Source organism: Oncorhynchus masou, chromosome 31 (genome assembly GCF_036934945.1).
Source record: "Oncorhynchus masou masou isolate Uvic2021 chromosome 31, UVic_Omas_1.1, whole genome shotgun sequence".
In the NCBI taxonomy this organism is placed as follows: domain Eukaryota; kingdom Metazoa; phylum Chordata; class Actinopteri; order Salmoniformes; family Salmonidae; genus Oncorhynchus; species Oncorhynchus masou.
Window position 1 is genome coordinate 91,097,296 of NC_088242.1, and position 72,089 is coordinate 91,169,384.

The 72,089-nt window shown below is 44.7% G+C and overlaps 1 protein-coding gene and 1 pseudogene across 1 annotated transcript; one reads left to right on the forward strand and one right to left on the reverse strand.

Annotated features, from left to right (window-relative positions):
* Positions 1-26,976: 26,976 nt before the first annotated feature.
* LOC135524745 (transcription factor HES-1-like) lies at positions 26,977-28,968 on the reverse strand. Its single transcript, XM_064952533.1, has 4 exons — positions 28,582-28,968; positions 28,340-28,435; positions 28,112-28,199; positions 26,977-27,809 (listed from the first exon to the last, which is right to left on the reverse strand). Exons 1-4 carry the CDS (start codon positions 28,687-28,689, stop codon positions 27,298-27,300), a joined length of 804 nt encoding a protein of 267 aa, XP_064808605.1. The 5' UTR covers positions 28,690-28,968; the 3' UTR covers positions 26,977-27,297.
* A 2,195-nt stretch (positions 28,969-31,163) lies between these two features.
* Positions 31,164-43,891, forward strand: LOC135525057 (piggyBac transposable element-derived protein 4-like; annotated as a pseudogene).
* The last annotated feature ends 28,198 nt before the right edge of the window (positions 43,892-72,089 follow it).

The following is a 72,089-nucleotide window of genomic DNA, read 5'->3' on the forward strand; positions in this document are numbered from 1 at the left end:
CGCGTGCTACAGGTGGGTGCTGCTATGGTGACCAGTGAGCTGAGAGAAGGTGGGGCTTTACCTAGCAAAGATTTATAGGTGACTTAGAGCCAGTGGGTTTGGCGTGAATATGAAGGCCAGTCAACGAGAGCATACAAGTCGCAGTGGTGGGTAGTATATGGGGCTTAGGTGACAAAACAGATGGCCTTGTGATAGACTGCATCCAATTTGCTGAGTGGAGTGTTGGAGGCTATTTTGTAGATGACATCGCCGAAGTCAAGGATTGGTAGGATAGTCAGTTTTACAAGGGTATACAGTGCCTTGCGAAAGTATTCAGCCCCCTTGAACTTTGCGACCTTTTACCACATTTCAGGCTTCAAACATAAAGATATAAAACTGTATTTTTTTTTGAAGAATCAACAAGTGGGACACAATCATGAAGCGGAACGACATTTATTGGAAATTTCAAACTTTTTTAACAAATCAAAAACTGACAAATTGGGCGTGCAAAATTATTCAGCCCCTTTACTTTCAGTGCAGCAAACTCTCTCCAGAAGTTCAGTGAGGATCTCTGAATGATCCAATGTTGACCTAAATGACTAATGATGATAAATTCAATCCACCTGTGTGTAATCAAGTCTCCGTATAAATGCACCTGCACTGTGATAGTCTCAGAGGTCCGTTAAAAGCGCAGAGAGCATCATGAAGAACAAGGAACACACCAGGCAGGTCCGAGACACTGTTGTGAAGAAGTTTAAAGCCGGATTTGGATACAAAAGATTTCCCAAGCTTTAAACATCCCAAGGAGCACTGTGCAAGCGATAATATTGAAATGGAAGAAGTATCAGACCACTGCAAATCTACCAAGACCTGGCCGTCACTCTAAACTTTCAGCTCATACAAGGAGAAGACTGATCAGAGATGCAGCCAAGAGGCCCATGATCACTCTGGATGAACTGCAGAGATCTACAGCTGAGGTGGGAGACTCTGTCCATAGGACAACAATCAGTCGTATAGTGCACAAATCTGGCCTTTATGGAAGAGTGGCAAGAAGAAAGCCATTTCTTAAAGATATCCATAAAAAGTGTTGTTTAAAGTTTGCCACAGGCCACCTGGGAGACACACCAAACATGTGGAAGAAGGTCAGATGAAATCAAAATTGAACTTTTTGGCAACAATGCAAAACGTTATGTTTGGCGTAAAAGCAACACAGCTCATCACCCTGACCACAACATCCCCACTGTCAAACATGGTGGTGGCAGCATCATGGTTTGGGCCTGCTTTTCTTCAGCAGGGACAGGGAAGATGGTTAAAATTGATGGGAAGATGGATGGAGCGAAATACAGGACCATTCTGGAAGAAAACCTGATGGAGACTGCAAAAGACCTGAGACTGGGACGGAGATTTGTCTTCCAACAAGACAATGATCCAAAACATAAAACAAAATCTACAATGGAATGGTTCAAAAATAAACATATCCAGGTGTTAGAATGGCCAAGTCAAAGTCCAGACCTGAATCCAATCGAGAATCTGTGGAAAGAACTGAAAACTGCTGTTCACAAATGCTCTCCATCCAACCTCACTGAGCTTGAGCTGTTTTGCAAGTAGGAATGGGAAAAAATTTCAGTCTCTCGATGTGCAAAACTGATAGAGACATACCCCAAGCGACTTACAGCTGTAATCGCAGCAAAAGGTGGCGTTACAAAGTATTAACTTAAGGGGGCTGAATAATTTTGCACGCCCAATTTTTCAGTTTTTGATTTGTTAAAAAAGTTTGAAATATCTAATAAATGTCGTTCCACTTCATGATTGTGTCCCACTTGTTGTTGATTCTTCACAAAAAAATACAGTTTTATATCTTTATGTTTGAAGCCTGAAATGTGGCAAAAGGTCGCAAAGTTCAAGGGGGCCGAATACTTTCGCAAGGCACTGTATTTGGCAGCATGAGTGAAGGATGCTTTGTTGCAAAATAGGAAGCCGATTCTAGATTTGATTTTGGCTTGGAAATGTTTAACGTGAGCCTGGAAGGAGAGTTGACAGTCTAACCAGACACCTAGGTATTTGTGGTTGTGCACATATTCTAAGTCAGAACCATCCAGAGTAGTGATGCTGGACGGGCGTGCAGGTGCGTGCAGCGATCGGTTGAAGAGCATGCATTTAGTTTTACTTGCATTTAAGAGCAGTTGGAGGCCACGGAAGGAGTGCTGTATGGCATTGAAGCTCGTCTGGAGGTTTGTTAACACAGTGTCCAAAGAAGGGCCAGAAGTATACAGAATGGTGTTGTCTGCATAGAGGTGGATCAGAGAATCACCAGCAGCAAGAGCGACATCATTGATGTATACAGAGAAAAGAGTTGGCCAGAGAATTGAATCCTGTGGCACCCCCACAGAGACTGCCAGAGGTCCGGACAGCAGGCCCTCCGATTTGACACACTGAACTCTGTCTGGGAAGTAGTTGGTGAACCAGGCGATCATTTGAGAAACCAAGGCTGTTGATTCTGCCGATAAGAATGCGGTGATTGACAGAGTCGAAAGCCTTGGCCAGATCGATGAAGACGGCTGCACAGTATTTTCTTTTATCAATAGCGGTTATGATATCGTTTTGGACCTTGAGCGTGGCTGAGGCGCACTCAAGACCAGCTCAGAAATCAGATTGCATAGCAGGGAAGGTACGGTGGGATTCAAAATGGTTGGTGATCTGTGTGTTAACATGGGTTTTGAAGACTTTAGAGAGGCAGGGTAGGATAGATATAGGTCTGTAACAGTTTGGGTCCCTTTGAAGAGGTGGGTGACCGTGGCAGCTTTTCCAATCTTTAGGGATCTCAGAGAGAGAGGATGAGCAGGCTAATAATAGGGGTTGCAACAATTGCGGTGGATCATTTAAGAAAGATAGGGTCCAGATTGTCTAGCCCAGGTAATTTGTAGGGTTCCAGATTTTGCAGCTCTTTCAGAACATCAGCTACAGTATCTGGATTTGGGTGAAAGAGAAATGGGGAGGCTTGGCAAGTTGCTGTGGGGGGTGCAGAGCTGTAGGCCGGGGTAAGGGTAGCCAGGTGGAAAGCATGGCCAGCCATAGAAAAATGCTTATTGAAATGTTCTATTATTGTAAATTTATCGGTGGTGACAGTGTTTCCTAGCCTCAGTGCAGCGGGCAGCTGGTGCTCTTATTGTTAATGGAATTTACAGTGTCCCAGAACTTTTTGGAGTTTGTGCTACAGGATGCAAATTTCTCTTTGAAAAAGCTAGCCTTTGCTTAACTAACTGCCTGTGTATATTGGTTCCTAACTTCCCTGAAAAGTTGCATGTCACGGAGGCTATTCGATGCTAATGCAGAACGCCACAGGATGTTTTTGTGCTGGTCAAGGGAAGTCAAGTCTGAAGTGAACCAAGGGCTATATCTGTTCTTAGTTCTATTTTTTTTATGGGCGTGCTTATTTAAGATGGTGAGGAAATTATTTTTAGAATAACCAGGAAACCTCTACTGACGGAATGAGGTCAATATCCTTCCAAGATACTCGGGCCAGGTCGATTGGAAAGGCCTGCTCGCTGAAGTGTTTTAGGGAGTGTTTGACAGTGATGCGGGATGGTCGATTGACCGCGGACCCATTACGGACGCAGGTAATGAGGCAGTGGTCGCTGAGATCCTGGTTGAAGACAGCAGAGGTGTATTTAGAGGGTAGGTTGGTTAGTATGATATCTATGAGGGTGCCTGTGTTTATGGATTTAGGATTGTACCTGGTAGGTTCCATGATAATTTATTTGAGATTGAGGGCATCTAGCTTAGATTGCAGGACGGGCGGGGTGTTAAGCATATCCCAGTTTAGGTCACCTAACAGTACAAACTCTGAAGATAAATGGGGGCAACTAATTCACATATGGTATCCAGGGCACAGCTGGAGGCTTAAGGGTGTCTATAGCAAGCGGCAATAGTGAGAGACTTATTTCTGGAAAGGTGGATTTTTAAAAGTGGAAGCTCGAACCTTTTGGGCACAGACCTGGATAGCATGTCAGAACTCTGCAGGCTATCTCTGCAGTAAATTGCAACTCCACCCCCTTTGGCAGTTCTGTCTTGGCGGAAAATGTTGTAGTTGGGGATGGAAATTTCAAAAGATTTGGTGGCCTTCCTAAGCCAGGATTCAGTTACGGCTCGGACATAAGGGTTAGCGGAGTGTGCTAAAACAGTGAATAAAACAAACTTTCAGAGGAGGCTTCTGATGTTGACATGCATGAAACCAAGGCTTTTACGGTTACAGAAGTCAACAAATGATAGCGTCTGGGGAATAGGAGTGGAACTGTGGGCTACAAGGCCTGGGTTAACCTCTACATCACCAGAGGAACAGAGGAGGAGTAGGATAAGGTTATGTCTAAAGGCTATAAGAACTGGTTGTCTAGTGCATATGGGACAGAGAATAAAAGTAGCAGATTTCTGGGTGTGGTAGAATAGATTCAATGTACAGACAAGGGTATGGTAGGATGTGAGTACAGTGGAAGTAAATCTAGGAGTTGAGTGACAATGAGAGAGGTTTCGTCTCTGGAGGTACCAATTAATTCTGGTGAGGTTTCTGCGTGTGTGTGGAGTAGGACAAAAGAGTTATATAAGGCATAATGAGCGCGATTGAGGGCTCTACAGTGAAATAAAATAATAAGAACTAGCCAAGACAGCAGTAGACAAGGCATATTGACATTAGAGAGAGAGGCATAACGCAATCACAGGTGTTGATCAGGAGAGGTTAAGACAACAATGGATAAATGGCGATGAATGGGCAGAGCGGGTCAGTTAGTTACATTCAGGACCTGAGTTCGAGACTGGGGCCGACAGGTAAAAAAAAATGATATACCGTGTTATTGAAACAGTCCAGGCGGCATCAGCTGTGTAGCCTAATGATCATAGGGTCAAAATAGCAGCAATAGGTTAGTCAGGGTGCCGTTCAGTAGTCACTACTATGCTAGGCGAGCAGGCCGATATTCTCTGGGTTGATATCGCGCTCTGCAGACTGACAGGTGTTGGTGAGCTAAGGCTGGCTGATGACCGAGAAAAAGGTGAAGACCGCTAACCGTGGCTAACAAAGACTAGCAGCTAGTTAGCTGGCTAGCTCCTGATGGAAGTTCCAGGTATAAGGAATACAAATAGCAGATCAGTACCACATTGGGTGAGGCAGGTTGCAGGAAAGTATATTTAGTTTGTAGATAGAAAGTGAGATTAAGATATATACAAAAAAGACCGGCTATTTCCACGGGATAAGACACGGGAACAAGACAAAGACAAATACACATGTCCTACTGCAACGCCATCTTGGATTTTTGTTTTTTAATGTAAGGTTATTAACAGGAGGCGTGGCTTGTCAGGGACATGGCTTTCAGATACATCTTATTAGCCACCCATGAGAATAAATGTAATTCCTGTTCATCATGTTAAGTTTACATTCTGTAGAATTAAGAAAAATACTCTTCTTCTAGTCAGATGCACAAAATTATAGCTGATGTTTCGGTCAGTAGACCTTCATCAGAGCAGATATACTTAATATACAAGTTCCACTGACTGAAAGCTCAACTATAATGAAATAATATAATAAATTGCATCTGACCAAAAGTGTGCAGAGACTTTGTGTCAGGACCCGGTTACGAACCTGGGTCTCCGGAGTGAGAAACAGTCACTTAACCAACTGAGCCACGAATAGTCAGCAGAATCCAGAAGATGAGGCAGACACAGCAGTACTTAAGACGGTGTATTTAATAAAGCAAAAAGGAGAAGTCCTTCAATACAAAAATAGTAAATCCAAAAGGTGGTAGGTATAGCACAAAAAACCTTAAGAGATCCTCAAAAACAAAAACAGAACTCCACAAGAGCATCCACCGGAATCGACAAGAATACACAGAACACTAGGGCTGGGTGCTAACATACAAACACAGAGCACAGAACTGAGGGAAACAAAGGGTTTAAATACAATCAGGGGAAACGAGGCACAGGTGCAATTAATAATGGGGAACAAGGGAAAAAAACATAAGGTCAAAAAGCACAATGGGGGCATCTACTGACCAAAACCCGGAACAACCCTGGCCAAATCCTGACAGAATCCCCCCCCCTAGGAACGGCTCCTGACGTTCCTACCAGCTCTCTCAGGGTGGAGGGCCCTGAACTGACGAATGAGGTCAGGGTCCAGGATGTCTTTGGCAGGAACCCAGGAGCGCTCCTCAGGACCGTAGCCTTCCCAGTCCACCAGATACTGCCAGGACCGCTGCACCCGGCGGGAATCCAGTATCCGATGGACGGTATAAGCCGGCTGGCCTCCAATGACACGAGGCGGAGGGGGAGGTCTGTCTGCCGGGACAAGGGGAGAAAAAACAACAGGTTTTAACAATGAAATGTGAAATGTGGGATTAATCTTAAGGGATCTGGGTAAGTGTAGGCGATAAGATACTGGGTTAACTCTCCTGGCAACCTTGAAGGGACCGATGTATTTTTGGGACAGCTTGCGAGACTCCACCCGTAGAGGTAAGTCTCTTGTGGAGAGCCAGACTCTCTGGCCGGGGCGCAGGGTAGGCCCGGGACGGCGACGTCTGTTGGCTTGTTGTTGGTACCTCTGTGAGGAACGCATAAGATTAAGACGGGTCTTCTTCCACATAAGCCGACAGCGTCTGACGAACTTCAAGGGTGAAGGCACTCTGACTTCTGCCTCCTGGTCCGGGAACAATGGAGGAGCATAGCCAAACTGACACTGTAAGGGGACATACCAGTGGAGGAGGAGCGCAAGGTGTTGTGCGCGTATTCGGCCCAAACAATAAAGGACGACCATGTGGACGGGTTGTCACGAGTCATACATCGGAGGGTGGTTTCCAGCTCTTGATTCATCCTCTCTGTTTGGCCGTTGGACTCCGGATGGTACCCTGAAGATAGACTGGCAGAAGCCCCCATAAGTTGGCAGAAGGCCTTCCAAAACCTTGAGGCGAACTGGGGACCTCTGTCAGAAACCACATCTTGAGGAATGCCGAAGACTCGGAACACATGATTAATTACCAACTCAGCCGTTTCCTTGGCAGAAGGTAACTTAGTCAGAGGGACGAACCTGGCCGCTTTGAAAACCTGTCAATTATGACTAGGATAGTAGTATTGCCATGGGATGGAGGAAGTCCAGTAATAAAGTCCAATGAGATATGGGACCAGGGTCTGTGGGGAACAGGTAAAGGGTGAAGGAGTCCTTGAGGGCGGAGGTGAGAAGATTTGCCCTGGCAGCACACGGGGCAGGCATTGACGAAAGTGGCAACGTCTTCTCTTATGGTAGGCCACCAGAACTTACGCTGGATGAACTCCAAGGTGCGACCTACGCCCGGATGACAGGTGAGGCGAGAGGAGTGCCCCCACAGAAGTACCTGAGTCCTCACTGCCTTGGGGACAAACAACCGATTGGCAGGACCTCCTTTCGGGTCCGGTTCGCTAGCTTGAGCACGTCTCACGGTATCCTCAACTTGCCACGAGATCGGAGCCACAATCTTAGCAGCAGGAAGGACAGGCATGTCCGTGTCATCTCGAATGGCAGGAGCGTAGACTCGGGACAGGGCATCCGGTTTGAGATTCTTCGACCCGGGCCGATAGATGAGGATAAACTGGAATCGATTGAAGAAAAGAGACCATCTAGCTTGTCTAGAGTTCAACCGCGTCGCCTGCTGGATATACTCCAGATTTTTGTGGTCCGTAAGCACTTGAAACGGGTGAGAAGCCCCCTCGAGCCAGTGTCTCCATTCCTTCAATGCCATCTTAACCGCTAGGAGTTCACGATCCCCCACATCGTAGTTCCTCTCAGTCGGGGTAAGCCGGTGTGAGAAGAAAGCGCACGGATGAAGCTTCTTGTCTTCACCCATCTGAGACAGGACAGCTCCAACACCAACCTCTGATGCGTCTACCTCCACCACAAATGGTTCATCCGTAGTCGGTAGTATCAGGATGGGAGCAGAGAGAACGCGCTGCTTGAGTCCTTGGAAGGCCGTCTCAGCTTCTTTTCCCCACAAAAACCTTGCATTGCCACCCTTGGTTAAAGCTGAGAGAGGGGCTGCCACCAAGCTGAAGTTCTTGATGAACTTGCGGTAAAAGTTTGTGAAGCCCAGGAAACGCTGAACTTCCTTAACGGATTTGGGGTGGGCCAATCCGCTACCGCCCCTACCTTCCTGGGGTCCATTTGGACTCGACCGGGTTCCACTACAAATCCCAGGAATTGTACTCGGGATGAATGGAATTCACATTTTTCCGGCTTAACGTACAGATGGCTGTCCAGGAGGCGTTTGAGTACTTGTCTGACATGCTTAGTGTGTTCTTGAAGGGAGCTCGAAAAGATGAGGATGTCATCCAAGTAAACGAACACAAATATGTTAAGCATATCCCTAAGCACATCGTTTATGAGCGCTTGGAACACCGCTGGGGCGTTGGTCAGGCCGAAGGGCATCACCAAGTATTCATAGTGACCAGTAGGCGTGTTGAAAGCGGTCTTCCACTCGTCACCAGGTCTGATCCGCACAAGATGGTATGCGTTCCGCAGGTCAAGCTTAGTGAAAACGACTGCTTCCTGGAGCAGCTCGAAGGCTGTGGCCATAAGGGGTAGCGGGTAACGGTTACGGACTGTTATGGCATTGAGTCCCCGGTAGTCGATGCAAGGACGTAATCCACCGTCTTTCTTGGCCACAAAGAAAAACCCTGCTCCCGCCAGGGAGGTGGATGGACGCATGAGGCCTGCTTCCAGAGCGTCCTTGATGTAGGTATCCATAGCAGCTCGTTCGGGTGGAGATAGGGAAAAGATCCGACCCCTGGGGGGGCAAGTGCCCGGAAACAGGTCGATGGGGCAATCGTTAGGTCTATGGGGTGGTAGCATGGTGGCCCTCTGTTTGCTAAACACCAGTTTGAGGTCATGGTAACACTCGGGAACTCGGGTCAGGTCGATGGATTCTAAAGACTCAGGAGTAGAACTCTGGGAATTCTGGAAAATACAAGTAGCTTGGCACGTAGGACCCCACTGCTTGATAGTGCCCACAGACCAGTCGATGTGAGGGTTATGGCTGTGAAGCCAGGGGTATCCAAGGACGAGAGGGAACTCGGAACAGGAGATCAAATGAAAGTTCATCAATTCCTGGTGTTGTGAAACTGAAAGTCGCAAGGAGGTAGTGACATGAGTGACAAGTCCAGATCCCAAAGGGCTTCCATCCAATGTAGTGACCCTCATGGGTTCACTTAGAGGTTCAGAGGGAACGCCATTCTCCTTCGCCCAGACACCATCCATGAAGTTACCTGCGGCTCCAGAGTCTACCAAGGCTTGAAGGTGAAGCTTGTGGTTGTCCCAGGAGAGGGTAACTGGAATGAGCAGACGGGAGTTGGATGGATGGGAGGAGGTTATGTTTCCCGTTACAGTTCCCCCCGGTCTGTATGGGACAGAGCGTTTCCCTGGAGCCCGGGACACGTGGAACGGAAATGGCCCGGTTTGCCGCAATATAGACAGCGTCGCTCCCTCATCCGGCGGTCTCTCTCAGCCTGGGAGATGCGTCCAATCTGCATGGGTTCCGATGGAGCCAGCGAGGATAAAGGTGGGGACTCGGAGCTGGGACTGATAGGGGCTAGAGGTCTACGGTTGAGTTCTCTCTCTCTCAGACGCTGGTCAATGCGTGAGGCCAACTTGATCAGGGAATCGAGATTGTCCGGTGGTTCCCGAGTGGCTAGTTCATCTTGGATAGTGTCGGAAATGCCTTTCAGAAAGCACACTGTGAGCGCCTCGTTGTTCCAGCCACTTGCTGCTGCCACCGTGCGGAACTGGATGGCATAGTCCGTCACGCTGCGCCAACCTTGGTGGAGAGTCAGGAGCTGTTTGGCTGAGTCAGAACCACTGCTTGGGCCTTGAAACACTCGTTTGAATTCCTCAGCAAAGGCAGAGTAGCTGGCACAGCAGGAACTATGGGCATCCCACACAGCAGTAGCCCAGGCCAGGGCTTTTTCCGACAGCAGGGTGATGATATAAGCGATCTTAGACCGGTCGGTGGGAAACGACGAGGGTTGTAGCTCAAAGGAGAGAGAACATTGGGTGAGAAACCCTTTACAAGCACTTGGATCACCTGAGAACCGTTGGGGAGGTGGAAGACGAGGTTCAGCCAGGGGGTTAACTGCCATGGGTACGTGAATCTGAGGTACTGGGACGGGAACTGTTGCCGGGGTAAGACGATCAGATATTTGCTTAATGGAAGTCAGCATCTCCGACAGAAGATGAGAATGTCTAGCCATTAAGGCCTCTTGCTGAACCAGGGCGGCTTCGTGGCGTTGGACAGTCTCCTGGTGGTGGGACAGCATGGCAAAAAGGTCTGCCTCTGGGTTCATTTTTGGCTCTGTGTTTCTGTCAGGACCCGGTTACGAACCTCGGTCTCCGGAGTGAGAAACAGTCACTTAACCAACTGAGCCACAAATAGTCAGCAGAACCCAGAAGATGAGGCAGACACAGCAGTACTTAAGACGGTGTATTTAATAAAGCAAAAAGGAGAAGTCCTTCAATACAAAAATAGTAAATCCAAAAGATGGTAGAAATAGCACAAAAAACCTTAAGAGATCCTCAAAAAACAAAAACAGAACTCCACAAGAGCATCCACCGGAATCGACAAGAATACACAGAACACTAGGGCTGGGTGCTAACATACAAACACAGAGCACAGAACTGAGGGAAACAAAGGGTTTAAATACAATCAGGGGGAAACGAGGCACAGGTGCAATTAATAATGGGGAACAAGGGAAAAAACATAAGGTCAAAAAGCACAATGGGGGCATCTAGTGACCAAAACCCGGAACAACCCTGGCCAAATCCTGACACTACCTTTATGTACATATCTGACCAAAAGTGTGCAGAGACTTTGTCCTGTTTCTCCAGTTTTGCCTTTTGCCTCCAGGACCTTCACAAATCAGTTTTGGTTGTGGGTAGATTTAGCATATATTATCTACAAGTTTACATTCTGCAAATGTCATCTTTCTTTATAAACATTTGCATTTTACACATTCTTCTAGAATATTACAATTACTTATTACATTATTCAAATTTTTCTAAAGTATAGTCTTTCAGGGAACTCATACACTTCTATAAGCCTCGTTTTGAAGCTACAAAAATGTCATGTTCAACCTTAATATAACTATACAACAGAACATATGAACAAGAATGACATTTACTTTCATAGGTGGCTAAAAATAACTATCTGAAAGTCACGCTAAACTATGCCTCCAGTCTTCTGATCTGACCAGCTGGGTAATATCTCAATAACCCAGCCTCAATAACCCATCCTCAATCACCAATCCTCAATAACCCATCCTCAATCACCCATCCTCAATAACCCAGCCTCAATAACTCATCCTCAATAACCCAGCATCAATAACCCATCCTCAATAACCACAGCATCAATAACCCATCCTCAATAACCCAGCCTCAATAACCCAGCCTCAATAACCCAGCATCAATAACCCATACTCAATAACCCAGCCTCAATAACCCAGCCTCAATAACCCAGCATCAATAACCCAACATCAATAACCCAGCATCAATAACCCAGCATCAGCAACCCAACATCAATAACCCAACATCAATAACCCAGTCTCAATAACCCAGCATCAATAACCCAACATCAATAACCCAGCATCAATAACCCATCCTCAATAACCCAGACTCAATAACCCATCCTCAATAACCCATCCTCAATAACCCATCCTCAATAACCCATCCTCAATAACCCAGCCTCAATAACCCATCCTCAATAACCCAGCATCAATAACCCAGCCTCAATAACCCATCATCAATAACCCAGCCTCAATAACCCAGCATCAATAACCCAACATCAATAACCCAGCATCAATAACCCAGCATCAGCAACCCAACATCAATAACCCAACATCAATAACCCAGTCTCAATAACCCAGCATCAATAACCCAACATCAATAACCCAGCATCAATAACCCATCCTCAATAACCCAGCCTCAATAACCCAGCCTCAATAACCCATCCTCAATAACCCATCCTCAATAACCCAGCATCAACAACCCAGCATCAGCAACCCAACATCAATAACCCAACATCAATAACCCAGTCTCAATAACCCAGTCTCAATAACCCAGCATCAATAACCCATCCTCAATAACCCATCCTCAATAACCCATCCTCAATAACCCTTCCTCAATAACCCAGCCTCAATAACCCATCCTCAATAACCCATCCTCAATAACCCATCCTCAATAAACCCAGCCTCAATAACCCATCCTCAATAACCCAGCCTCAATAACCCAGCCTCAATAACCCAGCATCAATAACCCAACATCAATAACCCAGCATCAATAACCCAGCATCAGCAACCCAACATTAATACCCCAGCATCAATAACCCAGCATCAGCAACCCAACATCAATAACCCAACATCAATAACCCAGCATCAATAACCCAACATCAATAACCCAGCCTCAATAACCCATCCTCAATAACCCAGCCTCAATAACCCATCCTCAATAACCCAGCATCAATAACCCAGCATCAATAACCCAGCATCAGCAACCCAGCATCAATAACCCAACATCAATAACCCAACATCAATAACCCAGCATCAATAACCCAACATCAATAACCCAGCATCAATAACCCAACATCAATAACCCAGCATCAATAACCCATCCTCAATAACCCAGCATCAATAACCCATCCTCAATAACCCAGCCTCAATAACCCATCCTCAATAACCCATCCTCAATAACCCAGCATCAATAACCCATCCTCAATAACCCAGCCTCAATAACCCAACATCAATAACCCAGCATCAATAACACAACATCAATAACCCAGCATCATAACCCAACATCAATAACCCAGCATCAATAACCCATCCTCAATAACCCAGCATCAATAACCCAACATCAATAACCCAGCATCAATAACCCAACTTCAATAACCCAGCATCAATAACCCAGCCTCAATAACCCATCCTCAATAACCCAGCCTCAATAACCCATCCTCAATAACCCAGCATCAATAACCCAGCCTCAATAACCCATCCTCAATAACCCAGCCTCAATAACCCATCCTCAATCACCCAGCCTCAATAACCCATCCTCAATAACCCAGCCTCAATAACCCATCCTCAATCACCCATCCTCAATAACCCAGCCTCAATAACCCATCCTCAATAACCCAGCCTCAATAACCCAGCATCAATAACCCAGCATCAATAACCCATCCTCAATAACCCAGACTCAATAACCCAGCCTCAATAACCCATCCTCAATCACCCATCCTCAATCACCCATCCTCAATCACCCATCCTCAATAACCCAGCCTCAATAACCCATCCTCAATAACCCAGCCTCAATAACCCATCCTCAATAACCCAGCATCAATAACCCATCCTCAATAACCCAGCCTCAATAACCCATCCTCAATAACCCAGCCTCAATAACCCAGCATCAATAACCCAGCATCAATAACCCATCCTCAATAACCCAGCCTCAATAACCCATCCTCAATCACCCATCCTCAATAACCCATCCTCAATCACCCATCCTCAATAACCCAGCCTCAATAACCCATCCTCAATAACCAGCCTCAATAACCCATCCTCAATAACCCAGCATCAATAACCCAGCCTCAATAACCCATCCTCAATAACCCAGCCTCAATAACCCAGCATCAATAACCCAACATCAATAACCCAGCATCAATAACCCATCCTCAATAACCCAGACTCAATAACCCATCCTCAATCACCCATCCTCAATAACCCAGCCTCAATAACCCATCCTCAATAACCCAGCATCAATAACCCATCCTCAATAACCCAGCCTCAATAACCCATCCTCAATAGCCCAGCATCAATAACCCAGCATCAATAACCCAGCCTCAATAACCCATCCTCAATAACCCATCCTCAATAACCCTGCATCAATAACCCAGCATCATCAACCCAACATCAATAACCCAACATCAATAACCCAGTCTCAATAACCCAGCATCAATAACCCATCCTCAATAACCCATCCTCAATAACCCATCCTCAATAACCCTTCCTCAATAACCCAGCCTCAATAACCCATCGTCAATAACCCATCCTCAATAACCCATCCTCAATAACCCATCCTCAATAAACCCAGCCTCAATAACCCATCCTCAATAACCCAGCCTCAATAACCCAGCCTCAATAACCCAGCATCAATAACCCAACATCAATAACCCAGCATCAATAACCCAGCATCAGCAACCCAACATTAATACCCCAGCATCAATAACCCAGCATCAGCAACCCAACATCAATAACCCAACATCAATAACCCAGCATCAATAACCCAACATCAATAACCCAGCCTCAATAACCCATCCTCAATAACACAGCCTCAATAACCCATCCTCAATAACCCAGCATCAATAACCCAGCATCAATAACCCAGCATCAGCAACCCAGCATCAATAACCCAACATCAATAACCCAACATCAATAACCCAGCATCAATAACCCAACATCAATAACCCAGCATCAATAACCCATCCTCAATAACCCAGCCTCAATAACCCAACATCAATAACCCAGCATCAATAACCCAACATCAATAACCCAGCATCAATAACCCAACATCAATAACCCAGCATCAATAACCCATCCTCAATAACCCAGCATCAATAACCCATCCTCAATAACCCAGTCTCAATAACCCATCCTCAATAACCCATCCTCAATAACCTAGCATCAATAACCCATCCTCAATAACCCAGCCTCAATAACCCAACATCAATAACCCAGCATCAATAACCCAACATCAATAACCCAGCATCAATAACCCAACATCAATAACCCAGCATCAATAACCCATCCTCAATAACCCAGCATCAATAACCCAACATCAATAACCCAGCATCAATAACCCAACTTCAATAACCCAGCATCAATAACCCAGCCTCAATAACCCATCCTCAATAACCCAGCCTCAATAACCCATCCTCAATAACCCAGCATCAATAACCCAGCCTCAATAACCCATCCTTAATAACCCAGCCTCAATAACCCATCCTCAATCACCCATCCTCAATAACCCATCCTCAATAACCCATCCTCAATAACCCAGCATCAATAACCCAGCATCAGCAACCCAACATCAATAACCCAACATCAATAACCCAGTCTCAATAACCCAGCATCAATAACCCATCCTCAATAACCCATCCTCAATAACCCATCCTCAATAACCCTTCCTCAATAACACAGCCTCAATAACCCATCCTCAATAACCCATCCTCAATAACCCATCCTCAATAACCCATCCTCAATAACCCAGCCTCAATAACCCATCCTCAATAACCCAGCCTCAATAACCCAGCCTCAATAACCCAGCATCAATAACCCAACATCAATAACCCAGCATCAATAACACAGCATCAGCAACCCAACATTAATACCCCAGCATCAATAACCCAGCATCAGCAACCCAACATCAATAACCCAACATCAATAACCCAGCATCAATAACCCAACATCAATAACCCAGCATCAATAACCCATCCTCAATAACCCAGCCTCAATAACCCAACATCAATAACCCAGCATCAATAACCCAACATCAATAACCCAGCATCAATAACCCAACATCAATAACCCAGCATCAATAACCCAACATCAATAACCCAGCATCAATAACCCATCCTCAATAACCCAGCCTCAATAACCCAACATCAATAACCCAGCATCAATAACCCAACATCAATAACCCAGCATCAATAACCCAACATCAATAACCCATCCTCAATAACCCAGCCTCAATAACCCATCCTCAATAACCCAGCCTCAATAACCCATCCTCAATAACCCAGCATCAATAACCCAGCATCAATAACCCAGCATCAGCAACCCAGCATCAATAACCCAACATCAATAACCCAGCATCAATAACCCAACATCAATAACCCAGCATCAATAACCCATCCTCAATAACCCAGCCTCAATAACCCAGCCTCAATAACCCATCCTCAATAACCCAGCCTCAATAACCCAGCATCAATAACCCAACATCAATAACCCAGCATCAATAACCCATCCTCAATAACCCAGACTCAATAACCCATCCTCAATCACCCATCCTCAATAACCCAGCCTCAATAACCCATCCTCAATAACCCAGCATCAATAACCCATCCTCAATAACCCAGCCTCAATAACCCATCCTCAATAGCCCAGCATCAATAACCCAGCATCAATAACCCAGCCTCAATAACCCATCCTCAATAACCCATCCTCAATAACCCTGCATCAATAACCCAGCATCATCAACCCAACATCAATAACCCAACATCAATAACCCAGTCTCAATAACCCAGCATCAATAACCCATCCTCAATAACCCATCCTCAATAACCCATCCTCAATAACCCTTCCTCAATAACCCAGCCTCAATAACCCATCCTCAATAACCCATCCTCAATAACCCATCCTCAATAACCCATCCTCAATAAACCCAGCCTCAATAACCCATCCTCAATAACCCAGCCTCAATAACCCAGCCTCAATAACCCAGCATCAATAACCCAACATCAATAACCCAGCATCAATAACCCAGCATCAGCAACCCAACATTAATACCCCAGCATCAATAACCCAGCATCAGCAACCCAACATCAATAACCCAACATCAATAACCCAGCATCAATAACCCAACATCAATAACCCAGCCTCAATAACCCATCCTCAATAACACAGCCTCAATAACCCATCCTCAATAACCCAGCATCAATAACCCAGCATCAATAACCCAGCATCAGCAACCCAGCATCAATAACCCAACATCAATAACCCAACATCAATAACCCAGCATCAATAACCCAACATCAATAACCCAGCATCAATAACCCATCCTCAATAACCCAGCCTCAATAACCCAACATCAATAACCCAGCATCAATAACCCAACATCAATAACCCAGCATCAATAACCCAACATCAATAACCCAGCATCAATAACCCATCCTCAATAACCCAGCATCAATAACCCATCCTCAATAACCCAGTCTCAATAACCCATCCTCAATAACCCATCCTCAATAACCTAGCATCAATAACCCATCCTCAATAACCCAGCCTCAATAACCCAACATCAATAACCCAGCATCAATAACCCAACATCAATAACCCAGCATCAATAACCCAACATCAATAACCCAGCATCAATAACCCATCCTCAATAACCCAGCATCAATAACCCAACATCAATAACCCAGCATCAATAACCCAACTTCAATAACCCAGCATCAATAACCCAGCCTCAATAACCCATCCTCAATAACCCAGCCTCAATAACCCATCCTCAATAACCCAGCATCAATAACCCAGCCTCAATAACCCATCCTTAATAACCCAGCCTCAATAACCCATCCTCAATCACCCATCCTCAATAACCCATCCTCAATAACCCATCCTCAATAACCCAGCATCAATAACCCAGTCTCAATAACCCAGCATCAATAACCCATCCTCAATAACCCATCCTCAATAACCCATCCTCAATAACCCTTCCTCAATAACACAGCCTCAATAACCCATCCTCAATAACCCATCCTCAATAACCCATCCTCAATAACCCATCCTCAATAACCCAGCCTCAATAACCCATCCTCAATAACCCAGCCTCAATAACCCAGCCTCAATAACCCAGCATCAATAACCCAACATCAATAACCCAGCATCAATAACACAGCATCAGCAACCCAACATTAATACCCCAGCATCAATAACCCAGCATCAGCAACCCAACATCAATAACCCAACATCAATAACCCAGCATCAATAACCCAACATCAATAACCCAGCATCAATAACCCATCCTCAATAACCCAGCCTCAATAACCCAACATCAATAACCCAGCATCAATAACCCAACATCAATAACCCAGCATCAATAACCCAACATCAATAACCCAGCATCAATAACCCAACATCAATAACCCAGCATCAATAACCCATCCTCAATAACCCAGCCTCAATAACCCAACATCAATAACCCAGCATCAATAACCCAACATCAATAACCCAGCATCAATAACCCAACATCAATAACCCATCCTCAATAACCCAGCCTCAATAACCCATCCTCAATAACCCAGCCTCAATAACCCATCCTCAATAACCCAGCATCAATAACCCAGCATCAATAACCCAGCATCAGCAACCCAGCATCAATAACCCAACATCAATAACCCAGCATCAATAACCCAACATCAATAACCCAGCATCAATAACCCATCCTCAATAACCCAGCCTCAATAACCCAACATCAATAACCCAGCATCAATAACCCAACATCAATAACCCAGCATCAATAACCCAACATCAATAACCCAGCATCAATAACCCATCCTCAATAACCCAGCATCAATAACCCATCCTCAATAACCCAGCCTCAATAACCCATCCTCAATAACCCATCCTCAATAACCCAGCATCAATAACCCAACATCAATAACCCAGCATCAATAACCCATCCTCAATAACCCAGCATCAATAACCCAACATCAATAACCCAGCATCAATAACCCAACTTCAATAACCCAGCATCAATAACCCATCCTCAATAACCCAGCATCAATAACCCATCCTCAATAACCCAGCCTCAATAACCCAACATCAATAACCCATCCTCAATAACCCATCCTCAATAACCCATCCTCAATAACCCAGCATCAGCAACCCAACTTTGCTCTTTTTAACGGAAGCCTTTCCAACATAATAATACTAATCAGTGAAAATGTGCATGTGTGTCTCCCTCCCTCCCTTTTCGCGCCCTACTCCAGGGCTGCTGCCCTGTCAGTCAGGCCAGTGTCCAGGACAGGCCAGGCAGGGAGTGAGTCAGCAGCAGCAGCGAGGGAGGGTTGACGCGTGTGTCAGAGAGGCGCTCTCCCACATTCCCCTGGCGTCTGGAAGCAGGCCGGCTGCGGAGGGGGTTTGCCTCGTTCTCACGACCTCTCAGGTTCCTGCTCTCATCTGGGAGATATTCATTTCCTGCCAGAAAATAGCCCGAGGGGGGGGGGGGGGGTATGGCTTCAAATGAGTCCAGGGCTTGGTACAACAAGCCCTGGGCTTATATCATAGAGCTCTTGCTTGTCTGGGCTGCAATCAAAGACAGCCACAGTGCTGTGCCAAGAGAGAGAGAGAGAAGGAGAGAGAGAGAGGAGAGAGAGAGAGGAGAGAGAGAAGGAGAAGGAGAGAGAGAGAGAAGGAGAGAGAGAAGGAGATAGAAAGAGAGAGAGAGAGAGAGAGATCCCACCATATGGTAGCACTTACAGTAGGAGCCAAAGAGGAAGCATAGAGGTTGTTTTTTCCCTCTTTCCCTCCCTCCTTGCATGCGCGCGGAGTGTGGGAAACGTTAATGGGCACGCATGGCAGCTAACCCCGCCGGTCGTGTTGTGACATGTGTGGTCAGTCCGGCAGCGCAGGCACTGCCTTGGTAATCAGAGAGCCTAGTAAAGATGTTCTCTAGGGATGGTGGGGTTTGGGGGAGATGGAGGAGAGGAAAGGAAAGGAAAGGAAGGGAGGAGGATGAGAGTCGTCTGCTGGGTGTCGTCCGGGTCGCACCACGTGCCATCCCAGAAGACCTGCATCCAGACCTGCATCCAGCTGTGGCCCTGGGCTAGGACAGGAAATAGGCTGTGTCCCCTAAAACATTGTGGGAACGTTGTGTGTAAGTGTGGGTGGTTGGGGGGGTTACCTCTGGCTCACAGGGGCTGACTCCTCTGCCCTCCCTTCCTCCCTCCCTCTCTCCAAACTCCCCCGTACCGCTCACCCCCTTCGGCCCCTCTAGACTCAAATGCCTGTCCTGTCCTTTCCAGCGTCCAACAAACACATGGTTTCAATTGCGCAGCCTCGGCCCTGTAAAAGGTGTGATGGAAATTCTAAATAATAGCACTTATCCACACGTTGTGCCTTTTAGCAGATTAGTAATTGCGAACACCTGCAGTGCTGCCTTCAAAGAATCTTGAGTAGCCAGAGGCAGCACTCACCTGGACAGAATGCTACCACATGGCCGTGGCTTGCAGGCAAACAGTGTTGAGTATGTCTTGTTTTTGTTGATTATATTATTTATTTTTTATTTAGTCACATGCACAGGTAGTTGCAGTGTACACTGAAATACTTAAGCTCCGAGCCCCAACACTGCAGGTGTGAATGAAACAATAACACAAAATGATAATAATATATACATATTTACAGCTGTGACAATGATAAATATAAATGTCCATTGGGATGTGGGCAGGGTAATTGTCCGTTGGAGGGGGGAATACAATGTAGGGGTGGTAGGAGTAGTGGTGGCTATTCATCATGATACGCTATTCAACTATTCTCTACACTCTCTGACCACACCACTTGAAGTAAAAATGTAGACACCGTCATCTTCTGTGGGGAGTGTAGGACCGTTTAGGATCACATAAGAATTTACTGGTTAATTTAAAGTACAGCCGACCGACAACACATCACAGAGGAATAAATTCCATCTACCGTGCAGTTTTCTTATATGCTGTGTTATGAAGTCATTCTTAACAATTATAGATGGTACAATCGTTTCAATTTAACACATGAGCAACATTGGTTGAGGCACTTACCATAGAGAGGGGACAGTATCTTCTCCATCAAGTCTCTGCAATGCATTGTGGTCTACCATAGCTTCTCTCTTGTCCTATGAATACAAAACTATGGCCTTTTTACAAGTCTATTGGTATGTTGCGTTTCAACCAAGGTCAACATTTTACACAAGATGTAAGGAAAATATCATTATAAACTCAGCAAAAAAAAGAAACATTCTCTCTCTGTCAACTGTGTTTACATTCAGCAAACTTAACATGTGGAAATATTTGTATGAACATTACAAGATTCAACAACTGAGACATAAACTGAACAAGTTCCACAGACATGTGACTAACAGAAATGGAAAAAATGTGTCCCTGAACAAAGGGGGATCAAAATCAAAAGAAACAGTCAGTTTCTGTTGTGGCCACCAGCTGAGTTAAGTAAAACAGTGCATCTCCTCCTCATGGACTGCACCAGATTTGCCAGTTCATGCTGTGAGATGTTACCCCACTTTTCCACCAAGGCACCTGCAAGTTCCCGGACATTTCTGGGGGGAATGGCCCTAGCCCTCCCCCTCTGATTTAACAGGTCCCAGACGTGCTCAATGGGATTGAGATCCGAGTTCTTCGCTGGCCATGGCAGAACACTGACATTCCTGTATTGCAGGAAATCACGCACAGAACTAGCAGTATTGCCGGGGAATTGTCATGTTGGAGGGTCATGTCAGGATGAGCCTGCAGGAAGGGTACCACATGAGGGAGGAGGATGTCTTCCCTGTAACACACAGCGTTGAAATTTCCTGCAATGACAACAAGCTCAGTCCGATGATGCTGTGACACACCGCCCCAGGCCATGACAGACCCTCCACCTCCAAATCGATCCCACTCCGGAGTACAGGCCTCGGTGTAACGCTCATTCCTTTGACGATAAACGTTAATCCAACCATCGCCTCTGGTGAGACAAAACCGCGACTCGTCAGTGAAGAGCGCAATTTGCCAGTCCTGTCTGGTCTGGCGACGGGGGGGGTTGTGCCCACAGGCGACGTTGTCGCCGGTGATGTCTGGTGAGGACCTGCCTTACATCAGGCTTACAAGCCCTCAGTCCAGCCTCTCTCAGCCTACTGCGGACAGTCTGAGCACTGATGGAGGGATTGTGCATTCCTGGTGTAACTCGGGCAGTTGTTGTTGCCATCCTGTACCTGTCCCGCAGGTGTGATGTTCGGATGTACCGATCTTGTGCTGGTGTTGTTACACGTGGTCTGCCATTGCGAGGAGGATCAGCTGTCCATCCTGTCTCCCTGTAGTGCTGTCTTAGGCGTCTCACAGTACAGACATTGCAGTCCTCATTCCCCTTGCAGCATGCATAAGGCACGTTCACGCAGATGTGCAGGGACCCTGGGCATCTTTATTTTGGTGTTTTTCAGAATCAGTAGAAAGGCCTCTTTAGTGTCCTAAGTTTTCATAACTGACCTTAACCTTTATTTAACCAGGTAGGCCAGTTGAGAACAAGTTCTCATTTACAACTGCGACCTGGCCAGGATAAAGCAAAGCAGTGCGAAATAACAACAACACAGAGTTACACATAAACAAACGTACAGTCAATAACACAATAGAAAAGGACAATAGAAAGATCTATGTACAGTGTGTGGAAATGTAGAAGAGTAGGGAGGTAGGCAATAAATAAGACTAAGAGAAGAATAAGAGGCAAAATAATTACAATTTAGCATTAATACTGGGGTGATAGACGTGCAGATGATGACGTGCAAGTAAGACACTGGGGTAAAAAAGAGCAAGAGTGTAAGTAATAATATGGGGATGAGGTAGTTGGGTGGGCTATTTACAGATTGGCTGTGTACAGGTACTGTGATCGGTAAGCTGCTCTGACAGCTGATGCTTAAAGTTAGTGAGGGAGATATAAGACTCCAGCTTCAGAGATTTTTGCAATTCGTTCCAGTCATAGGCAGCAGAGAACTGGAAGGAAAGGTGGCCAAAGTAAGTGTTGGCTTTGGGGATGACCAGTGCAATAGACCTGCTGGAGCGCGTGCTACGGGTGGGTGTTGCTATGGTGACCAGTAAGCTGAGAGAAGGCGGGGCTTTACCCAGCAAAGACTTATAGATGACCTGGAGCCAGTGGGTTTGGCGACGGATATGTAGTGAGGGCCAGCCAACGAGAGCATACCAGTGGTGGGTAGTATATGGGGCTTTGGTGACAAAACGGAAGGCACTGTGATCGACTACATCCAGTTTGCTGAGTATAGTGTTGGAGGCTATTTTGTAAATGACATCGCCTTAGTCAAGGATCGGTAGGTTAGTCAGTTTTACGACGGTATGTTGGCAGCATGAGTGAAGGAGGCTTTGCTGCGAAATAGGAAGCCAATTCGAGATTTAATTTTGGATTGGAGATGCTTAATTGCTAACCATCTGTAAACTGTTAGTGTCTTAACGACGTTCCACAGGTGCATGTTTATTAATTGTTTATGGTTCATTGAACAAGCATGGGAAACAGTGTTTTAACCCTTTACAATGACGATCTGTGAAGTTATTTCGATTTTTACGAATTATCTTTGAAAGACAGTGTCCTGAAAAAGGGATGCTTCCTTTCTTGCTATATATATTATAACGGCCCACTAGGCACTCTAAGTCATCTGGGTAATATTTGGTTGAGACGTTGATCAATGAGATTTCAACCTTTTTTCACCCACTCAAAAAGACAGCCAGAAATGAGTTTAATTCACAATGTGTTTTCGCTATGCGTTCAACCTTCTAAAAGCACAATGAAATTCCAATGGAAAAACAATGTCCGATGTTTTATTTAGTTGTCGTATAAATGTGTTTTCACAGTGCTTCCAACGATTTAAAAGCACAACAAAGTTCAAATGGGAATACAATGTCAGATAGTTTGTAACTTAATGTGTTATCAATGTGTGTTTTAACTTATAGCACAACCAAATGACCTGGATTGTAGTTGAGATTACATTAAAAGTACACGGGGCAAGTGATCAATACTACTTGAGATTCTGCTCAGATTATTATAGCAATTGAGAAGATCTCCACAGACCTGTGGCCTCTGCGATCTTGAACATGCACACTGTGTTTGATTATCAAAGCAACGAAATATCAACATTTGAAGGAGATCTATATTTTGTGACACTGACCTATTCTGGCTTTAATTCCACTCAAACAAAAATCAAAGTTAAATAAAAGGAGTAAATCAAATCAAACTTTATATGCACTTTAAATAACGTTTTATTGGATTTAGTCCTATTCTTTAAATTAGATTTTTGGTTGATATGGATACTTGAATCCAACATTTTATTTGTTAACTTGAAGATTAAATTTGAAATCAACCAAAGCTTGAAACCCTAGGCCTGTATATGCATTGTTTATTAGTTGAACACTGGGTTGAATTGAAACAATAGCTGTTGATGACCTCGCAAATGCTTTATAGGCCTAAATAGCATCATTTATTAAATATGACTTATAGGGTTACATTTTATTTCTCTGTAAAACCTACGCTTTGGTATGACTTTGACAGCAACAGGGAATCTATTCAGTTATTAAGAGATCTCCCAACAATCATTCTCATGATAGCATATTGGTAGTAGTAGTCAGTGACAAATAACAAAGCTAAACCTGGCCCAGCTTGGTTAAAATCCTGGATGGGAGACCAAAACTGGATAGTGGTGTAGATTAACTCTCTGGTAGAAGGTGCCACCCATGGCTATTGTTTTTTAAAGATCTGACATAGTTTCAAAGGTAGAAATTCAACATAGGTTTGTCTATATCGAAAATTGGTTACCATGACATAATATTGTGGTTGAAATGTTACCCTCAAAACAGTTTACATTGATTACTATAGTCAAATCCAATGTATTTTCCACGTAGATTCCACGTCACAATATCGTGACAAATTACGTTGTCACGTGTGGCTGATATCTGGTCGTAAGCATTGATCAATACTAACCCAATCAGATTGCACTTCCTTGCGGTGTTGCTAGATGGCGCATGTGACTTCCAAAATCCTTGAACACAATCTCCACTGTGAAAAGTGAAATGAGCCATCCCTCTCAAACTTAATTTTTAATCTTCAGAAGAGGCTCATGTCAAATTTTCAAACATTTTGACATATTGTCAACAATATCATAATCTGATGGTGGGAGTAAAATAGTTTTCTTTGATGACCCACAAATGAAAATGTTACATACATTCGAGGTATGAAGACCAGTTAAGGCAGCAAACAGCGAGAGAGTTGTTGATATAATACTTATAACTCAAAGCTACTGATAATATTATTGAAGGGCATCTCATGGCCATATTATATTGCATATGTGATCTGTGAGAAATGTAATTTTATCAAACTGGTATTCCCTTCAGGCCTAAAGGTTATACACTTACATGACCAAAAGGATGTGGACACTTGCTTGTCGAACGTATCATTCCAAAATCAAGGGGATTGATATGGAGTTGGTTGCCCCTTGGCTGTCATAACAGCCTCCACTCTTCTGGGAAGGCTTTCCACTAGATGTTGGAACATTGCTGCAGGGACTTGCTTCCATTCAGCCACAAGAGCATTAGTGAGGTTGGGCACAGTTTAAATGCACATTACATTAACTTTTTATTATAAACTGTGATTGCTTTTTGTAATGTGTGTTTTTCTTATAGCAGTTTATTTGTTTTAATCTTTTTAATCTTCATCTTGTACTTTTTATGTGTTTTAATTTTGTTTGGTTTTAAATTCTTATTAATTGCTGTGTTGTTTTATTGTTGGATCACAGGGCACAACTGTAAAATAGACTGTCTCTTGTTTCCCCTGTTTAAATAAAGGTTAATCATAAAAAATATATATACCTTGCTTTGTGCATGGGGGCATTGTCATGCTGAAACAGGAAAGGGTCTTCCCCAAACTGTTTCCACATAGTTTGAAGCACAGAATTGTCTAGAATGTAATTTTTTGCTGCAGCTTTAACATTTCCCTTCACTGGAACTAAGGGGCCTAGCCCGAAGCATAAAAAAAGCGCCCAAGACTATTTTTCCTCCTCCACCAAACTTTACAGTTGACACTATGCATTGGGGTAGGTAGTGTTCTCCTGGCATCCGCCAAACCCAGATTCATCAGCTGGACTCCCAGATGGTGAAGCGTGATTCATCACTGCAGAGAACATGTTTCCACTGCTCCAGAGTCCAATGGTGGCGAGCTTTACACCACTCCAGCTGGACCTTGGCATTGCGCTTGTGTGGGGCTGCTGGCCATGGAGAATACGCTTCATGAAGCTCCTGACAAAAACTGTTATTGTGCTGACGTTGCTTCCAGTCAGTTTGGAACTCGGTACTGAGTGTTGCAACCGAGTACAGACCATTTCTGAGCTCTACGTGCATCAGCACTCAGCGGCCCCATTCTGTGAGCTTGTGTGGCCTACCACTTCGCAGCTGAGCTGTTACTGATAGACTTCACAATAAAAGCACTTGCATTTGACCGGGTCAGCTCGAACAGGGCAAAAATGTGATGAACTGACATGTTGGAAAGGTGGCATCCTATGATGGTGCAATGTTGAAAGTCACTGAGTTTTTCAGTAAGGCCACTCTACTGCCAGTGTTTGTCTTTGGAGATTGCATGGTTGTGTGCTCGATTTTATACACCGGTCAGCATCAGGTGTGGCTGAAATAGCTGAATCCGCTCATTTGAAGGGGTGTCCACATACATGTGTATATATAGTGTATTTTCTCATAATTTCACATGTTCAGTGAAGTTTCCCACTTCTTTCCTGTCTAGGATCTCGCCATGCACAACTGGACTGATACACCTGGTCAACTCTTGTTCAAAACGTATGAAATTTAGCAGACGTTCTTATCTAGAGCAATGAGGGATACGTTCCTTGCTCAACGGCACATCGACAAATTGCTCACCTAGTTGGCTTGTGGAATTGAACCAGCAATCTTTACTGGCCCAACGCTCTTAACCGCTAGGCTACCTGCCGCTGGTTTCTTTTGGATGTAGCCAGAAGCAACAGCCATTGTGTGATGGCATTAGGCAAAAGCGTGTGTATAAATCCAGCCCCACTTCACAGTCTATTACACGTGTGGGCTAGTTTTGTTGCGTAAAATTCTAAAATTTTACGCAACATAAGCCTAAATTCTGACCCATTCCTGGCGCAACAAGTGCATGTGATATTCCTGTGGTTTGAATGTGCATGAGTTTTGCGCGCGCAAGAATACATCAGTGATTTTCGTCAGGCAGTTACGCAACAGTCAATATCAAATGTGACTTTTACACAAACATACTAGTAGAATAGGATAGCTATTTTCTCTTGGAAATTGTAGATCGATAATATATTATTCTCAAGTGTATCTAAAGTTCAAAACAAATGCAGCCTAAAGTAATTATTTGGTGATTAGGCTTAAAACATAGATAAGCACACAATAATGTTTTTCAATATCTTTACAAATTTATTTTTCTTCCAAAATGAAGAATAACGTAAAGTGCATTCAACATATCTTTGGTATCGCGCAATAAAAAAAGACACCTCGAATATAAAAATGCAGTGAACAGACTTCAACAATACAAAAATCTCATTTCAATATGAACTTCACTCCCATATAGGCTATACAAATATAGTGCATCATCTTTTCATCTTAACACAATTAAAATACAAAAACAGAATCCAAACATAATTTTTGTAACATCAAACATAGAAGAACTAAGTGTCATTATAAAAAGTATTTTCGATAGGTCCTTTTTTTTGTTCTACCAGGGTCGCCACACTGAGTCCGAGTTGCCTGTCGGTGCACCGGGGGACACCGCTGCTGGGACAGGCGTATTGACCTGGTTCGCGTACACGGGGATAACGGGACCGTTGGGCGTAAAAGCTGCATTGGGGATAAGGAAGGCGAATTGTCCATCTGTGGCAGGTACCAGGTGGAAGCCGCCGTATACTTTTGTTGTTTCTGGTGACATGCTCTGAGGAGAGCCACCTTTACAAGGCAGGGGCATCACGTTGCCCTGTGGAGATGAGTTGGGGATGTGTACCATGGACTGGCCGAAGGCGCGGTGGGGAGGCCCGGTAGGGATCTGGTGCTGCGTGGGGTAGTTCATAGCGTTGATCTGCGTCATGCAGCTGGCCAAGTGACCGAGAAGCCGCGTCCTGACCTCGGTGTTAACCCCTTCGCAGGTGGACAGGAACCGGGTGACTTCATTCGTGCACTCGCTGAATCCAGCTCTGTATTTCCCTAGCACGGTGGGATCAGAGTTCAAAGCAGCTGTGTGAGAAAGAGAGAAAATGATAAACCACTGAGAATAACAGCATAATAACGACAATTTAAATTCCAAACATGAGCATAAAACTAAACATATACATTACGAAGCTCACCAATGGTTACGATAAATTAGCTATTTCGTTAGTCCATACAATTAGCTACATTGAGAGAAACTTCTTGGGAGAGAGGATGCGGGACAAGCATGTAAACGGAGTACTTCATTCTAACATGATCTAAACCGCAGACGGAAGTCTGGAAGAAATCATCCCGGGTATTCACCCACCAAAACAGTTCCAGTTACTTACCAGTCATTTGAGCTCTCTGGAGGTTCCGGAGATGTTTCACGGTCATCTCCAGGATGTCCGCCTTTTCAAGTTTCGAGTGTCTGGAACTCTGTAATATGAAGAAGGTACATTGTTAGGATTGAAGATAGAATACTTTCTTATTAAAGTTGATGTTTTTAAATAAAGTAAATCTATAACTGTGATTGCAATAATTCATTTGTTGTGAGAGAAAAAAAATGTAATACTTACATCTTTTTTGAGCGCATCCAGGATAAGTGTTTTCAACTGTCCCAAGCTTTCGTTGATTCTGGCTCTTCTCCTTTTCTCCATGATAGGTTTGGATGACTAAAGAAAATAAATATAATACATTGTTAGAATGGTGGGACTTGCTCAAGGTGAAGGAAATGTTCGTGTTGTGCTATACTAGCCCGTGCGTAATTTTGGAGTGACAGAATATCCGCATTTCTAATATGCTTTGACCGACTACTAACCTTCCTGTGCTCGGAAGCCGTCTTGGGTTTATCAGGTGTCGTGTTCATGCTGGCTGTAGTAGCAGCAACAGGAGAGACTGATGTCTTTTCCATTATATCGGCAGGCATCTTCGGTCTGTCTGAAATATCCCACAAGAGCAACGGCAACTCGATATTACAGTCCACTGTTGGTGGTTATTGACAAGTAGTCGGCACCTATTCACAGTACCCTCTTATGAAATTCCAAATTCCGGAAAAACAAAATCCTTTTTAGGTGGTAGCGCACCTCTGTGCGAGAGACAAGCCTCCCCAAGTCAGTCGCAAGCTGAACGATGTCACGGAATCAAGAAATCACTGTCTGCCAGCGGACGCTGCGTCTGTGGCACTTCTTGTTGGTCTTATTTATATCTAGGACTGCACGCGAACGGCTCGTGTGAAACTTCCAAAACTTTCTTTCCCACAGTAACTTTCTACCAATCAGTGCGAGGGACACGCGGCCGGAGGGGAGGATGGCTCGTGGTCGGCGCCCTTCCATTGGTTGTTTGGAGTTTGAGCGGGCGGCCAATGGCGGGGGCCGGGTTTAAGGCACGACCGGGACTGCCTTCAATCATTCAGTTTACATATTAACACTTGAGCCCCTGACTACCACCCAGAGCAGAGAATGCAGGGTTGACTTGATTCGGCATGTTGCTCCCGCAACTTTAAGGCAGTACGCACAGGAGTCAGGAGGGATAAACTCCACCCAAGATACTAGAGGCTATAGGGTCTCAGCGCAGGCCAACAATAACATGTTCCACATAGCCTACATCTATTGTATTATACTTCCACATACGTGTGGACTACAAACCAGTAAATGCGCAATTACACCGAACATATAGCCCATTCCAACTACGGAGTAAAATAAGAATTGCCTAGATAATTTATGCAATGGTTGACGACACTTATGTAGTGTTCTTAATTACAGTGTAGCCTAATTAGGCTTGATAGGCTATAGTGTAATAACCTATTAATGTTACATTTTATATCATGTAAATTAACTTGGGAAAAATAACCTGGCTTCTCCTATTAGATTGGCTTGTGTTGCTGTAGCCTAAGGCTGAGAACTACACCCTCGATAAAGTTTGCGCTTTGGGAGTTCAAAAATCAACTCAACTCTAACCAGCCAAGATCGGAGGATTAATTATTTAATGAGCGCCCGCCGCTGTACAAATTTGGCATTTTGACATCTGTCGGCATGCGAACGCGGAGCACTTGCCAGGATGTTTTATGAGCATGGTGGTTAAGGTTTGGCGGCCGGGCTAGGGGTGGCGGTGGTGGTTTACATTAGAGAGAAGGTAAATAGCAGCTGCTGTTTTAAAAGCCTGGGAAAAACACGCCTACCGAGAGCTCGATCGGCCTTATCGGAATGCGAGCCAGAGCAGAGATATTTCTGAGTGAGAGCACAAGATTAGAGCGATGCCTTGCCTGCCTTTCTTTTGGTCGGGCAGCAGTTAGTAGGCAACGCATTGAAGGTCATAATTTAATTTCCTTATCCTTATCAGAAAGTCAGACCCGAACTCCAGTTGTAAATGGTTATAATTGCCCCCATACAGATAGTATTAACACATACATTTTAGTAATTCACAAAAACATGTATTATCTTGTTTAAATAGCCTATAGACTCCAGTATACTTGACGTGAATAGCCACTTCATTTCAGAAAGTTTGAGTGCGTAAAGCCAAATAGCATCATGAAGTTTTGTAAATACAAGTTTAAAAGTCCATAATGTCTAATTGTATTAGTTTCTAAACATACTCTTTTACACAATAATTATGTTCTGTGCACAATACAATAATATTAGCATACAAACGTTATTCGGTTAATGACAATACGGAGGGGGCCGGTGTGTGTGTGCTCTGGGTTCTCTGTCACCCCGGGAGGTCGCGCTCGCTCCTCAGCGGGCTGCCTGGTCGTTTGGTGTGCGGCGGTGATCTCCAGCTGCTGTAAAACCCCGCGACACGTGGCGCGCAAGCGACGGGAGAAGGCGCTGCTCTTTGGCTTGCTGCCTGCAGCTGCGGGACTTCGCTTGCTGCTTCGCGCAAGATCATGAATTTAATATGCTCACCAGAGAGCGCTGCCTATAGGAGCACTCGAGCTGTAAACTTTCACTGGCACCTGAATCAAATAATGCATAAAATGTGATACTTTTGAAAATGGAATACATAGGGTATCCAATTCAGGCTATTATGTTTTTTTTGCGTAATTGCGCAAACATTCGTTTTTGGTAAGGTCCCAATAGGTCTAAATATTATTCTGTAAAATCAGTAAGCATAGAAATAATAACATGTATTATAATGTAACATATATTTGCATAATATCCATGAGTTCTTCATGTCCACTTAAGCTACTTCAACACCAATACAGGAGTGTAGCTCAGTAACAGCATTCCATTAGTCTTGGACGCACACCTGAGTCATTTCGCGATATGCAACTCACATAGTTCCTAAACAAATATACTGACGTTAAAGAACACAAAATATAGGTTCTGAAACCCTCTTCGCCTGAATTACTTTCTCACGCTCTTGTTCCAAGAGGTCTCTAGCGCTGAATTGAGTCACGGAGCCATGGGTCTCGCGGTCCCTCCCTTTTCCCGGGAGTTCAGGGCTCTTATCGGCTGCACCTGGCCGCCTCCAGGAGTGTCACCTGCTGCTATGGGTCAACTCCACTTTCACTAAATAGCTCTGCGAAACCGTTTGAGTAACAACCCAAACGGATGCTATTGTAAAAACCTTGTTCTCACACGATCATGGACGGGATGTCTTTAGCTATTAATTATTTGAAACGGCAAACATTGAGTAAAACGAAAATGGCTATATTGATTTGAAATGTGTAATGTATATTTAAAAAACAACGTTATTACTACTTTCTTGACATGTTAGAGTGGGTCACCCAAAAAGCCACACCCTGCTTCCCTCTCTCCCTCTTTACCTGCCCCCCCCCTCTTCTGCCCTCTCCCCACAATCTCTCCCAGTCACCCTCCACTCTGCCCTGTAATTCCCCTTTCTCCCCCCCTCTCTCTTCCCTTTCTCTCGTCCACCGCTCCCTACATCCCATGCCTATTATCTTTATTGAGGCGTTTCGACCTTGGACCTCCATACTGCAATAATGCAATCAGAGGGGCCGATTGTGGGGCTAAAGTGCGTGTGAAAGTGATAGATATTGTGCTTACAAACAATCTGTCACTTTATCACAGACAACTCGTGCTTTAATGCATAAGCCATTGGTGAGAAAAGGTAGAGACTGCCAACAAGCCCTGTTAAAAGTGGTGAGACAGGGGTGAGGTGCCCATGCCAGGGCTGGCTGGATGGAGGAGATGTAGACAGGGGGAGGGGTACTGGGGGTGCTACACATTGGTGGTGAATGGGGATAGTTACTCCCATATTTCTCCATTTTGGTTCTGTGGTTGCCAGTAGCGATGCGTGGATAAAATCACCTGGGAAGCCAAGCCACAAAAATAGAAACCTATTACAACCAAAGTGTTGTGAAAATTGCGTTGTTTGCTCTATAACCTGTTAGTTCATGCGATCATGTTATATAGGCCTAAGGCCGAGACAATAAGAAGACAGAGTGGCAGAATACATTCAACCACACATTTGTTTCATAACAAAACCAGAGTGACCTCTGTCTGGTGAAGCCCACAAAGCATATTGCATATAACAAACAGTTAGATCAAGCAAGTTAATGTTTCCAACATTTTCACACTACTTAATAAACAACTATTGATTTAGAACCATGAAGAGTTAAAGCAAGTCACAAAGAAAACAGGAGCTGCCTCCACTATTCCAGCACCATTTAAACTTTGTTTTAGTTTTTATTTAACCTTTATTTAAACAGGCAAGTCAGTTTAAGAACAAATTCTTATTTACAATGAGGCCTACCCCGGCCAAACCCGGATGACGCTGGCCCAATTATGCACCACCCTATGGGACTCCCAATAACAGCCAGTTGTGATACAGCCTGGATTCGAACCAGGGTGTCTGTAGTGGCACCTCTAATACTGAGATGCAGTGCCTTAGACTTAAACATCTTCAAATCACCTAATCTAATACAGTGACAACTAAAAGATGTCAAAAATAATTTGGTCCAATCAACTTAAGCTAACTATGATGTGGCTGTCCATGGTTCTGATTTGTGTGTGTGCTAGCTAGCCTAACTTGCTTTCATGGGTAACATTAGCTAGTTAACATTAGCCTTCTACATCTAGCTATATATTGAGCTTCCATCCTCTCAGGCCAGGGGCACAATGTGTGAATTTATGGTTGGATCAGAATCGCTGTTATAATCGTTGACCATTACGGAGAACTAAGTAAAACTACAAGTCCAATTTTCTATCTCCATCCATGGCTAATTTAGGAAAGGACCGATTTTAGCTAGCCAGCTTGCCACCGGAGGATAACAACATAACAATATGCAACAATTCAAGTTGTTTCTGTCAATGACAAATGACTCTCGAAGTGATGTGATTGGAGTGAAGCCAAATCCAAACTGGCTTCCTTTGACACTTTTTTTGGTGTACCAGGACCAATCACAGTTGAGCTCAATCCATTTAGCTCAATGCTGATAGGTTATTATTTAAAAATATTAAAACATATCAAGGGAGGCTAAATGCTCGCTGGCTTCCCTTCGATTCAATACTACAGGCGGCAACAATGTCATACTATTTTTGACCAGACAGCATCAGATAGATGGGCTACACATACAGAGACAGAGAGGCGCTGTTTTGCTCGCTCCGATGCTTTCTCCAGTGAGATATATTCAGCCTCTTGTGAATTGAAGGAAAATTACGAAAACACAGAGAGACAAAAGATACATTACCATATGTTTTTTTTTCTTTAATTTTTCTTGGTACATTTTTGGGGGAAGCCTATCTTCCCTTGGCATCCACGAATACACGTCACTGGTGGTTGTCAAGGCGCTGTGAGGTCGCCTAGGCAGAGAGCTCCTGTAGGCAACATTTGTAAATATTATATCGCTTTAACTGTTTTAAAATAACTTTATTTGTTTTTTTTCATTTAACTTTATTTTGTCTTATCCAGAGCGACTTACAAATTGGTGAATTCACCTTCTGACATCAGTGGAACAGCCACTTTACAATAGTGCATCTAAATCATTTAAGGGGGGGTGAGAAAGAGGTGGGGTTTCAGGTGTCTCCGGAAGGTGGTGATTGACTCCGCTGTCCTGTCGTAAGTTTGTTCCACCATGGAGATGCGAAGTTTTGACTGGGTGCGGGTACTGTGCTTCCTCAGGAGGCCAGAGGTGGATGAACGCAGTGCCCTTGTTTGGGTGTAGGGCCTGATCAGAGCCTGGAGGTACTTGAATGCATCTTGTAGCGGAACAACTGGAAGCCAGTGGAGAGAGCGGAGCTTTTAAGGTTGAACACCAGACGGGCTGCTGCGTTCTGGAGCCTGGTTTAATGGCACAGGCAGGAGCCCAGCCAACAGCGAGTTGCAGTAATCCAGACGGGAGATGACAAGTGCCTGGATTAGGATCTGCGCCGCTTCATGTGTGAGGTGTATCCGGATGTTTTAGAGCATGAACCTACAGGAAGGCCACCGCCTTGATGTTAGTTACAGGGTGTTGTCCAGGATCACGCCAAGGTTCTTAGCGCTCTGGGAGGAGGACACAATGGAGTTGTTGATACGAAATCATCACAGTCCTTCATAGGAAGAAGCTCCGTCTTGCCGAGGTTCAGCTTGAGGTGGTGATCCGTCATCCACACTGATATGTCTGCCAGACATGCAGAGATGCGATTCGCCACCTGGTCATCAGAAGGGGGAAAGGAGAAGATTAATTGTGTGTCGTCTGCATAGCAATGATAGGAGAGACTGACAGAGCCAAGTGACTTGGTGTATAGCGAGAATAGGAGAGGGCCTAGAACAGAGCCCTGGGGGACACCAGTGGTGAGAGCGCGTGGCGAGGAGACAGATTCTCGCCACGCCACCTGGTAGGAGCGACCATCAGGTAGGACGCAATCCAAGCGTGGGCCGCACGGAGATGCCCAACTCGGAGAGGGTGGAGAGGAGGATCTGATGGTTCACAGTATCGAAGGCAGCCGATAGGTCTAGAAGGATGAGAGCAGAGGAGAGAGAGTTAGCTTTAGCAGTGCGGAACGCCTCCGTGATACAGAGAAGAGCAGTCCAGTTGAATGACTAGTCTTGAAACCTGACTGATTTGGAAGAGGTCATTCTGAGAGAGATAGCGGGAGAGCTGGCCAAACGGCACGTTCAAGATTTTTGGAGAAAAAGAAAGAAGGGATACTGGTCTGTAGTTGTTGACATCGGAGGGATCGAGTGTAGGTTTTTTCAGAAGGGGTGCAACTCTCACTCTCTTGAAGACGGAAGGGACGTAGCCAGCGGTCAGGGATGAGTTGATGGCGAGGTGAGGTAAGGGAGAAGGTCTCCGGAAATGGTCTGGAGAAGAGAGGAGGGGATAGGGTCAAGCGGGCAGGTTGTTGGGCGGCCAAACGTCACAAGAAGCGAATTTCATCTGGAGAGAGAGGGGAGAAAGAGGTCAGAGCACAGGGTAGGGCAGTGTGAGCAGAACCAGCGGTGTCGTTTGACTTAGCAAACGAGGATCGGACAAACCTTCTTTTCAAAATGGTTGACGAAGTCATCTGCAGAGAGGGGGAGGGGGGAGGGGGAGGAGGATTCAGGAGGGAGGAGAAGGTGGCAAAGAGCTTCCTAGGGTTAGAGGCAGATGCTTGGAATTTAGAGTGGTAGAAAGTGGCTTTAGCAGCAGAGACAGAGGAGGAAAATGTAGAGAGGAGGGAGTGAAAGGATGCCAGGTCCGCAGGGAGGCGAGTTTTCCTCCATTTCCGCTCGGCTGCCCCACTGTTCTGTGAGCTCGCAGTGAGTCTCGAGCCACGGAGCGGGAGGGGAGGACCGAGCCGGCCTGGAGGATAGGGGACATAGAGAGTCAAAGGATGCAGAAAGGGAAGAGAGGAGGGTTGAGGAGGCAGAATCAGGAGATAGGTTGGAGAAGGTATGAGCAGAGGGAAGAGATGATAGGATGGAAGAGGAGAGAGTAGCGGGGAAGAGAGAGCGAAGGTTGGGACGCGATACCATCCGAGTAGGGGCAGTGTGGGAAGTGTTGGATGAGAGCGAGAGGGAAAAGGATACAAGGTAGTGGTCGGAGACTTGGAGGGAGTTGCAATGAGGTTACATTTACATTACATTTAAGTTATTTAGCAGACGCTCTTATCCAGAGCGACTTACAAATTGGTGAATTCCACAGGTTAGTGGAAGAACAGCATCTAGTAAAGATGAGGTCGAGCGTATTGCCTGCCTTGTGAGTAGGGGGGAAGGTGAGAGGGTGAGGTCAAAAGAGGAGAGGAGTGGAAAGAAGGAGGCAGAGAGGAATGAGTCAAAGGTAGACGTGGGGAGGTTAAAGTGCCCAGGACTGTGAGAGGTGAGCCGTCCTCAGGAAAGGAGCTTATCAAGGCATCAAGCTCATTGATGAACTCACTCGGGGGAACCTGGAGGGCGATAAATGATAAGGATGTTAAGCTTGAAAGGGCTGGTAACTGTGACAGCATGGAATTCAAAGGAGGTGATAGACAGATGGGTAAGGGGAGAAAGAGAGAATGACCACTTGGGAGAGATGAGGATCCCGGTGCCACCAAACACGTGGGCGGACGAAGAAAGCAGTAGGAGTAGCAGTGTTATCTGTGGTGATCCATGTTTCCGTCAGTGCCAAGAAGTCGAGGACTGGAGGGAGGCATAGGCTGAGATGAACTCAGATCGGCAGTTCCAGAGGCTACCGGAGACCTGCATCTCCACGTGGGTCGTGCGCGCTGGGACCACCAGATTAGGTGGCCGCGGCCACGCGGTGTGGAGCGTTTGTATGGTTTTGCAGAGAGGAGAGAACAGGGATAGATAGACACATAGTTGACAGGCTACAGAAGAACGCTAATGCAAAGGAGATTGGAATGACAAGTGGACTACACGTCTCGAATGTTCAGAAAGTTAAGCTTACGTAGCAAGAATCTTATTGACTAAAATGATTGAAATGATACAGTACTGCTGGAGTAGGCTAGCTGGCAGTGGCTGCGTTGTTGACTTTGTAGGCTAGCTGGCAGTGGCTGCGTTGTTGACACTACACTAATCAAGTCGTTCCGTCGAGTGTAATAGTTTCTACAGTGCTTTATTCGGGGCAGCTGGCTAGCTAGCAGTGTGGATTACGTAACGTTACGTTAAAAGAACGACAATAGCTGGCTAGCTAACCTAGAAAATCGCTCTAGACTACACAATTGTCTTAGATACAAAGAACAGCTAGCTAGCTACGATCAAACAAATCAAACCGTTGTACTGTAATGAAGTGAAATGAAAATGTGATACTACCTGTGGAGCGAAGCGGAATGTTGACCGGGTTGTTGAAGTTCAATTCGGTAGACGTTGGCTAGCTGTTGGCTAGCTAGCTAGCAGTATCTCCTACGTTAAGGACGACAAATAGCTGGCTAGCTAACCTCGGTAAATTAAGATAATCACTCTAAGTCTGCACACTCTAAACTACACAATTATCTTGGATACGAAGACAGCAAAGACAACTATGTAGCTAGCTAACACTACACTAATCGAGTCGTTCAGCTGAGTGTAATAGTTTCAACAGTGCTAGTGGACGTTAGCTAGCTGCTGGGCAGATAGCAGTGTAGACTACGTTAGGACGACGAAATACGATAATTACGCAATTATCTTTGATACAAAGACGGCTATGTAGCTAGCTAAGAAGAAATTGCTAAGATTAGACAAATCAAACCGTTGTACTATAATGAAATGTAATGAAAATGTAATGAAAAGTTATACTACCTGCGGACCGAAGTGTAGATGCGACCGCTCGCTCCAACCCGGAACCGGGAACCCTTATAACTTGAGGGTCGATGTAAAAAATGAGCTGGTAACACATGGAGATGCAGGACTGGTGATGGCAGGACTGTTTATGTGGCTATTTGAATGATGAAACAACACAGCATAAGCTTTTAATTCCACCTGCCCCAGAGCCTGAAAGACAGAGGTAAACTACTTTTAAGTACAACATAAGACGTTTTTTGGTGTATCTGTACTTTACTTTACTATTTAAATTTTTGACAACTTTTACTATAACTTCACTACATTCATAAAGAAAATATTTTACTTTTTACTCCATACATTTTCCCTGACAAGTAAAAGAACTTGTTACATTTTGAATGCTTAGCAGGACTGTAATGGCATTCTTCCTCCTCTTCTGAGGAGGAGTAGCGAGAAGGATCGGAGGACCAATGTGCAGCGTGGTAAGTGTCCATAATGTTTAATTAAAGACATAAACTGAACACTACAAAACAATAAACGTGAAACGAACGAAACCGAAACAGTACCGTGTGGCAACAAACACTCACACGGAAACAAACACCCACAAACCAACAGTGAAACCCAGGCTACCTAAGCATGATTCTCAATCAGAGAAAACTAATGACACCTGCCTCTGATTGAGAACCATACTAGGCCGAAACAGAAACCAAACATAGAAAAACAAACATAGACTGCCCACCCCAACTCACGACCTGACCATACTAAATAAAGACATAACAAAGGAAATAAAGGTCAGAACGTGACAAGGACAGTAAAGTTGGTTAAATTCACACAATTATCAAGAGAACACGTGGTCATCCCTATTGCCTCTGATCTGGCGGACTCACTAAACACAAATGCATCTTTTGTAAATAATGAGAGTTGGAGTGTTTCCCTGGCTATCCGTACATTTTAAAAACAAGAAAATAGAAAATGCTGTCTGCTTTGCTTAATATAAGAAACTTAAAATGATTTATACTTTTACTTTTGATAATTAACCCTTGTGTTGTCTTAAGGGTAAAACATGACCCACCACTATGTTAAACAGCAGAGAAAACCCCTAAATTATATTTATTCAACTTGAAATTTGATGACTTTTCCTAGGGCGACCCCAACATTTGAAAAAGTGAAACATCGCCTTTGTTCATATTTTCATGAAAGCTGTAAACCACCAGGGCACAAAGATTGTCTTAGGGTCATTTTTGACCCGGCAGTTGTAAAATAATTTTACACACACACACACACACACACACACACACACACACACACACACACACACACACACACACACACACACACACACACACACACACACACACACACACACACACACACACACACACACACACACACACACACACACACACACACACACACACAAAATGAGAAAATGTGTGCTACTGATGGAACTCAGACAAAACGGCAGCATCTCCCCTCCACGACCCCACACATGACTCAAGTTCACAGACGAAATAAAAACTATTTCAGTCAAAATAAACATTTCTTGAAAGCATTGCTTACTAATGAGGAATGCAGTCAAAGGCTATAAATGTGGTGCCGATGACAGTCCCCGCATTTCTCTATCTGCTGAAGCCATGAGTGCACATTTCAGTGCCCAACAGGTCGTATATATGATTTTTTCAGATGTTCAGGAGGAACAAAGGAACAATGATTTAGAAGAGGAGGAGGTATCTGAAGAAGAAGATGGGGAAGAATACAACCCAGAGAACGATGCATCATCTTCAGATGAAGAAGAAATCCCCAAGCTGAAAGAGAGACATTTGTCAAAGAACAGCAAAATAACTTGGTCCTTGTCACCATATGACAACCAGGGAAGGATGGCAGCACAAAATGTCATAAGGATGAACCCCAGGGCCCACAAGACATGCAGTCAACATGTCAAGGATGTCCCCAGGGCCGACAAGACATGCAGTCAACATGTCATTAGGATGAACCCCAGGGCCCACAAGACATGCAGTCAACATGTCATAAGGATGAACCCCAGGGCCCACAAGACATGCAGTCAACATGTCATAAGGATGAACCCCAGGGCCCACAAGACATGCAGTCAACATGTCATTAGGATGTCCCCAGGGCCGACAAGACATGCAGTCAACATGTCATTAGGATGAAAGGGCCCACAAGACATGCAGTCAACATGTCCAGGGCCCACAAGACATGCAGTCAACATGTCATAAGGATGAACCCCAGGGCCCACAAGACATGCAGTCAACATGTCATAAGGATGCAGGGCCCACAAGACATGCAGTCAACATGTCATAAGGATGAACCCCAGGGCCCACAAGACATGCCAGGGCCCACAAGACATGCAGTCAACATGTCATAAGGATGAACCCCAGGGCCCACAAGACATGCAGTCAACATGTCATAAGGATGAACCCCAGGGCCCACAAGACATGCAGTCAACATGTCATTAGATGAACCCCAGGGCCCACAAGACATGCAGTCAACATGTCATAAGGATGTCCCCAGGGCCCACAATACATGCAGTCAACATGTCATAAGGATGGGCCCACAAGACATGCAGTCAACATGTCATAAGGATGAACCCCAGGGCCCACAAGACATGCAGTCAACATGTCATAAGGATGAACCCCAGGGCCCACAAGACATGCAGTCAACATGTCATAAGGATGAACCCCAGGGCCCACAAGACATGCAGTCAACATGTCATAAGGATGAACCCCAGGGCCCACAAGACATGCAGTCAACATGTCATAAGGATGAACCCCAGGGCCCACAAGACATGCAGTCAACATGTCATAAGGATGAACCCCAGGGCCCACAAGACATGCAGTCAACATGTCATAAGGATGAACCCCAGGGCCCACAAGACATGCAGTCAACATGTCATAAGGATGACCCCAGGGCCCACAAGACATGCAGTCAACATGTCATAAGGATGACCCCAGGGCCCACAAGACATGCAGTTGCCCAGGACATCTCCTCAACATTCTACATGTTCATCAGAACAGTCATCGAAAAAAGTCGTCCTAGAGATGACAAATTTGGAGGGTTTCCGTAAATATGGAGACAACTGGAAAAGAATGGATGAGATTGACCTGCGTGCCTACATATGGCTGACAATCTTAGCGTGTGTGTATAGGTCCCAAGGCGAGGCTACATGTAGTCTCTGGGATGCAGAGAGTGAAAGGGTGATTTTCCGTGCCATGATGCCACTGAAAGCCTTTCACACTTTCTCAAGAAGGCTATGATTTGATAACCTTGAGTCAAGACCTGCAAGATGTGTGAGAGACAAACTGGCGGCTATAAGAGAGGTCTGGGAGAAGTGGGTGGAGCCATAAGAGAGGTCTGGGAGAAGTGGGTGGAGCTTCTGCCATACCTCTACAACCCTGGGCCTGAAGTAACAGTGGATGAGCAACTTGTTCCATTCAGAGGTAAGTTTTTATTTTCATATCTGTAATGTAAGTGATTTTCACTGTTAAATTTATTATGTATTGCTGTAATGTCATTGATTTATGTGATGTTTTCTGTGACACTGACACTAATTACTGATAGTAATCTCTTTTGCCAAAAGGTTGCTGTCCTTTCCGGCAGTATTTGCCCAGCAAGCTTGCAAAGTATGGCATCAAGATATGGGTGGCCTGTGACGCACAATCCAGCTATGCTTGGAAGATGCAAGTCTACACAGGGAAGCCGACCAGTGGAGGCCCAGAGAAGAACCAGGGGATGTGGGTTGTGATTGATGTGACAGATGGACTGAGGGGGCACAATGTCACGTGTGACAATTTCTCCACCTCTTATGAACTCAGCCAGCAGCTCCTGAAGAGGAAGATCACCATGGTTGGCGCAGTTTGAAAGAAAAAGCCTGAGCTTCCCTCTACACTCCTAGCAACAAGGGGGAGAGAGACCTTCTCATCAAAGTTTGCCTTCACCCCCACCACCACTCTAGTTTCTTACCTCCCAATGAGGAACAAGAATGTGGTCCTCCTGAGCACACTGCACAAAATGGCTGAGATCAGTGATCGTGAGGACAGGAAGCCAGTCATCATCCTGGACTACAACCACAACAAAGGAGGCATGGACAACCTGAACAAGGGGATTGGAACTTACAGCTGCAGGAGCATGACTGCCCGCTGGCCCCTGGTCATCTTCCATAACATCATTGATGTGTCCTCATACAATGCCTTCATGATATGGAACAAGATCAACCCTACCTGGATGCCTGATAAGCTGAACAAGAGGAGGGTGTTCCTGGAGCATCTGTGAAAGGCACTTGTAACACCACACATTCAAAGACGGGAGCATCTCCCCTGCTCAGCAGCCTCTGCAGCGCTTGTGAAAGCTGTTCAGGGGGCTGAATCTTGTCCTGATCCACCTGAGGCTGCAGCTGGGGCAAGAGGAGGAGATGCCAATTCTGCCCCCCAAAGAAGGACTGTAAAACAAATACTATGTGCCGCACATGTGAGAAATACATCCATAAGTCCATGCACACACACTTGCATACTGTCCTATATGTGCTTAGATTTGATTGATTCATTTATGTTCTTCACATTTTTATTTTGTATCTATTATCTTATTTTATTCTTATTTATTATTGCTGTTTATACACCGTTCGGGTTGGGGGCAATGGTTAAGAAAATGGGAGAAGACTGGTATTTTGGGGTTGAATTCCTCATCGTACAGTATATAAGAATATATCACTATGTTGCCAAGAATGTGCAAGACTGATGTTGTTTCACTTCAATAAAATGCATTCAAAACTACTTTCTGCACATTTTTGCTACTTTCTTAGGCTCTACAAGTTCTATCACTAGTAAAAAAAAGTTAATGTGTACACCTATGAAGTACCTATAGCAATAATAATCATAATAATAAACCTATACTTTAGTAAAGAAAACAATTATGACGGGTGTGTTGTACTAAAAACGAGCGGTGTCCACTGATTAAATGCAGTCTTTCTGCGTTGTGTAGAGGGAAAACCCAGATATTCACAAAGTTTGTGATGAATAACAGGTTGTTTCTTCATGCTAACTAGATTTGGGGTTTAAAATTCAATTAAGCTGCTTTATTTTAGGGGTTTAGTGAAGGCGAGTCATTTTTGTCCCTTAGGACAAGGGGAGTATACAGAATGTTAAGACTACAAAAGACTTAAGTATATTTTAACAATTACATTTACATTTCATACTTAAGTATATTTAAAACCAAATAGTTTTAGACTTTTACTCAAGTATTTTACTGGGTGTGTAATGACTTTCCTCTGTTGAAGGAGGAGCGGACCAAAATGCAGCGTGGTGGTTACTCATATTTATTAATGGAAAATGACTAGACATGAAAATACTGAAATGTACGAAAACAACAGACGGAAACGTGAAAAAACTATACAGCCTATCTGGTGAATATAAACACAGAGACAGGAACAATCACCCACGAAACACTCAAAGAATATGGCTGGTTAAATATGGTTCCCAATCAGAGACAACGATAATCACCTGACTCTGATTGAGAACCGCCTCAGGCAGCCATAGACTACGCTAGACATCCCACAAAACCCCAAGACAAAAACACACCACAATAACCCATGTCACACCCTGGCCTGACCGAATAAATGAAGAATAAACATAATGTATTTCGATCAGGGCGTGTGACAGGGTGACTTTCACTTTTACTTGAGTAACTTTCTATTAAGGTATCTATACTTCTACTCAAGTATGACAATTGGGTACTTTCTCCACCACTACTGAAAGCATAGCCACAGGAGGTAGGGGTGTGAGGGTATTTAGGCACCCCCTGATAAATCAAAATTAAAAAGTAATAATATTTTTACATTTTTTTATAGATTTTTTCTTAAATAAATGAGTAAATTAGGAATGACTATTACTCTATTATTAGTATACTATTGTATTATTACTGTATTAGTAAAAAAAGTGCCATATTAAATATATCCATTATTATTATACAGCATCATAATATAAAGCTCTGAGAAGTTGAGAAAAGTGCGGTGTGTGTTATCATTGGCAGTGCAGTAGGACCTGTACTTCCTTGGCTGCTGGGAGCAAGGGAGACAAGGCTCGGAGAAAGAGAGAGAGGGGGGGATCAAAGCAGGGTCTGAAAGAATGGAGGGAGCATAGAAACAGCCAAGGAGGAGAGGAGAGAGAGGAGAAGAGAAGGGGAGGAAAGCTCTGAGGAACACACACATACGAACAGCGAAGAGCGGAGGGCCTGAAGGGCCATGGAGCAGGGAAAACGTTAAGCAGAGATTCACACTCAGCGTGTCGTATGGCTGGCTAAGAGAAAGAAGAGGTTTAGTTGAAAGCCCTGTGCGCATGCAGGACTGTGTGAACTAGACCCTCTCCTGCAGGACTGTGTAGACTGGATCCCTCTCCTGCAGGACTGTGTAGACTGGACCCTCTCCTGCAGAACTGTGTAGACTGGATCCTCTCCTGCAGTTCTGTGTAGATCTGGACCCCTCCTGCAGGACTGTGTAGACTGGACCCTCTCCTGCAGAACTGTGTAGACTAGACCCTCTCCTGCAGGCGTAGACTGGACCCTCTCATGCAGGACTGTGTAGATTAGACCCTCTCCTGCAGGACTGTCTAGACTGGACCCTCTCCTGCAGGACTGTGTAGACTGGACCCTCTCCTGCAGGACTGTGTAGACTGGACCCTCTCCTGCAGGACTGTGTAGACTGGACCCTCTCCTGCAGGACTGTGTAGACTGGACCCTCTCCTGCAGGACTGTGTAGACTGGACCCTCTCCTGCACAAATGTGTAGACTGGACCCTCTCCTGCAACTGTCTAGACTGGACCCTCTCCTGCAGACTGTCTTGACTAGACCCTCTCCTGCAGAACTGTGTAGACTGGACCCTCTCCTGCAGGACTCTGTAGACTAGACTCCCTCCTGCAGAACTGTGTAGACTGGACCCTCTCCTGCAGGACTGTGTAGACTAGACTCCCTCCTGCAGGACTGTGTAGACTGGACCCTCTCCTGCAGGACTGTGTAGACTGGACCCTCTCCTGCAGAACTGTGTAGACTAGACCCTCTCCTGCGTAGACTGGACCCTCTCATGCAGGACTGTGTAGATTAGACCCTGTCCTGCTGGACTGGACCCTCTCCCGCAGGGACTGTGTAGACTAGACTAGTCTGTCTGCTCTCTCTCTCTCTGATGCTGGGGGAGCTCACTCTCCGATGACGGAAGCCAGGATAGGGTCCAGGAGAGGGGTAGGGTTAAATGAGGAGGACACAGTTGTACAACTGACTAGGTATCCTCTTTCTTCCTTCAGGGGTCTCTAACCCCCCCCCTTACCACCCCCTCTCCCTTCCTCTCTCCCTCTCTCCATCCTTCCCTCCTTCCCCCATTCACTAATGCCTCTCTGAGCAGGGGCCTGTATTTGCATGTGAGGGGGAGGCTGCAGAGAATAGAGGTCAAAGTGAGTAAAACAGTGTGTGTGTGTGTGTGTGTGTGTGTGTGTGTGTGTGTGTGTGTGTGTGTGTGTGTGTGTGTGTGTGTGTGTGTGTGTGTGTGTGTGTGTGTGTGTGATGTTTGGGAGTGTGCGTGCGTGCGTGCGTGTGTGTGTGTGTGTGTGTTGATGTTTGGGAGAGGCTCTGGTGAGTTGGGCCAGTTGTGGGTTTGCTCCGCTCTGTTCGCCTGCCGGTCTGCCTATAGGGCCTGGGGCGTGGGAATACTAAGCAACACTGGTATGGAACCAAATGCAAATGTGGAGTAATCAGGATGACTGTTATCTGTCCTGATACAAGTCATCTATTACAGTATATCATCAGCAGCGTCAGATGTTGAAATGGACGTCGGGTTAGATACGCAGTATAAAAAGAAAGACAAAAAGATGCACACTCCACATATGCTCCCAACAATTTGCTGGGTCAACCCATGTTTCAGCACACAGTGCTTTCCTTAGATATACAGTACCATAAATCCATTGAGCTGGACTCAGGGATTGAACCACGATGTCCGGTAGATAATTGTACATGTGCATAGAGCTGGGACTGATACCCATCCAACCAGCGCTGCAGCATTTCTGTACCGGTATTATTCAATTGGTATCTGTTTCGCTTTAGGGGATCAAGTTGGTCCTTTACTACCAATGGTCTCCTTAAAGATGGATCAAAATTAACAAATTCAGCATAGGAATATCAAGACTGGTTCTTCCCCATGTGTCCCAAATGACACACTATTCCCTATGGGACTTTGGTCAAAAGTAGTGCACTAGATAGGGAATAGGGTACCATTTTGGAATTGAGACATGGCCCAAGCTTCTCTTTCATTATTCTAGTGCTCTACGACAGTATACCCATTATATCATCTGCAGCTCGATACCTTGACAAACTTCACGTGAGAAACTATTTACCGGAGTGTCACAGCAGACGTGTGGCTTGTTTATGGTGAGAGGAGCAATCTAGCTGGCGCATTTGAATCACAGGTGCATAAACTCTGTAAGTTTGCTCCTAGATAGGCCCCCTTTGTTGACGGTAGATAAGACGAGGGCCTTTGAAGAGCACGGGCGGCTCATTCAGCTGACAGGGATAATGCCGTGGCAATCATTATCCCTAATAGAGGTTGGGTGTAGTGTAAACACACACACACACACTATAGAGTATTGATGAGGATCTGCCCAATCTATCTCATTCAGCTGACAGGGATAATGCCGTGGCAACCATGCCCAATCTATCTCATTCAGCTGACAGGGATAATGCCGTGGCAATCATTATCCCTAATAGAGGTTGGGTGTAGTGTAAACACACACACACACACTATAGAGTATTGATGAGGATCTGCCCAATCTATCTCATTCAGCTGACAGGCATAATGCCGTGGCAACCATTATCCCTAATAGAGGTTGGGTGTAGTGTAAACACACACACTATAGAGTATTGATGAGGATCTGCCCAATCTATCTCATTCAGCTGACAGGCATAATGCTGTGGCAACCATTATCCCTAATAGAGGTTGGGTGTAGTGTAAACAAACACACACTATAGAGTATTGATGAGGATCTGCCCAATCTATCTCATACAGCCCCATTCAGCCCATGTGGTCGGTCCCCTCATATCAGCAACATCAGCACCATTATAGCCCAGATAAAACTTGTTGAGGATTTGCATAAAGGCTAAATAATATGTGGATGGTGTTTTGTGTGTGTGGGGGGAGGGGGGCATCTGTCATGGGGGAGGTGGTGGAGGGGTAGAGACTCATGAGGAGCAGGTGAAATGTTTTGACTGTTGTGTTTTAGTAATTTTTCTTGGTAAAGTCTCACGTTGTATTTCATTTCTGGATACTGACAATGATCTCTCTTGGGACGGGGGTAAGTGTGTAGGGGTAAGTTTGTGGAGGAGGGCAAGAACGGCCTGTTTTTCCTCATGGAAGATATTCTCTGATCGCTACTTTTGAATGTGTTCTCCTATTATAAGCAGCTATAAAGTAGTTGTACTAGTGCATCCTTATTAAAATCAAAGTCAGTTCAGAGGTCCAGCGATGCCCTATCAGCCTATCAGCCTATCAGCCTATCAGCCCTATCAGCCCTATCAGCCCTATCAGCCTATCAGCCTATCAGCCTATCAGCCCTATCAACCTATCAGCCTATCAGCCTATCAGCCCTATCAGCCCTATCAACCTATCAGCCTATCAGCCCTATCAGCCCTATCAACCTATCAGCCTATCAGCCCTATCAGCCCTATCAACCTATCAGCCCTATCAGCCTATCAGCCCTATCAGCCTATCAGCCCTATCAGCCCTATCAGCCCTATCAGCCTATCAGCCCTATCAGCCCATCAGCCCTATCAGCCTATCAGCCTATCAGCCCTATCAGCCCTATCAGCCCTATCAGCCTATCAGCCTATCAGCCCTATCAGCCTATCAGCCTATCAGCCCTATCAGCCTATCAGCCTATCAGCCTATCAGCCTATCATCAGCCCTATCAGCCTATCAGCCCTATCAGCCTATCAGCCTATCAGCCTATCAGCCCTATCAGCCCTATCAGCCCTATCAGCCCTATCAGCCCTATCAGCCTATCCCTATCAGCCCTATCAGCCTATCAGCCTATCAGCCTATCAGCCTATCAGCCCTATCAGCCCTATCAGCCCTATCAGCCTATCAGCCTATCAGCCTATATCAGCCCTATCAGCCCTATCAGCCTATCAGCCTATCAGCCTATCAGCCTATCAGCCCTATCAGCCTATCAGCCTATCAGCCTATCAGCCTATCAGCCCTATCAGCCCTATCAGCCCTATCAGCCCTATCAGCCTATCAGCCTATCAGCCCTATCAACCTATCAGCCTATCAGCCTATCAGCCTATCAGCCTATCAGCCCTATCAACCTATCAGCCTATCAGCCCTATCAGCCTATCAGCCCTATCAGCCTATCAGCCTATCAGCCTATCAGCCTATCAGCCTATCAGCCTATCAGCCCTATCAAGCCCTATCAACCTATCAGCCTATCAGCCTATCAGCCCTATCAGCCCTATCAGCCCTATCAGCCCTATCAGCCCTATCAGCCCTATCAGCCCTATCAGCCTATCAGCCCTATATCAGCCCTATCAGCCTATCAGCCCTATCAGCCTATCAGCCTATCAGCCTATCAGCCCTATCAGCCCTATCAGCCTATCAGCCTATCAGCCTATCAGCCTATCAGCCTATCAGCCCTATCAGCCTATCAGCCCTATCAGCCTATCAGCCTATCAGCCTATCAGCCTATCAGCCTATCAGCCTATCATCAGCCTATCAGCCTATCAGCCTATCAGCCTATCAGCCTATCAGCCTATCAGCCTATCAGCCTATCAGCCTATCAGCCCTATCAGCCCTATCAGCCCTATCAGCCCTATCAGCCTATCAGCCTATCAGCCCTATCAACCTATCAGCCCTATCAGCCCTATCAGCCTATCAGCCTATCAGCCTATCAGCCTATCAGCCTATCAGCCCTATCAGCCTATCAGCCTATCAGCCTATCAGCCCTATCAGCCTATCAGCCCTATCAGCCCTATCAGCCTATCAGCCCTATCAGCCCTATCAGCCCTATCAGCCTATCAGCCTATCAGCCCTATCAGCCTATCAGCCCTATCAGCCCTATCAGCCTATCAGCCTATCAGTTTATCTATATCACCTATCAGCCTATCACCTATCAGCCTATCAGCCTATCAACCTATCAGCCTATCAACCTATCAAGCCCTATCACCTATCAGCCTATCAGCCTATCAACCTATCAGCCCTATCAGCCCTATCAGCCTATCAGCCTATCAGCCTATCAACCTATCAGCCCTATCAGCCTATCAGCCCTATCAGCCTATCAGCCTATCAGCCTATCAGCCCTATCAGCCTATCAGCCTATCAGACCTATCAGCCCCCTATCAGCCTCCATCAGCCCTCCATCAGCCTATCATCCTATCAGCCCTCCTCAGCCTATCAGCCCCTATATCAGCCTATCAGCCTATATCAGCCTATATCAGCCAAACCTATCAGCCTATCAGCCTATCAGCCTATCAGCTATCAGCTATCAGCCATCAGCCTATCAGCCTATCAGCCTATCCCTATCAGTCCTATCAGTCCTCCTCCTGATCACCATCACCTCAGCCATCAGGAATCAGCCTGATCAGCCTATCAGCCCTATCAGCCTATCAGCCTATCAGCCTATCAGCCCTATTTTCCCTATCAGCCTATCAGCCATCAGCCTATCAGCCTATCAGTCATTATCAGCCTATCAGCCTATCAGCCCTATCATATCAGCCTATCAGCCTATCAGCCTATCAGCCCTATCAATTATTTTTTATCAGCCTATCAGTTATCAGCCATCAACCTATCAGCCCCATCAGCCCTATCAGCCTAATCATATCAATATAATATCAGCCTTTTAAACATCAAAATCACATATCATCTATCAGATATCAGCCAATCAGCCAATCAGCCTATCAACCTATCAGCCCTATCCTCCATCCCCTACAACCTATCAGCCCTATCCAGTGTATACCTATCAGCCTATCAACCTATCAGCCCTATCAGCCTATCACCTATCAACCTATCAGCCCTATCAGCCTATCAACTATCAGCCTATCAACCTATCAACCTATCAACCTATCAGCCCTATCAGCCTATCAGCCTATCATTTCAGCCTATCAACCTATCAGCCCTGTATCAGCCTATCAGCCTATCAACCTATCATTATCAGCCTATCAGTGAAATATCAGAATATCAGTATCAGCCTATCATTTCTATCAGCCTATCAGCCTCACATTCCCATCAGCCCTATCAGCCTATCAGCCTATCAGCCCTATCAGCCTATCAGCCTATCAACCTATCAGCCCTATCAGCCTATCAGCCCTATCAACCTATCAGCCCTATCAGCCTATCAGCCCTATCAGCCTATCAGCCTTCCATCAGCCTATCAGCCCATCAATCAGCCTATCAGCCTATCAACCTATCAGCCCTATCAGCCTATCAGCCTATCAGCCTATCACTATCAGCCTATCAGCCCTATCAACCTATCAGCCTATCAGCTATCAGCCTATCAGCCTATCAGCCTATCAGCCTATCAGCCTATCACACATTTTCTATAAGCATTTACATTTCACATTTAAGTCAGTCTAATTAGCACTTTGTTGTCCTTAAGCCATTTTCACACAACTTTGAAATTATGCTTGGGGTCCTGTCCATAGTTGGAACGACCAGATCAGACCATGCAGAGTGCGCTTTCCTTCCCTGATGGTGGAAGCCTTAGGAGGAATATCTCCGTTACCCTCCTTCCTACCTGGGCCAAGGCCAACCTTATCAGACAGGGCTTCAGGATTACACTCCAGAGCATTAGCACCCCCCATCCCTCCATCCCTCCATCCAGCCTTCCATCCAGCAGCCCTCCTAGCATCATGGCCCCCGCTCTTTACGCTTTGCAAAGCCAGGATAGGTTTGAGATATCAGCTGGTCCGCTGCCAGAAACATTGAAGAAACCACCCCTCAGTCCTCCATCCTCCTGATCACCACCACCTCAGCACAGGAATGTTGATGGGTTTTCAACACGTGGTGCGGAGATGCCGAATGGATAGCACTTATTTTCCCTGCATCCTAGATGGCACCCTATATAGTGCAGTCATTTTTACCTCAGTCCTAATGGGCTCTGGTCATAATTAGTTCACTATACAGGCAAGGTGCCTTTGTGTTGCTTCCGTTAGAATAATTAATTATTTTTATTTCTATTTGTTATGGGGTCCAGCAACAATTAAGCAGTAATATACAATATAATAAAAGTTTTAAACATTAAAATACATTTATCTACAGATTTCACAATACAATAATTAAGTGTGTTTCCTCCATCCACTACAACACACAATCCAGGTGTATATACAGTAGAAGTCAGAAGTTTACATACACCTTAGGCAGATACATTTAACTTCACTTACCATGAGAAGTTAAAGTTTTTCACAATTCCTGACATTTAATCCTAGTAAAAATTCCCTGTTTTAGGTCAGGTATGATCACCACTTTATTTTAAGAATGTGAAATGTCAGAATAATAGTAGAGAGAATTATTTATTTCAACTCTTATTTCTTTCATCACATTCCCAGTGGGTCAAAGTTTACATACACTTAATTAGTATTTGGTATAATTGCCTTTAAATTGTTTAACTTAGGTCAAACGTTTCGGGTAGCCTTCCACAAACTTCCCACAATAGGTTGGGTGAAATTTGGCCCATTCCTCCTGACAGAGCTGGTGTAACTGAGTCAGGTTTGTAGGCCTCCTTGCTCACACATGCTTTTTCTAGTTCTGCCCACACATTTTCTATAGGATTGAGGTCAAGGCTTTGTGATGGCCAGTCTAATACCTTGACTTTGTTGTCCTTAAGCCATTTTGACACAACTTTGAAATTATGCTTGGGGTCATTGTCCATTTGGAAGACCCATTTCGACCAAGCTTTAACTTCCTGACTGATGTCTTGAGATGTTGCTTCAATATATCCGCGTAATTTTCCTACCACACAACTAGCCATTGTGAAGTGCACCAGTCCCTCCTGCAGCAAAGCACCTCGACAACATGATGCTGCCACCCCGTGCTTCACGGTTGGGATGGTGTTCTTTGGCTCTGTTTCCCCCTTTTCCCTCCTTATAACGATGGTCATTATGGCCAAACAGGTCTATTTTTGCTTCATCAAACCATTTCAGGTTATGTCAATATATGACTGATTTTACTGTGGATATAGATGCTTTTGTACCTGTATCCTCCAGCATCTCCATAAGGTCCTTTGCTGTTGTTCTGGGATTTATTTGCACTTTTCGTACCAAAGTACATTCATCTCTAGGAGACAGAACGGGTCTCCTTCCAAACGGTAAGATGGCTGTGTGATCCCATGGTGTTTATACTTGTGTACTATTGTTTGTACAGATGAATGTGGTACCTTTCAGGCATTTGGAAATTGAAATTGCTTAAAGGATGAAGAGATCTACAGTTTTCTTTATCTGAGATCTTGGCTGATTTATTTTGATTTTCCCATGATGTCAAGCAAAGAGGCACTGAGTTTGAATGTAGGCCTCGAAATGCTTCCACAGGAAACACTCCAATTGACTCAAATGATGTCAATTGAAGCCTATCAGAAGCTTCTAAATCCATTACATCATTATCTGGAATTTTCCAAGCTGTTTAAAGGCACAGTCAAATGTATGTAAACTTCTGACCCACTGGAATTGTGATACAGTGAATTGTAAGTGAATTAATATGTCTGTAAACAGTTGTTGGAAAAATATATTGTGTCATGAACAAAGTAGATGTCCTAACCGACTTGCCAAAACTATAGTTTGTTAACAAGACATTTGTGGAGTGGTTGAAAAGTGAGTTTTAATGACTCCAACCTAAGTGTATGTAAACTTCCGACTTCAACTGTATATAGTGTGCATGTTATGTGTGTTTTATGTCAAATCAAATCAAATCAAATTTTATTTGTCACATACACATGGTTAGCAGATGTTAATGCGAGTGTAGCGAAATGCTTGTGCTTCTAGTTCCGACAATGCAGTAATAACCAACAAGTAATCTAACTAACAATTCCTAAACTACTGTCTTATACACAGTGTAAGGGGATAAAGAATATGTACATAAGGACATATGAATGAGTGATGGTACAGAGCAGCATAGGCAAGATACAGTAGATGGTATCGAGTACAGTATATACATATGAGATGAGTATGTAAACAAAGTGGCATAGTTAAAGTGGCTAGTGATACATGTATTACATAAGGATGCAGTCGATGATATAGAGTACCTTATATACGTATGCATATGAGATGAATAATGTAGGGTAAGTAACATTATATTAGGTAGCATTGTTTAAAGTGGCTAGTGATATATTTACATCATTTCCCATCAATTCTCATTATTAAAGTGGCTGGAGTTGAGTCAGTGTCAGTGTGTTGGCAGCAGCCACTCAATGTTAGTGGTGGCTGTTTAACAGTCTGAGATAGAAGCTGTTTTTCAGTCTCTCGGTCCCAGCTTTGATGCACCTGTACTGACCTCGCCTTCTGGATAATAGCGGGGTGAGTTCAGGCAGTGGCTCGGGTGGTTGATGTCCTTGATGATCTTTATGGCCTTCCTGTAACATCGGGTGGTGTAGGTGTCCTGGAGGGCAGGTAGTTTGCCCCCGTTGATGCGTTGTGCAGACCTCACTACCCTCTGGAGAGCCTTACGGTTGAGGGCGGAGCAGTTGCCGTACCAGGCGGTGATACAGCCCGCCAGAATGCTCTCGATTGTGCATCTGTAGAAGTTTGTGAGTGCTTTTTTTGTGTGTTTGTACCTGTGTGCTGTTCCATAAGGTGTATTTTCATCTGTTTTTGAAATCTTATTTTACTGCTTGCATGAGGTACTTGATGTGGAATAGAGTTCAATGTAGTCATGGCTCTATGTAGTGCTGTGCGCCTCCCATAGCCTGTTCTGGACTTGGGGACTGTGAAGAGACCTCTGGTGGCATGTCCTATGGGGTATGTATGGGTGTCCAAGCTGTGTGCTAGCTGTTTAAACAGACAGCTTAGTGCATTCAACATGTCAATACTTCTTACAAAAACAAGTAGTGATGAAATCAGTCTCTCCTTTACTTTGAGCCATGAGAGTATGACATGCATATTATAAATGTCAGCTCTACATGTACATTTTAGGCCCAGCCGTGCTGCCCTGTACTGGGCCAGTTGGAATTTTCACAAGTTCCTCATTGTGGCACCTGACCGCACGATTTGGCTGTAGTCCAGGTGCGACAATAACTAAGGCCTGTAGGATATGGCTTGTTGATATCGTTGTTAAGAAGGCAGATTATGGACAGACCTCTTCCGATCTTAGCTGCTGTTGTATCAATAAGTTTTGACCGTGACGTTTTACAATCCAGGTTTACTCCAAGCAGTTTAGTCTCCTCAACTTGCTCAATTTCCACATTATTCATTACAAGATTTAGTTTAGGTTAACCTGTTGGAACTCTAGGGGCGCAATTTCATTTTTGGATGAAAAACGTTCCCGTTTTAAACAAGATATTTTGTCACAAAAAGATGCTCGACTATGCATATAATTGCTACTGTTCGAAAGAAAACACTCTGACGTGTCCAGAAATACAAAGATCTTCTCTGTGCGTGCCCTTTAACGTGAGCTTCAGGCAAAACCAAGATGAGATGGCATCCAGGAAATGACAAGGATTTTTGAGGCTCTGTTTGTCATGATCTCCTTATATGGCTGTGAACGCGAGAGGAGTGAGTCAACCCTTTCTGTCGTTTCCCCAAGGTGTCTGCAGCATTGTGACGTATTTGTAGGCAGATCATTGGAAGATTGACCATAAGAGACCACATTTACCACGTGTCCGCCCGGTGTCCTGCGCCGAAATTGGTGCGCAAAAGTCACCTGCCAGTATTTTTCCAAACAATACAGAGAGTAAAGCAAGCTTCCACGAACTGCATGTCATTGAAGAGATATGTGAAAAAACACCTTGAGGACTGATTCCAAACAACGTTTGCCATGTTTCGGTCGATATTATGTAGTTAATCCGGAAAAAGTTTTACGTTGTAGGTGACTGCATTTTCGGTTCGTTTCAGTAGCCAGGCGCAATGTAGAAAACGGAACGATTTCTCCTACACACAGACGCTTTCAGGAAACACTGCGCATTTGGTGTGTAACTGAGAGTCTCCTCATTGAAAACATCAGAAGCTCTTCAAAGGTAAATGATTTTATTTATTTGGTTATCTGGTTTTTGTGAAAATGTTGCGTGCTACATGTTATTCAAAATGCATTGCTAGCTTTGCATACTCTTACACAAATTAGTCAATTTCTATGGTTCAAAAGCATATTTTGAAAATCTGAGATGACAGTGTTGTTAAGAAAAGGCTAAGCTTGAGAGCAGATGCATTATTTTCATTTTATTTGCGATTTTCAGAAATCGTTAACGTTACATTATGCTAATGAGCTTCAGGCTATAACTGTATACAGGGTTTTTTCATAGCCAAACGTGAACAAAACGGAGCGATTTGTCCTACACAAATAATATTTTTTTGAAAAACTGCACATTTGCTATGTAACTGAGAGTCTCCTCATTGAAAACATCCGAAGCTCTTCAAAGTTAATGATTTTATTTATTTGGTTATCTGGCTTTTGTGAAAATGTTGTGTGCTACATGCTACACAAAATGCTATGCTAGCTTTGCATACTCTTACACAAATTAGTCAATTTCTATGGTTCAAAAGCATATTTTGAAAATCTGAGATGACAGTGTTGTTAAGAAAAGGCTAAGCTTGAGAGCAAACGCATTATTTTAATTTTATTTGCGATTTTCAGAAATCGTTAACGTTGCGTTATGCTAATGAGCCTGAGGCTTTAGTCACGATCCCGGATCCGGGATGGGGAGTTTCAAGAGGCTTAAGGGTTTAGTGAATGATTAGTCCCACATACAATGCTTTTAGCTTTCTTGCCACCCATTCTGAAACAGACTGCAGATCTTTGTTAAGTGTTGCAGTCATTTCACTTGCTGTAGTAGCTGACTTGAATAATGTTGAGTCATCTGCATACAGAGACACAGGCTTTACTCAGAGCCAGTGGCAGGTCATTAGTAAAGATTGAAAAAAGTAAGGGGCCTAGACAGCTACCCTGGGGAATGCCTGATTACCTGGATTATGTTGGAGAGGCTTCCATTAATGAACATCCTCTGTGTTCTGTCAGACAGGTAACTATCAATACACAGTGTAGCAGGGGGTGTAAAGCCATAACACATACATTTTTCCAGCAGCATGCTATAATCGATAATATCAATTTCTCTCAAACAATCAGCAGTCATTTGTGTAAGTGCCGTGCATGTTGAATGCCCTTCCCTTTAAGCGTGCTGAAAGTCTGTTGTTAATTTATTTACTGTAAAATAGCATTGGCCTCCCGAGTGCCGTAGTGGTCGAAGGCACTGGATCTCAGTGCTAGAGGTGTCACTACAGACCTTGGTTTGATTCCAGGCTGTATCACAACCGGCCGTGATTGGGAGTCCAATAGGGCGGTGCACAACTGGCCCAGCGTCGTCCGGGTTAGGGTTTGGCCTGGGTAGGCTGTCATTGTAAATACAAATTTGGTCTTTACAGACTTGCCTTGTTAAATAAAAAATATAAAATATTTTTTCAAAAAGTTTAGTAACGGTTGGTGACACACTGATTGGTCGGCTATTTGAGCCAATAAAGGGTGCTTTTTACTATTCTTGAGTAGTGGAATTACTTTTTCTTCCCTCCAGGCCTGAAGGAACACACTTTCCTGTAGGCTTAGATTGAAAAGATGGCAAATAGGAGTAGCAATATAGTTCACTATCATCCTCAGTCATTTTCAATTCAAGTTGTCAAACCCAGATGGCTTGTCATTGTTGATAGACAACAATCATTTTTCACCTCTTCCACACTCACTTTACAGGAATTCCAAATGACAATGCTTGTCTTTCATAATTTTGTCAGTTATATTTAGATTTGTAGGTTCGGTATTTGTTGCTGGCATGTCATGCCTAAATGTGCTAAATCTTGCCAATTAAACAATAATTAAAGTAGTTGGCAATATCAGTGGATTTTGAGATTAATCAAATCAAATCAAATTTATTTATATAGCCCTTCGTACATCAGCTGATATCTCAAAGTGCTGTACAGAAACCCAGCCTAAAACCCCAAACAGCAAGCAATGCAGGTGTAGAAGCACGGTGGTTAGGAAAAACTCCCTAGAAAGGCCAAAACCTAGGAAGAAACCTAGAGAGGAACCAGGCTATGTGGGGTGGCCAGTCCTCTTCTGGCTGTACCGGGTAGAGATTATAACAGAACATGGCCAAGATGTTCAAATGTTCATAAATGACCAGCATGGTCGAATAATAATAAGGCAGAACAGTTGAAACTGGAGCAGCAGCACGGCCAGGTGGACTGGGGACAGCAAGGAGTCATCATGTCAGGTAGTCCTGGGGCATGGTCCTAGGGCTCAGGTCCTCCGAGAGAGAGAAAAAAATAGAATTAGAGAGAGCATATGTGGGGTGGCCAGTCCTCTTCCGGCTTTGCTGGGTGGAGATTATAACAGAACATGGCCAAGATGTTCAAATGTTCATAACTGACCAGCATGGTCGAATAATAATAAGGCAGAACAGTTGAAACTGGAGCAGCAGCACGGCCAGGTGGACTGGGGACAGCAAGGAGTCATCATGTCAGGTAGTCCTGGGGCATGGTCCCAGGGCTCAGGTCCTCCGAGAGAGAGAAAAAGAGAGAGAAGGAGAGAATTAGAGAACGCACACTTAGATTCACACAGGACACCGAATTGGACAGGAGAAGTACTCCAGATATAACAAACTGACCCCAGCCCCCCGACACATAAACTACTGCAGCATAAATACTGGAGGCTGAGACAGGAGGGGTCAGGAGACACTGTGGCCCCATCCGAGGACACCCCCGGACAGGGCCAAACAGGAAGGATATAACCCCACCCATTTTGTCAAAGCACAGCCCCCACACCACTAGAGGGATATCTTCAACCATCAACTTACCATCCTGAGACAAAGCTGAGTATAGCCCACAAAGATCTCTGCCATGGCACAACCCAAGGGGGGACGCCAACCCAGACAGGATGACCACATCAGTGAATCAACCCACTCAGGTGACACACCCTTTCCAGGGACGGCATGAGAGAGCCCCAGTAAGCCAGTGACTCAGCCCCTGTAATAGGGTTAGAGGCAGAGAATCCCAGTGGAAAGAGGGGAACCGGCCAGGCAGAGACAGCAAGGGCGGTTCGTTGCTCCAGAGCCTTTCCGTTCACCTTCCCACTCCTTGGCCAGACTACACTCAATCATATGACCCACTGAAGAGATGAGTCATCAGTAAAGACTTAAAGGTTGAGACCGAGTTTGCGTCTCTGACATGGATAGGCAGACCGTTCCATAAAAATGGAGCTCTATAGGCGAAAGCCCTGCCTCCAGCTGTTTGCTTAGAAATTCTACGGACAATTAGGAGGCCTGCGTCTTGTGACCGTAGCGTACGTGTAGGTATGTACGGCAGGACCAAATCAGAGAGATAGGTAGGAGCAAGCCCATGTAATGCTTTGTAGGTTAGCAGTAAAACCTTGAAATCAGCCCTTGCTTTGACAGGAAGCCAGTGTAGGGAGGCTAGCACTGGAGCAATATGATCAAATTTTTTGGTTCTAGTCAGGATTCTAGCAGCCGTATTTAGCACTAACTGAAGTTTATTTAGTGCTTTATCTGGGTAGCCGGAAAGTAGAGCACTGCAGTAGTCTAACCTAGAAGTGACAAAAGCATGGATTAATTTTTCTGCATCATTTTTGGACAGAAAGTGTCTGATTTTTGCAATGTTACGTAGATGAAAAAAGCTGTCCTTGAAATGGTCTTGATATGTTCTTCTAAAGAGAGATCAGGGTCCAAGAGTAACGCCGAGGTCCTTCACAGTTTTATTTGAGACGACTGTACAACCATTAAGATTAATTGCCAGATTCAACAGAAGATCTCTTTGTTTCTTGGGACCTAGAACAAGCATCTCTGTTTTGTCCGAGTTTAAAAGTAGAAAGTTTGCAGCCATCCACTTCCTTATGTCTGAAACACATGCTTCTAGCAAGGGCAATTTTGGGGCTTCACCATGTTTCATTGAAATGTACAGCTGTGTGTCATCTGCATAGCAGTGAAAGTTAACATTATGTTTTCGAATAACATCCCCAAGAGGTAAAATATATAGTGAAAATAATAGTGGTCCTAAAACGGAACCTTGTGGATCCGTAATTTACAGTTGATTTGTCAGAGGACAAACCATTCACAGAGACAAACTGATATCTTTCCGACAGATAAGATCTAAACCAGGCCAGAACTTGTCCGTGTAGACCAATTTGGGTTTCCAATCTCTCCAAAAGAATGTGGTGATCAATGGTATCAAAAGCAGCACTAAGGTCTAGGAGCACGAGGACAGATGCAGAGCCTCGGTCCGATGCCATTAAAATGACATTTACCACCTTCACAAGTGCCGTCTCAGTGCTATGATGGGGTCTAAAACCAGACTGAAGCATTTCCTATACATTGTTTGTCTTCAGGAAGGCAGTGAGTTGCTGCGCAATAGCGTTTTCTAAAATTTTTGAGAGGAATGGAAGATTCGATATAGGCCGATATTTTTTTATATTTTCTGGGTCAAGGTTTGGCTTTTTCAAGAGAGGCTTTATTACTGACACTTTTAGTGAGTTTGGTACACATCCGGTGGATAGAGAGCCGTTTATTATGTTCAACATAGGAGGGCCAAGCACAGGAAGCAGCTCTTTCAGTAGTTTAGTTGGAATAGGGTCCAGTATGCAGCTTGAAGGTTTAGAGGCCATGATTATTTTCATCATTGTGTCAAGAGATATAGTACTAAAACACTTGAGCGTCTCTCTTGATCCTAGGTCCTGGCAGAGTTGTGCAGACTCAGGACAACTGAGCTTTGAAGGAATACGCAGATTTAAGGAGGAGTCTGTAATTTGCTTTCTAATAATCATAATTTTTTCCTCAAAGAAGTTCATGAATTTATCACTGCTAAAGTGAAAGTTGTCCTCTCTTGGGGAATGCTGCTTTTTAGTTAGTTTTGCGACAGTATCAAAAAGGAATTTCGGATTGTTCTTATATTCCTCAATTAAGTTAGAAAAATAGGATGATCGAGCAGCAGTAAGGGCTCTTCGGTACTGCACGGTACTGTCTTTCCAAGCTAGTCGGAAAACTTCCAGTTTGGTGTGGCGCCATTTCCGTTCCAATTTTCTGGAAGCTTGCTTCAGAGCTCGGGTATTTTCTGTGTACCAGGGAGCTAGTTTCTTATGAGAAATGTTTTTGTTTTTAGGGGTGCAACTGCATCTAGGGTATTGCGCAAGGTTAAATTGAGTTCCTCAGTTAGGTGGTTAACTGATTTTTGTCCTCTGGCGTCATTGGATAGACAGAGGGAATCTGGAAGGACATCAAGGAATCTTTTTGTTGTCTGTGAATTCATAGCACAACTTTTGATGTTCCTTGGTTGGGGTCTGAGCAGATTATTTTTTGCAATTGCAAACGTAATTGATGATGAACCATCTGTTTCAATGAATGATGGAGCTGAGTTTCCCTTTTTCACAAAATTTCATATAAGGTGCTCCAAAGCTTTTTACTATCATTCTTTATATAATTGATCTTTGTTTCATAGTAGTGGGGTATAATCAGGTGGAGTTCAAGGAATATGTTAAATAAGTGTGTAGATAAGTTTAACACAAAATGATAAAGTCATAAGAAAATATATAAGGGAGGCTATTCAAAAGGATGGAGAGATTCAATTTTGATTTTAATATATTCATATTTGTCTCAACTTTAACCTGACTCATATATGGTTTGGTTCCATATTCAAGAGCGTAGCCATCTAATATGTTTTAGAGGAAAAGCTGCTTGCATTGTTGAATAGTTTGCAAGCTTCCTGGCTAGTCAGAGGCTACTGTGATACTGGTATTTCTGGTGAATTTGGAGCTAGAATGTCACGTTGACAGCCACAATGAAAGGTAAGGCAGGGATGTAATGTAAATTGAAATGTTTATGTATATATTTTCTTGTCTATTTGTATCTCTCTGGCAGACACACCCCCTTGGAGCACAGGTGTCAAACTCATTCCACGGAGGGCGGAGTGTCTGCGGGCTTTTCGCTCCTCTGCATACACAAGTCTGCAGCTTGTTAGCTAATTCTAATAGTGTTAGCAAGTCTTGATTGTGTACTGGCAGGGCTCCCTTAGAAAAGTGGAAATGGTCTCAATGGTATTCGCCTGCATAAATATAAACAAAAAGACATGAATTGGAGCAGAGAGGGGAAACTATTCAATATCATATAATTTAAACAATGCAAATGAATCCTACACCAGGCCAGTAGATAGCCTAGGGTCCTTTTTGTTATGGATCAATTGAAAGTTATGCTTTCCTGTCACCCTCAAATTACAGGTAAGATAGTGAGCTGGTTAACCTACCGCGGTTCCTCCTGTTTAATGTTTATGTTTTGGTCAGTTTGTCTCTCCTTTCCCAGAATCCCCAGGGGAGTTCTCATGGCATCACCATTTGGTCCTGAGAGGCTGTACTGCTTGATCCCCTTTCAGGTTTGACCCGTTCACCTCACACATAAAAAATATTATCCCTCTCTCTCTCACACACTCACGTGCATACACACACACAGACGACCTCATCTCTACCGCATTCTGCACCTGCCCCCAACAGAAGTCTCTCCCTCATGGCCATGGTACGGTAAGTGCTTGGCCTCCGACCTCAAGGCACTACAGAGGGCAGTGAGTGTGGTCCAGTACATCACTGGGGCCAAGCTTCCTGCCATCCAGGACCTCTATACCAGGCGGTGTCAGACTCCTGCCACCATAGTCATAGACTGTTCTCTCTGCTACCGCATGGCAAGCGGTACCGGAGCACCAAGTCTAGGTCCAAGAAGCTTCTCAACAGCTTCTACCCCCAAGCCATAAGACTCCATCAAATCAAATGGCGACCAAGACTATTTGCAATGTCCAATCCCCCCCCTTTTACGCTGCTGCTCCACTCTGTTATTATCTATGCATAGTCACTTTAATAACTCTACCTACATGCACATATTATTTCAATTACCTCAACTAACCGGTGCCCCCGCACATTGACTCTATACCGGTACCCCACTATATAGCCTCGCTATTGTTAGGCTATGTTTGTGACATTGAACTGATTATATAGCCTACTAAAAAGATGTGTTACAAATTGTGTTTAATTTGTAGCATAGGCATATGAATTAGACTGCTATTATGTTCTGTTCCTCCAACTTTTAGCTGAGGAAAAAATTGGCCCAAGGCCAAAACTATTACCAACCCCAGCTGTACGTAGTTTAGCGGGGATAGGAGGGGGGCGGACATTTTTCGTCTCGCCCAGGGCGGCAGAACTTCCAGGGCCAGCCCTGGGTCTAACACATTTCTCCTTTTTGTCTGCCTCTTCAGATCAGAGTGCATTGTATGGTGCCGTTGCAAATGTCAGACTCCATTCTGTGAGGCAGGTTGATCTGCAGGGTGAACATGGTGAGATTGTAGACTCCTAAATTGATAGTGCAGTTTGTTTAGGAGATTTTACAGCTAACTAGCTACTTCACATGCTGATATTGACTTGGGAATTATTGTGTGTAGCTACATTTGCTAGCTACCTAGCTAGCTAGCCAGAAAGACAGCCCATAGAGAGAGCATTGCATTGTGGGTTTTGTAGTTGACTTTGTAGTTACCAACCTTAATATAACGACAAAATGAAACATTTGCTCACAAAATATACTGTTCTCACATATTAGTGTTAGTTAGCACTGTAAATTAAAGGAATGAGTGGTTTTGTATGGATGTTTTCTTTAAGGAACGGAACCTTATGCATAGCTCGGCCTAGAGTATGTGAGACAAATCAACCACCAGACCCTTCCCTGTTAGTTCTAGGGTAAATCAGAAAGATTTAGAGAGGCGTAAGAAATATGGCAGAGATTCCAGCTATAATCAAGCAAAGTGAAGCTATTGCCATATGCTTCAATCTAGTACTATCAGGCTAACTTACCTTACTACTACTAGTACTATCAAACTACCTAACACTACCCATCTGATCCCTTTGTATCTACATGAAGTGCTAGGTGCTTGTTGCATGGAGTTGGTTTGGAATGGAGCAACAGTGTTATGGGTTAGCGGCCAGGTCAGCGGTCAGCCAGCTATAGCGTGAGGTCAATGGTTCAGAGAGGGGGTTGAGGGTGGAACGAACAACAGGCCTGGTGCTTGGTCCAACTTATTGCTCAGGGGTGAAGTTTCCTAGGTACCGATCTAGGATCAGCTTCCTCTCCCCAATCCTAACCTTAACCATTAGTGGGAAAAATGCAAATCTGATCCAAGATGTGCGTTTAGGGGAAACTTCACCCTACACCCTCAGAACTGCTGATAAGAAGAGGACTGTTGTTATGTTATCTCCAAATCCTCATCAACCTGCCCTTGTCACGAACAGATGAGGGATCGTTGATGGGGTGGAGGTGGACTGGTGGTGACCTATGGAGCGTTGATGGGGTGGAGGTGGACTGGTGGTGACCTCTGGAGCGTTGATGGGGTGGAGGTGGACTGGCAGTGACCTCTGGAGCGTTGATGGAGTGGAGGTGGACTGGTGGTGACCTCTGGAGCGTTGATGGGGTGGAGGTGGACTGGTGGTGACCTCTGGAGCGTTGATGGGGTGGACTGGTGGTGAGGTGGAGGTGGACTGGTGGTGACCTATGGAGCGTTGATGGGGTGGATGGAGCGTTGATGGGGTGGAGGTGGACTGGTGGTGACCTCTGGAGCGTTGATGGGGTGGAGGTGGACTGGTGGTGACCTCTGGAGCGTTGATGGGGTGGAGGTGGACTGGTGGTGACCTATGGAGCGTTGATGGGGTGGAGGTGGACTGGTGGTGACCTCTGGAGCGTTGATGGGGTGGAGGTGGACTGGTGGTGACCTCTGGAGCGTTGATGGAGTGGAGGTGGACTGGTGGTGACCTATGGAGCGTTGATGGAGTGGAGGTGGACTGGTGGTGACCTATGAGGCGTTGATGGGGTGGAGGTGGACTGGTGGTGACCTCTGGAGCGTTGATGGGGTGGAGGTGGACTGGTGGTGACCTCTGGAGCGTTGATGGGGTGGAGGTGGACTGGTGGTGACCTCTGGAGCGTTGATGGGGTGGAGGTGGACTGGTGGTGACCTCTGGAGCATTGATGGGGTGGAGGTGGACTGGTGGTGACCTATGGAGCATTGATGGGGTGGAGGTGGACTGGTGGTGACCTATGGAGCGTTGATGGGGTGGAGGTGGACTGGTGGTGACCTATGGAGCGTTGATGGGGTGGAGGTGGACTGGCAGTGGCCTTTGGCCGTATGTGTCTTGTTGGACTTGGGTCATCATGGGGTAGTCCCGGTAGTGAGAGAGAGGGCAGCACAGTCTTAAATCAGCCCAGAGATCCCTACTTGCCAAGGCACTTATTGATGGCAATTTATAGACCTGAGACTATGCGATAAAACTGTTCCCAAAGTCCACTCAGCCATCTGGTAAGCTTGGTAGAATTGTTGCCTTATTGCTAAGACACATTCAGTTCTTTCAGACCTATGAGGAGGCATCATGAATGGTTGTCCAGGGATAGTTCAGATTCGACCACCCCTAACCATAACCCCTATGAGGAGGCATCATGAATGGGTATCCAGGGATAGTTCAGATTCGACCACCCCTAACCATAACCCCTATGAGGAGGCATCATGAATGGGTATCATAACCCCTATGAATGAATGGGTATCCAGGGAGTTCAGATTCGACCACCCCTAATCATAACCCCTATGAGGAGGCATCATGAATGGGTATCCAGGGATAGTTCAGATTCGACCACCCCTAACCATAACCCCTATGAGGAGGCATCATGAATGGGTGTCCAGGGATAGTTCAGAGACCACCCCTAACCATAACCCCTATGAGGAGGCATCATGAATGGGTATCCAGGGATAGTTCAGATCGACCACCCCTAACCATAACCCCTATGAGGGGCATCATCATGAATGGACCACCCCTAACCATCCAGGGGGATGAAGTTCCAGGGATAGTTCAGATTCGACCACCCCTAACCATAACCCCTATGAGGAGGCATCATGAATGGGTGTCCAGGGATCATGACCACCCCTAACCATAACCCCTATGAGGAGGCATCATGAATGGGATCCAGGGATAGTTCAGATTCGACCACCCCTAACCATAACCCCTATGAGGAGGCATCATGAATGGGTATCCAGGGATAGTTCAGATTCGACCACCCCTAACCATAACCCCTATGAGGAGGCATCATGAATGGGTATCCAGGGATAGTTCAGATTCGACCACCCCTAACCATAACCCCTATGAGGAGGCATCATGAATGGGTATCCAGGGATAGTTCAGGGATGAGGGGGCATCATGAATGGGTGTCCAGGGATAGTTCAGATTCACCACCCCTAACCATAACCTAACCATAACCCCTATGAGGAGGCATCATGAATGGGTATCCAGGGATAGTTCAGATTCGACCACCCCTAACCATAACCCCTAACCATAACCCCTATGAGGAGGCATCATGAATGGGTATCCAGGGTTCAGATTCACCCCTAACCATAACCCCTATGAGGAGGCATCATGAATGGGTATCCAGGGATAGTTCAGATTCGACCACCCCTAACCATAACCTCTATGAGGAGGCATCATGAATGGGTATCCAGGGATAGTTCAGATTCGACCACCCCTAACCATAACCCCTATGAGGAGGCATCATGAATGGGTGTCCAGTGATAGATTGAATTCGACCCCTAACCATGACCCCTATTCCCCGTTTCCTTCTCCCCCTCTGTACCTCTGCCCTATGTCTCTAACTCACCCCCCCCCCCCCCCCCACACACACACACACACACTTCCCCTGGGCAAAGAGCGGGTTGGGGCGGGGCGGCCATCCCTACTCCCCGTCGCCACCAGTCACGCTTGGCAGGAAGTGAAGAGCCAGTCAGACAGGATTTAGAATGTGTCCCAAATGGCACCCTATTCCCTGTATAGTGCACTATTTTTGACTACAGCCCAATAGGTCCTCATCAAAAGTAGTGCACTATGTAGGGAATAGGGTTCTATTTGGCATACAAGCTTAGTGATTCAGTGGACTATTAAAGAGCGGCAGCCACTGGGAGAGATTTGCAGGAGCTTTTTGGGAGGAGAAGTACAACAGGGTTGATTTTCCCACACATCGGCCAATTACTCCCCAGAGAGATGTCTGCCCACCCAGCCCCAACTCTCTACATTCTGGCCCCTCACCTTCATCAACCACTACCCACCCGCATACAAAAATACTACAGTTATACTACACACTGTAGTATCCCTCGATCATGTGTCGTACTTAGAATAAAATTGTGTAGTACACTGTACTAAATACTATAGAAATGTCCCCCCCCAAAAAACACTACAGTCTGCAAAAACACCACTTTTTTTAAACTATAGTATTTAAGTATTTAATTTGCACATACCTTGCCCATTCCTCTCCCCATATCCCAATTTGTGCCACATGTAAGTGAGAAACCCACATGCCAAGTATAGACCATATATTGTGTTCCCTACAGGTTATAGAAAAGAGCAGAAGCTCTGAACTCTCTGTACAGAACCAGGTCCTACCTACGTACAGGTTATGGAAAATGTGTTTTTAACTATTTCTCCAGTAGATTTCCTGAAGGAGAAAGCCCCCCACTTCTATGTCAAAGATAAATAAAACAAAAACACTATATTAGTAAATACTACAGTATACTACAGCCTTCAAAAACACTACAGTACAACACTACAGTATATACTACTATTTTTATTACTACAGTAATTATACAAGAGTAAACTGTAAATACTACAGTATATAATATTCACAGTAGTGTTTTTAAGGACTGTAGTATTTACTGTAGTGTTGTTGAGGACTACAGTGAAGCCATACCATTGTTAACACTACAGTACTCGTTCTATGCATCCCTTCCCCACCTTTATTATTCAACTAAGTAACTAATTGTCCTGGGAAAGTCATGGTTGGCCCGCGGGGCACAAAGCCCCAGTTTATAATGAACATAACAGAGGTGGGGATTACTGGAAGTTCTGGGCAGCCTGACGTGAGAGGCTGTGACTGTGACAGAGAGTGTGTGTGATCTTCCTGCCTGATCCGAGGTGTGTGTGTGTGTGTGTGTGTGTGTGTGTGTGTGTGTGTGTGTGTGTGTGTGTGTGTGTGTGTGTGTGTGTGTGTGTGTGTGTGTGTGTGTGTGTGTGTGTGTGTGTGTGTGTGTGTGTGTGTGTGTGTGTGTGCGTGTGTGTGTGTGTGTGTGTGTGTGTGTGTGTGCGTGCGTGCGTGCGGAGGCTCCTCAGTTTATAATGGTTAGGACTGTCCTCAGTGAATTTCATAAAAAATATTGAAACATTTAAAAAGTTACCCTTTTAAATAAAACTACACAAAATATATTCACGTTACCAAATAAATGATTAAAACACACTGTTTTGTAATGAACATCTACAGTAGCCTCAACATGGTATCGCTGTCCTCCTCTGGGTACAATGACTTCATTTCACGCCCTGGCCATACAGAGGCTTTTATTCTCTATTTTGGTTAGGTCAGGGTGTGATTAGGGTGGGCATTCTATGTTCCTTTTTCTATGTTTTTGTATTTCTTTGTTTTTGGCCAGGTATGGTTCTCAATCAGGGACAGCTGTCTATCGTTGTCTCTGATTGAGAACCATACATACCATACTTGTGTTATTGACTGCACAGAAAGTGTTTTGCACAAGGCTAAAAATCTGGACTCAAGAACTGAATCTTACAGTCACTACTATGCCAGTAATACTGTAAAAGATCTAGTTGCAACTGCTCTATCAGGAATGATTATGCTCATTTCAGAGGCTTTTTGTGGGAAATAACGCAGACCTCAGGGTTTCTCGACCATTCGCGTGCTGGAGATGAGGTGATGGGGGACCGTGCCTTTACAATTATTGACTTGCTAGAGGAACGGAATGTACGCTTCGTGTACCAGCATTTACACGCACGCAATGCCAGTTGACAAATGAGCAGGTCACTCGCACACGACGCCTTGCTAATGTCCGTATTCATGTGCAACGAGCAACAAGGCGTCTTAAGGTGTACAAGATTCTCTCAGATTCTGTGCCTATTAGTTTGGTCCCTAAAATTGACGACATACTTAAAATGTGTGCAGCTCTTGTAAATCTGAGAGGAGAGCTTATTTCTATCAAATAGACACAATGTCTAACATCATCAACATGTCTAACAACATGCACTGATCATTTATGTATTCCAAAAATATACATCACTTTATTCCTATTAATGAACTGCTAAACATTGTCAGCATTTGTAACATTCTTTTATTCCAACTGTTGTTTTAAATCATTGTTTTGTCATCGTTTTGTCAGCTCACACAACTGCCTGTACCAACATGCCTATTTAACTGCTTCTGTCCTATGAAACATGTACTTTGTCCAATGAAAAATAAACTGGTGAGAGATCATTACACTGTGTTTGTGTAGGTATATCTCTTAATAAATTGATTATCTAATATATTAGTGTCCTATGTATTATTTAATATATATATATTTATTTAAACAGTACTTCATGAAGTAAGTGCAAACACATACTAATTGAATTGTGTATGTCCACCATATTCAATATACTGCTCACCCCCATTTACAGTTAAGCATTAGGGGGCGCTATTAAAATTTTGGGATGAAAAACGTTCCCATTTTAAACAAGATATTTTGTCACGAAAAGATGCTTGACTATGCATATAATTGACAGTTTTGGATAGAAAACACTCTGACGTTTCCAAAACTGCAAAGATATTATCTGTGAATGCAACAGAACTGATGTTACAGGCGAAACCCAGATAAAAATCCAACCAGGAGGTGCCGCATTTTTTAAACCGCCTCATGCCAATGACTCCTTATATGGCTGTGAATGAGCTACAAATGAGCTTACGTTTTCCACGTATTCCCCAAGGTGTCTACACTGTGACGTCTTTTTACGCATTTCCATTGAAGAATAGCCGTAAGGGACCATATATAGCAAGTGGTCACATGGTGTCTTCCGCAGAAAATCTTGCGTAAAATACTGAGGTAGCCATTTTTCCAATCGCTTCTTATGAGAAACCAATTGCCTTGACAGATATATTATCGAATATATACGTTAAAAACACCTTGAGGATGGATCCAAAACAACGTTTGCCGTGTTTCTGTCGATATTATGGAGCTAATTTTGAAAAAAAGTTCAGCGTTGTAGTGGTAGCATTTTCCGGTCGATTTCTCAGCCAAGCATGATGAACAAACGGGAGCTATTTCGCCTACAAAAATAATATTTTTGGAAAAAGGAACATTTGCTATCTAACTGGGAGTCTCCTGAGTGAAAGCATCCGAAGTTCTTCAAAGGTAAATGATTTCATTTGGTTGCTTTTCTTATTTTCGTGAAAATGTTGCCTGCTGCCAGCAGAGCCTAGCATAGCATTATGCCATGATAAACTTACACAAATGTTTGTCTAGCGTTGGCTGTAATGCATATTTTGAAAATCTGAGATGACAGTGTGATTAAACTTGTGTTTGAATATATTTTACTTGCGATTTTCATGAATAGGAAAAGTTTCTAGGGGTATTTATGTCCGCTGCATTATGCTAATTCGTTTGAGGCTATGATTACGCTCCCGGATCCGGGATTGCTAGTCGCAAGAAGTTGTTTAAAGAGCTCCAGGTGCTTTGGGCAGAGATGTATCGTTTTTTCAGCCATATCATTAGCCAACCTAGGTAGCATGTGTAACAGTAGAACTTCTGCAGCTGTTGCACATGTGCATCTGTGTAGTCTTTATCAACTGGAATGTCCTCTTCTATGTGCTCGCTTGGTGTCCAGACGACCAGCTTGCAGCTCTGTAGGCCCAGGCACATCATGGTCACTTTTGTCTGAAAGAAGGAATAAGAAAGTGCATTGCTTCAAAATTCTGATTGTATGAGTTTAGAATACAATGTTCAATACTTCTAATAATAATATTATAATAATCAATTTTCTTGAAAACATTTTTACCCACCTGAAGGTAGTATCCATCTTTTCCATTGGGAACGAATTAGGTACTGTCCATCATCCAAGATTTTGATTTCACCATTTGGCTGACTCAGAAATTCTGTCAGAGACTTAGAACACTTGAAGGGGCACTGTGTTGCATCTAGGATCCCATCTGGACTGGCTCCCAACCAAGGATCCCAAGGATCCCATTTGGGCTGGCTCCCAACCAAGGATCTGGGCTGGCTATCTGGGCTGGCTCCCAACCAAGGATCCCATCTCCCAACCAAGGGGCTGGCTCCCAACCAAGGATCCATCCATCAGGATCTAATCTGGGCTGGCTCCCCCAGGACCAAGGATACCAAGGATCCATCTGGGCTGGCTCCCAACCAAGGATCCCATCCAATGGCTCCCAACCAAGGATCCAATCTGGGCTGGCTCCCAACCAAGGATGTTGAGGGTGCACCACCAAGCCTCTGTTCTCCACAACATTCCCTCTGCTCTCCAGGAGTGTGATAACATTGACCTAATTTTCTTTGCCATGCTTTGTTGCTGTATTGCCAGTGGAGGTTGGGTACAAATGCTCATTTACAAATGTTTTGGGATCTGTAGAGTGTCGTTTGGGGACTTGTTTCACTGTGCTGGCTGTTAGACGCAGCTTCCTAGCATTGTGCCATAGCTGTGAAGCACTTCAGATCTGTTGAATCTGGCAATTAATCTTAATGGTTGTACAGTCGTCTCAAATAAAACTGTGAAGGACCTCAGTGTTACTCTGGACCCTGATCTCTCTTTTGACGAACATATCAAGACTGTTTCAAGGACAGCTTTTTTCCATCTACGTAACATTGCAAAAATCAGAAACGTTCTGTCCAAAAATGATGCAGAAAAATTAATCCATGCTTTTGTTACTACTAGGTTAGAGTACTGCAATGCTCTACTTTCCGGCTACCCGGATAAAGCACTAAATAAACTTCAGTTAGTGCTAAATACGGCTGCTAGAATCCTGGCTAGAACCAAATAATTTGATCATATTACTCCAGTGCTAGCCTCCCTACACTGGCTTTCTGTCAAGGCAAGGGCTGATTTCAAGGTTTTACTGCTAACCTACAAAGCATTACATGGGCTTGCTCCTACCTATCTCTCTTATTTGGTCCTGCCGTACATACCTACACGTACGCTACGGTCACAAGACGCAGGCCTCCTAATTGTCCCTAGAATTTCTAAGCAAACAGCTGGAGGCAGGGCTTTCTCATATAGAGCTCCATTTTTATGGAATGGTCTGCCTACCCATGTGAGAGACGCAAACTCGGTCTCAACCTTTAAGTCTCTACTGAAGACTCATCTCTTCAGTGGGTCATATGATTGAGTGTAGTCTGCGTCACTTGAGTGGGTTGAGTCACTGATGTGATCTTCCTGTCTGGGTTACAGCACTTTGAGATATCAGCTGATGTACGAAGGGCTATATAAATGGATTAGATTTGATTTGATCTTGGTTTCTTCCATCAATCTGGCTACTTGTATGGAGGATCGTAGGCTAACTTTACCCTTTTTGATCTGGTTTCTTCCATTAATCTAGCTGCTTGTACGGGGGACCGTAGGCTAACATTACCCTTTTTGTTCTCCGTCTGGATGTGTTCCCACATCATTGCTAGTTTGGCTCTTCATGAATTAATACATTAATGAAGAAACCGTTTGTTTACCTCAAACCTGAAATTTTTATTTATTTATTTTTTATTGAACCTTTATTTAACTAGGCAAGTCAGTTTAGAACGAATACTTATTTTCAATGACGGCCTAGGAACAGTGGGTTAACTGCCTTGTTCAGGGGCAGAACAACAGATTTGTACCTTGTCAGCTCGGGGTTTGAACTTGCGTATCATGTAATAGCCATCACCTATCAATATTACATTGATCTGGGTGAATGGAATACGAATGACAGTCATCCAATATGCTGTAATAGAAATAAAGCCATGTTAATTAAAAAAATGATCATCCTCCCTCATCTTAAACGGCAACGACCACCACTGGTGTGTGTGTTTGTGTGTGTGTTTATCCTGTCTTATTTTCTTGATCTATAGTGGAATTTACTGCTCAGGCTAATTTTCTACCATTACCACAATGGGCATCTGCAACCTCTACAGGATTGGTGTCCCCACCAAGGGACGGTTGAGCTAACATAGGCTAATGTGATTAGCATGAGGTTGAAAGTAAAAAGACAAATTCACAGGACATAAATACTTGTAACCTGTTATGGCTGCAATCCCGATACCGGGATCGATATGACAACTACCAGTGAAAATAGAGGGCGCCAAAATTCAAACCATAGAAATCTCATAATTACAATTCCTAAAACATACATGTGTCTTGAGGGGTGGCCAGTCCTCTTCTGGCTGTGCCGGGTGGGGAGGAACCAGGCCCTGAGAGTTGGCCAGTCCTCTTCTGGCTGTGCCAGGTGGGGAGGAACCAGGCCCTGAGAGTTGGCCAGTCCTCTTCTGGCTGCGCCGGGTGAAGATTATAAGAGCACTTGGCCATTAAGGCCAGATTGTTCTTCAAGATGTTCAAACATTCATAGATGACCAGCAGGGTCAAATAATAATCAGAGTGGTTGTAGAGGGTGCAATAGGTCAGCACCTCAG

Coding starts and splice junctions, on each gene's coding strand:
- LOC135524745 (XM_064952533.1), bottom strand. CDS start 28,689: ATGCCTGCCGATATAATGGAAAAGACATCAGTCTCTCCTGTTGCTGCT. Junction 28,436..28,581: donor CGGCTTCCGAGCACAGGAAG/GTTAGTAGTCGG, acceptor TATTTTCTTTAG/TCATCCAAACCTATCATGGA. Junction 28,200..28,339: donor TGGATGCGCTCAAAAAAGAT/GTAAGTATTACA, acceptor TTCATATTACAG/AGTTCCAGACACTCGAAACT.